At 38.0% G+C, this 61,080-nt stretch overlaps 1 protein-coding gene and 1 long non-coding RNA gene across 3 annotated transcripts in view; both read right to left on the reverse strand.

Annotated features, from left to right (window-relative positions):
- LOC147584527 (protein FAM170A-like) overlaps positions 1-10,339 on the reverse strand; it is a 16,038-nt gene extending 5,699 nt beyond the window's left edge. The window contains exons 1-4 of one of the 2 annotated variants that reach the window (XM_086705628.1): positions 10,134-10,339; positions 8,212-8,346; positions 5,714-5,854; positions 486-620 (exon numbers count right to left, since the gene is read on the reverse strand). In XM_086705628.1, coding sequence (XP_086561754.1) covers positions 486-620; positions 5,714-5,854; positions 8,212-8,346; positions 10,134-10,203 — 481 coding nt within the window. In that variant the 5' untranslated portion in view covers positions 10,204-10,339. The remainder of the gene's footprint in view (positions 1-485; positions 621-5,713; positions 5,855-8,211; positions 8,347-10,133) is intronic. The other variant, XM_086705634.1, reaches the window with a different exon arrangement.
- A 6,612-nt stretch (positions 10,340-16,951) lies between these two features.
- LOC147584528 (uncharacterized) lies at positions 16,952-38,544 on the reverse strand. The gene is made up of 5 exons (XR_015255543.1): positions 38,284-38,544; positions 35,276-35,356; positions 26,662-26,752; positions 20,588-20,653; positions 16,952-20,175 (listed from the first exon to the last, which is right to left on the reverse strand). It is a non-coding gene; the product is annotated as an uncharacterized LOC147584528 (long non-coding RNA).
- Between the last annotated feature and the right edge of the window lie 22,536 nt (positions 38,545-61,080).

Raw genomic sequence — 61,080 nt, forward strand, 5'->3', positions numbered from 1 at the left:
ACATATGGATATGTATCTATCTACACACACATATAGTGAGGATAGATAGATGATGGATGGATGGATGGATGGATGGAGAGAGAGAGACAGAGGGACGGAGGGAGAAAGAGAGAAACATAGATACAAAGATATGTATATATACAGATAAAATCGATTTTCAAGATTCCCTCGGAACTCTGGTGCTGGAGATGGTCAAATTAAGACTTCACAGACTCCTCTTCTGGAAATGTATTTCTACATTTCTCTTAGATTTTTAATCTTCCCACTCAGATCCATTAAGGGCTTCTTCCAAAGACAGGGATGCTGAAATGGTATATTCTGCCTAACAATTATAAACAGAGACCCTGGGCAGTCCTTGAGAGAAGAGGTCATCTATGGACATTGCTGAGCAAAGGAGCTCAATTCTAATTTTTGACTAACACGCTGCCTCTGCCTCACCACCATGCCTGAATACCCCTCAGCCCCTCCTCTCCCCCATCACATACCACTGTGAATGGGCTTGTCTGGAGAAGGGACACCGAAGATCTGTTCTGAGCCTGAAACCTTTGCCATCTGGTTGTGGAACTGGACCAACCTAGAGGGTCCAGAATGTGAAGAGTCTTCACCTGATTTTAAGACCTCTGGGGAAGAGAAGGTAAATCAGATATTTTTTTGCCTCCACTAAACATTCAAGAAATACCACATAGAATCACACACATGGCACTTATCTTCATGAAGATTATAGTCTAGTTTCTGTTCAAAGTCCTAAAATCAAGGTATATAAAAATATTTGTTGGAATGAAGTATCTGATGAACTATGAGTACCCTATGTTGTTTTCTGGAGTGTATCTGAGCTCAAATTCTTTCCAGGTACATGATAAGGTAAAGGTCTCAGTTTGACAGTTGTGGTTTATGATATATAAGTCCTGCTGCTTCATGGTAGGTTTAGAATTTACAGGAAAGAATTGACTGACTTCCACTGCTGGTCCTTATCCTCCCCTTCCAGGTTATCTACTCTTGTGGAACCTCACATGAGGGCCCTGCTGAACAGGTATGCAATGCAGGACCTGGAGACTCCAGTAGGAACCCCAAGGTGGACTTCAGACCACACCTCTCAACAATGGACACAGCTCCCCTGTCAACACCTACTGACTGCTAAATGGTTCGGCCCTCATTTGGCCCTGTCACTGGTGTCACTTTTCTCACATTCCCCACACATTGTTCTGATCAATTTTTGCACCTATACTTACCAAACTCATACCCTACCTTTAAGTCTTCCCAATCTACAGGTAAATTCTAGGTTGTTGGTTATTTTAATACTAAAATATGCATATTTCTTGGATCACCTCTATCTCTACCATGACTTTAAACACATCATGGAAATCGCCAGTTTGTTTTCCTTCCTCCTACATTTCCATGGACTTTCAGTAATAGGTGAATTTTTGTTCCTGATAAAGTAACTCAGGATTAAGTCTCTTATGTTTAAAAACTTCAGTTAAGCCTGGACCCCAATTTTCACTTCACAAAATACATCTATTTTGTCTCTTGGATGACTGGTAGGTCATGTTGGTGTAAGGATGAGACAAGTCAGTGGAGGTGGTGTATCTTTCAGAGAGTTCGTATGTGTACCAGATTTGATGAGTACAGTCTGATGTGTGCATGTGTCTGTCAGATTTCTTCAATAATTTTATGTAGACAGTATAGGGGTGACACGGACATTGAATGTGAAGGTGGCATTGAGTATGATGTGTTGGGTGATATGCATCATAATTCTGTATAGGTACAGCCAGTACATCTTCCCTGTATCATGAGTGATCTGTGTGTCATATACTATTGAAGTTCAAGTAGTTACATAATATCTGTTGGTTTATGACAGACTATATGAACCTGGGTGATTCTGTGAGATCTGGTGACACCGAGAAAGTGTTGGAAGACTAACCATGTGAAGGATACATGGGAGACCTCATATGAGCTCCCAGATTGTGGAATTGCATGAGGAACCCAAGGGACTAGGAAGAGAAAGGTTTTAGAAGATGGTATATGATTGTGTTGGCTTCATGCATTACTGTGCAATACGAAGTTCTACAAGAGTGAGATTATCTGTGTGAGTTAGAGATTACAGTATCTAAGGAATGAGGTTAGAGAAAGCAAACATGAAGAATACAAATGCTGCAAAATGAGACGTGAAGGTTTACTATGTGAGGATCTGAGCTTATGAGAGTGTCTGGGAGTGTAAACAATTGGGAGCAGAGAATGCTGAATGAAAGGATGAGTGTTAATACGTGTAAATGTGAGGGCACACGGTAATGAGTCTAGTTGTGGGTGTGATGGAATAAAGATTCCTGTGTGTTTACGGGGGTAGGAGGTTGTTAGAGATAAAATTTAAGGATTCTTTTCAAATCTCTGTCCCATCTTCACCCATTAGAGGACATATGCTAAGGAGTTTACTCCTCTCAAAGAAAAAAAGGAAAATCTAGTGGTTCCTCCTTAGATACTCTCTCTGGTCCTTGCTGGCCCATTTCACACTGGTTGTCAGAACTCTGCCCACATTATGACCAACCAAATTCATCTTCCCAGGTTCAGACTGAGTTTATCTTGCCATTTCTCAGAGATGTCTGACATTTCCTTAGCCTCCATCTTTGCAAACACGGTTCTGTTCTGATATCCTTGCACTTTGGCCTATTTGTCCTTTTTGAGATTTCCCTCGAATCTCTCAGTTTTATTTTATATGGATGCAAATGAGTATCCCCCAAGGGGGAAGACACCTTGCACTCTCACTGTAGTCCAGACGTAGACTTGGATCAGCTGATATCAGTTTGTAGACAGCAAACGCCGTGCTTACTTTCTCTGCCACACCCTACCTCCAGTCCAGACATCTCTACTTACGAGTATTCTTATTGTCAGAGACAGAGAATGAACAGTTTGAGAAAATGACATTGTTTTCTTCGTGCCTGAGAATAGGACCAATCAGTGTAGTTTCCTTTTGTTTGTTTAAGATTTCTGTTAAAGTGCATCCAAATTAAAGAGATATATCCAATCATTCATACACTCAGTTCATTTGGGTTTCTAACTCAGACATACGTGTGCCACGTATGAAGAATACTGCATGGAGAATAGAGTCTTTTTTCTGGCCAAAGCTCCAGAATAAAAGTATTCAAAAATTTTTTTTTTTTTTTTTTTTTTTTTTAATTTATTTTTGGGACAGAGAGAGACAGAGCATGAACGGGGGAGGGGCAGAGAGAGAGGGAGACACAGAATCGGAAACAGGCTCCAGGCTCCGAGCCATCAGCCCAGAGCCCGACGCGGGGCTCGAACTCACGGACCGCGAGATCGTGACCTGGCTGAAGTCGGACGCTTAACCGACTGCGCCACCCAGGCGCCCTCAAAAATTTTTTTAAAAATGTTCCCAAGTGTTGATGGTCAGGTAGATATATGTATATTGTCTTCATGGAGACCCCTACAGTGTGTCCGGGAACTGTCCTATGACAGAGTGTAGTCAATATATTTTAATATTTGTTTACCTGACTCTACATCTGCCATTGCGTGTAACACATTTTCATTTTTGTTGTTAACCTATTCACGTCTTTGCGTGTAACACATTTTCATTTTAGTGGTTACAGGCTGAATAATACCTTAGCCAAAGATGCCCATAACCTATCCCCAGAACCTGTAATGTTACCTTATAAGGCCCAAGGGACTTGACAAATGTTATTAAATTAAGGACCTTGAAGTAGAAAGATTATTTCGGATTAGATGTGTGGATCTATATGACATATTTTAGACTTCTGACCTCTATAATAACAGGATAAAGTGTTGTTGTCTTTAATCCACTAGATTTGTCATAATGTTATAGCATTTGATAGCTGATAACAATTACCTTAAACTAAGGACCTTCATATTCACTGGGAGCTTTCAAAATGGGCAGGCTCTGTTTACCCAATTTCCTTTCTTTTCTGAGGGTGAGTTGCTTATGTGAGTCAATGGTGCTGCCCACTCTGTGCAAAATACGCAGCTTCGAATACTTGAACTCCCAGTCATGTTACATGTGACTATCATCTAATACTTCAGGTATACCTGTTTTGTTGACCATCTCTGAATTCATGATTACCGGTCTGGGTGTATTAATCATCAAGCCTATTTACATTCAATCACAGACTTACCAACTCCTCAGCTCACCTTTTGTTCCTGTGTTCCATTCCGTCTTTCTGAATAGATTCTGTGCTTTTAACTTTTTTATATTTTATTTTTTACTCTTTTTACCTGAAGAATGTCTTTATTTCATCCTTATTCTTTATGATATGACTGTTCTTTTCCTTCAGCACGTAATTTTACACTGTCTTCCAGTGTTGACAATCGCTGCTGAGATGTACACTGCCTGACAAATCACCGTTCTTTTGAAGTAGTGTGTGCTTCTCTCTAGTTGCTTTAAGGTCTTTGTTATTGAGGTTGTGAATGTTTGTTTTAGTATACTCAGGTTTGGATTTATTTTTGCCTTTCCTGTGATCAGCTTCCTAATAATGTTTCCTGATTCTAAGGATTTGTATCTTCTATCATTTCTGAAAAAAATCTTGACCATTAACTCTTTATGTTGTCTTACTTTCTTCATATTACTCTTCATGAACCTTGGTTTGATATGTCATACTATCACATTTTGTCCTCATTTATTGTAATCTCTCTCTCACACTTCCCATCTATTTATCTCTCTGATTTCTATTTGTAGGTAATTCCTTGGCTATGTCCTCTGGGTCACACATTTTCTTTTCATTTGTGTCAAATGTGATGTTTAATTCATCCCACACTTTTTATAATTTCTAAAATGTTATTTCTCATTTCTAAAACTACCACTTTTTTTAAAAAAACCTTATTTCTTGGTAGTGTTTTCAGTTTTTACATCTTTAATAGTTTTAAACATTATTTACCACCCCTAAAGTACTATTAAATTAAGTGAACTTTGAAGCTAAAACTTGGTGTTCACGGTGTTTGCAGAATCTACCTTGAAGGTATATATTTTGTAGTTTTCGATTGTGAGCTCAAGTTCAGCAATTCATTACCTATAGGACTCTTTAACATAGATAACTAATGATGCAGGGCTCTTTTATATTTTCTGTGGTCATGTATTACTAGAGTGCTACAAGCTAAGGTTTAATTTTATATTAATTCTTAACTTGTAGGCTTAACGGACACCACAGCAATTGTGGATACTGTGTCTTTGATTCTACTTCTTCCCTCAATAAATGATGTGTGTCTCAAAATGAATGCACAGAGTACTTTCCTACCCCCTACGAGTGAAAAGTGTTTATATATAATGAATTCCTATTGTGGGTACAGAAACAGAGACCTAGACTCCCAAATAAGAGAGGAGGAGAATATGATAACTGGACCCAATGTGCACCTTTCCCCCAGTGGCTTAGCAGAGATGCTGAGCTGGACGTCTACAGGTCTGTTGAGACTCCCACTGCCCTGATCTGCCTACACTTTAAATGCCCTTTCTGGGGCGCCTGGGTGGTGCAGTCGGTTAAGCGTCCAACTTCAGCCAGGTCACGATCTCGCGGTCGGTGAGTTCGAGCCCCGCATCAGGCTCTGGGCTGATGGCTCAGAGCCTGGAGTCTGTTTCCGATTCTGTGTCTCCCTCTCTCTCTGCTCCTCCCCCGTTCATGCTCTGTCTCTCTCTCTGTCCCAAAAATAAATAAACGTTGAAAAAAAAAATTTATAAATGCCCTTTCTTTCTCCTTACCAACATAAGGGTGATAGTGAGAGGAAGAGTTACAGGAGAAGTATTTCAATTCAGAGTGTCCATCTTTTGCCTCAGAGACCAGAGTACTGTCTTCCAAAGAGTACTCAGGTGGTGGATCATATTTGTGTAACTTTGGGATTCCTAGAAAATGAAATCAGGGGCGCCTGGGTGGCGCAGTCGGTTAAGCGTCCAACTTCAGCCAGGTCACGATCTCGCGGTCCGTGAGTTCGAGCCCCACGTCGGGCTCTGGGCTGATGGCTCAGAGCCTGGAGCCTGTTTCCGATTCTGTGTCTCCCTCTCTCTCTGCCCCTCCCCCATTCATGCTCTGTCTCTCTCTGTCCCAAAAATAAATAAACGTTGAAAAAAAATTAAAAAAAAAAAGAAAATGAAATCAAAGTCATAAAAATAGTTGGTTCCATTCTGTTCCCCTCCTACTGTCTTCTCCCTAACCTACTCTCCCCACTGCCAGCACCCTCCTGGGGAAATACTTATTTTGTCCTGAACAGTACTTCAGCATTCCATTCTTCTATCTGGATCTTGCTACTATGGCTCCTCATATCCATTCACCCTGGTTAGGATTTTTGGTACCATTTGCTTTCCTTTACATTCAATACTCTTTGACCCTCCACATTCAACATCCTAGAGATTTATAACCTCAAATGAAACAATTGATGAATTTTTATTTTTGAAGAACATATTTTTTATTATTATACCAGTGTCTCTGTTTCCAACTTAACCAAGCTCACTGCTCACTAATAGTTTAAGATTATGATCGTTCCTCTGGGGCGCCTTGGTGGCTCAGTCAGTTATGCATCCAATTTCGGCTTAGGTCATGATCTCACAGTTTGTGAGTTCGAGCCCTGCATCAGGTTCTGTGCTAACAGCTCAGAGCCTAGAGCCTCTTCTAATGCTGTGTCTCCCACTCTCTCTGCCTCTCCCTGACTTGTGCTCTGTCTCTCTAAAATAAATAAACATTAAAAAAAAAAAAAAAAACGATGATCATCCCTTATGGATGTGTCTGCTATGTGTATAATGCACATATTGTAGCAAACTGTTGTGATGGATGCAATGTGATTTGTGTGTATAAGTTCCTAACATGTTGCTTAAGACAGGACTGATTTAATATATGATTGATTTGGTGTTTGTGAATGTGAATACAGGATGAATTTTGCGTGAGTGAGAACAGTAGGTATGCTTCGTGTCTGTTTCAGTTCAGCTAATATCTATGTGTGTAGATTGCATGTCCCATGATTACATGTTTGAGTGTGTATATGCTGTTATGATTCAGATGTAAAAGGTAATGATTAGGAATATTCTCTTTAAGACTCACAGAATTAGTTGATTTGTGAAATCTAAAGAAATAATGAAAGAACATTAGAAGGTGTAAAAATAAAAATTGTAAGAGAAAGAATATATGAGCTTTGAGACTATGTGAAGATCCAAATTAAATGGGGGTATAGAGGAGGATGTGGAAGGTTAAGTGTACAGTGACATGTGACTGCATAAGAAAATAAAGGCATAAAAGACTCATGTCTAAGGGATTAAGATAAAATCTGAAAACTACCACCTAACAATTTAACTCAAGCATTCTCCAAACAGAAATATGTCAGATAGCAAAATGCATGTAATAGAATATTCAAACATCACTTTTTAGAATAGCCCCATATTAAAAACAACCCAAATACTCAGAAAAATATAATCAATAAAGAAATTATTTATATTCATAAAATGTGTTTGTGTGTGTATATATATATGTGTATATATATATATATATGTATGTATGTATCTGACACACAGAACATAGATAAATTTCACAGATATGATGAGTTAAAGGAATCAGACACAAACTATAAATTGTGTACTACTATTTAAATGAAATTAAAAAAAAAACAGGGATAACTAATCTAGGGTTCTAGAAGTCAGAGAAATTACCACTGTTTGTATGGTAGGGACAAAAATATGGCATAGAGAATTTAGACACATATGGAAGATTATAAAGAAATGAATGATGGGAATAAGGAGTGCAAAAAGTGTATATGGTGATAAGTGTGAGAACACTGGCTCTAAAAATACATGAAAGGGACAGGTCTTAGACTGGATGTCTCTGAAGTCTACCTCAAGTCCAGATCTCCAGGATCCTACCTCTTTTGGTCCATTTCAAGCTTTGAGTAATTTCACACCTTCCTGATAACATATATGCTTTGCTGGCTCATACTGACATTCTCTTCCACGTTTCTCTAGTAAAATTCTCATACCCAACACTCTCCCACCATTTCCTCAAATAAAACACCACTCTCCACTGATCTTTTGGGGCTTATTCTAATCCTCTTAAGTATTTTTCTCTTGCAACTGATGGCTTCCACAGTTGATCATGGAAGAAGATCACATTGTGAGTTTGTTTCTGTACTAGGGAGCCTTGTATCAACTAATGGGCAGAATCACCCAGTTTATCTCTGGCCTCAGCCTAGATCCCAATTTATTCAATACACTCTCCTTACCAGCACCAGCAAACATGTTTTCTGAAGAGATGCAGGAGAAGTAATCTGAAGAGGAAGAATCTCCCCTTGCTATCTGGTCTTGAGTTGGGGCCATTCCCTTGTGTCCATGATGCAGAACTTTTATATTCGTATATGCTGAGAAATTACAGGAAAATAATAGAGATGTAGTCCACGTTTGCTGTTTGTACATTTATCCATCCATTAAACAAACAAGAAGAGTCTACCATGTGACATGTTTTGTGAACAAACATGGACTCCATTTTCATGGATAGCAAAATATAGCTCATTTATTGTATTTATATCATGACTGGTTGGGTTTATATAAGGGCACTCTTTGTAAATGGAGCAGAGACTATAAGCTGTCTCCTTTCGACCTGGACATACTACTAAATTATATTTGTCAACTTCTCTTGTGGTAGTTCTGACCACGTGATTATGTTTTTCACAATAGAAATGAGTGGAAATGGCATGTGCCACTTCCAACCAGAATCATAAAGACCTCCTCTGTGTCTCTCTGAGCTCTTTCCTTTTCTAGCTGATGAGCATGTTGATAACCCAGGGTCTATTGGAAAACTGCATGTTAATGATAGCAAGGTTTCCATCAGCCCAGGAGGCTTGACCCACTCCTCCTCATATACCCTGAATTATTAAATAAGTAAGAAATAGATGCGTTTGTGTATGAGTTACAAAGGCCAAAGTAGAGATGTAACGTGTTCTTGAGGGGCAAATAAATGGACCTAATACATAGTACATAGTACATACCAAGCATGTGTGATATTAGTATCTACATTTTCCTGGCTTATTTACATTCTACATGTGTGTATATGTGAACACATGGTTGTGGGTGCATATTTTACAGCTCTCATAGTTTACACTTAATAACATCTCTCAACATACACTCATTTTATTGTAGGTAGACATGACTCACTTTCTAGCCCTCTCTCCCCAGAAACCCCAAACACTGTTGGAAGTGCCAAGTTCTCTTCAGGAGTAACAACTGCCACTTGGAACCTTGGGGTTGGCTCTCAACTGTCCCCCACCCCCACTCCCTTGAACAATGGTCTTTCCTCAGAGAAGTTACTTGTTTACTGTTAATCTCCATGGTAACCAGAATTATTTCAGTTCCCATTTTTTTTCAGGAGAAAACCACAAAGTTTCTCCTCAGTTCAACCATTACGGCTAAACAGTGGTATGTATGTGTATTCTGCCTTTTTCTTGCATTTCACATAGGAGCCCCACATTTACATTTTCATAGTCTGAAGGAAAACAATTCTTTTTTGCTTCTAAATAAATAATGACTTTAAATTCTCATCCCTCTACAACCAGTTTTAAATGTTTTAATTTTTTTCTCACTTTTATGAGCCACATTTTCTTCTTCATTAACAGAAGAAAGGACTATTAGAAGACTCATAATAACATCATATACTTACCCAATGCCCTTAGGCAAAAATCAAATAAAGGAAAATACGATTTTTTAAGTAAAACTGTACTACTCAACCACTACGCCTGTGACACAGTGAGTGACATGGTATAAACAGTACAGATCTTAAGCTGAAGAGACAAGGACTTGGCCATTTGAACTTTCTCTTTACTCTCAGATGACCTGTGGCCTCAGAAAAACCAGCATATACACATCCCTCTCCTACCCATCCCTCCTCCTCTCCCTTGCCACAGCTAGGTATACTCTCTCCCTATTTTTTTAAGTTTATTTATTTTGAGAGAGAGGGAGAGGGAGAGAATCCCAAGAAGCCTCAGCAGTGAGCCCAATGTGGGGCTTGAACTCATAAACTGTGAGATCATGACATGAGCCAAAATCAAGAGTTGGACACTTAACTGACTGAGCCACCCAGGTACCCTTGTCCTTTTTTTTTAAGAGGCAATTCCATGGTATCCTATGCTCAGAGAAGATGCTTAACACATACCTCTTGACTTCTTGGAAGTTTCGGGAAAGTATGTACTTTCCAGATGTTTCCTTTTTTGTTTCTGCTTCATGCTTCACCTCTTCAGAGTGACTCAAATCAATAACTTTCTCCCTGAAACTCTGCTCTCAGAGAGTCAGTGGAAAATAACAGAGAATCAAATCAGTACATTCAAGAACAACAACTCACTTGAGAAGTTACCTCCTCACTAAATCACTGTCTTGATCAGTGCTCAGTACACCATCAGGACTATTATGATGCAAGTCAGCATCAGAATTCTGTGACCTATGCGTTACATCAGTGCACCCCAGGGACACAGCTGGTACTCACAGGACAGAAGGAGTGCCATGACCCACTGACTAGAGCAATTGCTTTCCCCCCAGTGAAAACCCCATCAGTGACTTGAATTTGTGAACTTTGCACTTGATATCAAAACTAGACATGACTTGGATCAAACAAAGAACATTCTTTTATGTATCTACAGTAACCGCATTACTAAATCTCCCCATGTGGAAGATATTAAAATCGTACCTGAGAGAACTAGGTCTGAATGGTAGAAAAGAGTTGACATTAGATCTTATTAGCAGTACTATTTAACTTATGTGAAATGGTTATATGTAAGGTATATGTTGGTATGTACATATGCAGTTGAGGACATCTCATAATCCTATACAACCCTAAAATATATTGACATTCCCCACTCCCGGGAATAGTCTTATGTATTTTGACAACAAGCCTTTGTCTCTTTTGCTACTCTTTTTTCTAATTATTTCCCAAGAGATTTGGGGAAAGTTAAGCCCTTGGATTACATTTACATTCCCTGGACCACATAATGAAGCTTGTTCTCAAGCATGAAGGTCTCATTCTACAGGCTACTGTTCCAGGCCCCAGTCTATGTCCTCTGGAAGGAGCGGGGCTCTGTATAGGGTTTGAACTCTGTGGTTAGCTCCATCCTATCTCCCATCTACCACTGCATACACCCCCTCCCTTAGGGGCAATCTGTATTTACTTCCACCTCAGCAGCTGGACTAAAACCAGGCCATAATCTATGGCCTCCTTCTGTCTTCTTTGGTCCCAGTAGGCACTGACTCTGCACATTCCCCTCACTCACCAGGGGCTCAGCCTCTTACAGCCACTGAATGGCAGGCACATTTATCAAGAAATGCTCAGCCTTGTTAGCAAAACAAAAATTAGATACTATTTTACATGTATCATATTGGTAAAAAAATAGTAAAAAAATTGGTAAAAAAATGATTATAAAGATATGGGTAAAAAAAGGAATCCTCATCATCTAAAATGACTTATGTAGCCATGGTGAAGAACAATTAGTCAATATTTTGTAAAATTAAATAAGCATTTACTCCACAAGCCTACAATTTCATTCCATAAAGAGGTCATTACAAGAGCGATACTCATGGCACTATATATACCAGCAGGGAGCGCTAATTTTTGTTTACTTTAGTTTCCAACTCAAGAAGAAAGGGCAAGCAAAGTATGATAGGTACATGTGACAGAATTAATTTCCAAGGGTATAAGTCATGCCCCTTAAAATATATGACTACAGGGAAGAATGTGATCAGAGATAAAAAGAAAATATAATGCAATCAAATTATCACAAGTACTTCCTTAACCAGACTAGTTACTAAGCAGAATTATGAACTCAACAGTCAATACTTTTTGGAAGAAAAAAAAAGAGTAATTTCACCCAAAAGTAAAATGCCTCAGATTATGTCTAGATCCAAGAGAAAGAATTGTTCTGAAGATTCTTTACTGTATTAGTTTCCTTTTGCTGCTACAGCAAATTACCACAAGCTGGTGGCTTAAAATACAAATGTATTATCTTACAGTTCTGGAGGACAGAAGTTCAATATGGGCCTTACATCCTGAAATCAAGGTTTTCGGTTCTGTCTGGAGGCTCCAGGGGAGAATCTGCTCTCTTTTCTCCTCCGGGCTTTAGAAGTTGCCTGAATTCTTTGGATCTTGCTCCCTCCCTTCATCTTCAAAACACACCACTTCAGGGGTACCTGGGTGGCTCAGTCAGTTAAGCATCTGACTTCCGCTCAGGTCATGATCTCCTGGTCTGTGATTTCAAGCCCCACATAGGGATCTGTGCTGACAGCTCAGAGCTTGGAGCCTGCTTCGGATTCTGTCTCCCTCTCTCTCTGCTCCTCCCCTGCTTGTGCTCTGTCTCTCTCTCTCTCTCTCTGAAAAATAAATAATTATTTAAAAAGAAAATATAGCACTTCAATATGTTTCCACTGTCTCATTTCTGTTCTATTACTCTCCCACCTCCCTCTACTAATGATTCTTGTGATTACATGAGTCCCACACAGGTTATCCAGAATACCTTCCCATTTCAAAACCTTTAATTTAATCCCTTCTACAAAGGCTCTTTTGACACTTGGAGTAACCTATTCAGAGGTTCTAGGGATGGGTGGTGGGAGGGGTTTGACATTTTCTTCCAGGGGCAGGGAGAATGAATATTTCAGCTATCAGAGAAAGACAAAAACAAAGCATGTGAGAGTAAATTCACCTAAAGTAAAATATAGTGAGGTAAGAATACAAACCCTAAATGAAACAAGAGCAATAGGGGAAAAAAAGACACACCAACAGTGGATATCTATTGCGTAAAACAAAGCAGGGCAAAATATAGGAACAACCCCAAGTGGGACATTAAACATAACCCAAGGAACAGAAGAAGAATTACATGAGATTTCTCCATGCTGTAGAATTTAAACAACTAGATTTAATAAAACGAGAGCTCTAAGACAAGATGTCATTGTCAATGCAAAGATATAAAAATGGAGAATTCAGAGCTGAGGAAAAAACAAAGACTCTAAAAAAGGTCAAAACAGGGTAAGTAAACAAAGGAGAACCAGAAAGAAATAAGGTTTTAAATTGAAAAACTGGCATCTTGACTTAAGTGTAAAGGGAAGAGAGAAATAGGTAATTAACTAGAAGACAATGGATATAAAAAGGCTAAATGATGATACATAATTATAAAGAGGTTAACAAATAAAGCAGACAGTTATTCAAGATATAATACAGTAAAATATCCCTAGAATACAGAAAGAATGGAACCACAAAGGAAGAGTATACATTTTTTCCAAAAAAAAAAAAAAAAAAATTGAGAGCCTTACAGGAATTTATAACCCCCAGTTATATATATATACATATATATGTACACATAATATATACATGTATATATATATAATATGTGTACATATAATATATATGTATATATGTATATATATGTATATATGTACGTACATATATATACACATATGTATATATGTATATAAATATATACACATACACACACACACACACACACGAATGTATAAAAGACATATAATCTTAAAGGATAAAAGGAACAAGCAAAATTCTTCAGGTATTCTAAGAGAAGGAGCAAGTCACTTGAGAGGGGTAAACAGGAAGCTGGCTTCCCCATTCCACAGAGCGACACCTAGTGCTTGAAAATAGAAGAGTATCCCCAGATACTGAAAGAAAGAAGGTGTGAAACTGTGATAGCATTTGTAGCTAAGTTGTTTTGAAGTGCAAGAGCAACTGGCAGACATGGTCAAAAGTGTATCAATTTTTTTTTTTTTTCAGAAAGATGTGTGCTGTTAAGAGCCATGCCTGGAAAAGTCAGCTCTGTGATAGAGCCAACTCCAATGCCGTGAGAAAAGGACAAATGGAATACTCCATGCCAAAAGACAGGAGAATTTTGACAGTAAACAACTGAGGGTGGGGACAGGAGTGTGGTGACAACTATATGAAAATAATAGTTTTACTATACTATTCCTTCTGAATAAAGTTTGGGTTTCAGGGCTGTCAAGAGCCTGCCCCTGACTTCCTGTCACCCGGTGGTGTCTTACCATGTGCTCCCAGACTGGCCAAATTTCGATGGTACCTCTGCACGATTGTGTCTGATCTCTGTGCTTGTGCCCAAACTCTTCTCACTCTTGAAAACTCATACAACATCTGGGGCTTCACTGTTACTGTAGTTAGTACCGTATATGGTTGCTTGGTCAACTTTAAGTCTCCCAATTGAGGAATTTCTGTGGGTACATCTCTCACATGGTAGTGAGTGTTCACTGTCTTCTTGCAAGTAAAAAAAAAAAAAAAAAAGCCACAAGTAATTATAACATTTTAAGAGCCAATAGAATTCTCAAAAATATATCATCCATGAGCCTTAATTGAAAAGGCATACAGGGGCGCCTGGGTGGCGCAGTCGGTTAAGCGGCCGACTTCAGCCAGGTCACGATCTCGCGGTCCGTGAGTTCGAGCCCCGCGTCGGGCTCTGGGCTGGTGGCTCGGAGCCTGGAGCCTGTTTCCGATTCTGTGTCTCCCTCTCTCTCTGCCCTTCCCCCGTTCATGCTCTGTCTCTCTCTGTCCTAAAAAAATAAATAAACGTTAAAAAAAAAAAATTAAAAAAAAAAAAAAGAAAAGGCATACAAAAAAAAAATTAATATGATGATGAAATCCAGCCAACCCAGAAATGACATTTTAAAAGTCCCCCAAATACAATGGATATGGTATAATTGTTTGGGGAAGAGCAATGAATCCATTGAAGTATAAAAATAAAATAAAGCAAGCGCAAAGATTACAGTTACAGAAGAGAATGCAGAACAGAAATAGCTACAAAATCTAAAAAACAGAGAGAGAAAAGGGGAGTACAGATGGGCTACTTTTATCTTTAATGGCAGGATTAAATGGATACTATCTAAGAGTGAAACTTAAATTCATACCTATCTCAACATTTTTAAAGTCTTTATTCTTAGTCATAGGGATATTTTAAATATTACTACATTTGTGTTTATGAAACATTTACAGATCAACATTGTTAGCTTCATGCATATTTCATTTTTGATAAGTTCAGGTATACCTAATTTAATATTTTAATAACTATAGTACAATTCGTTTTCTGCAAAATAACTTTTGTTCCTCTTTCCATCCATCCATCCATTCATTTATGTATCCATCCATCTACTGATCTACTTGTATACAGGTATAAATGAGGGTATTCAACTAGTTTGATATCCAACAAATGTGGAAAATGGTTACATTTGAGTAATTTTGAATAATTTTAAAACATAATTTTTAAGAACTTTTGAGGTCCCATTTTAATATGTATTACTTATACTAAGCTCACCCTAAAAGTTAAAGAAAATGTAAATCTGGGGAAAAAAAGTTTGCAAACTGGATAATTCCTTTAGCATTCCTTTCTCTGAGTACTTCCTCTTTTCAAAGTACTTTTGCTTAATAACAATATCACTCAAAGTTTCCAAGTTTTAAAGGAATATAATACTCCTAAAAAACACTTTTATGTGACTGTGCTCTTATAAATACAAGACAGAATTTGTGTGATAATGGATAACAATTATGGAAGATTTCAACAAAAAATAATCAACAAAGGAACAGCAAACACATTCAGTAACATTGTTAATCTACTTAATCTGGTACATGATCCAGTGAGAGTGAAATGCATATAATTATGTAACTGGCAACCCCATGATGTACCTGTCCTGAAGACAGTCTCACAGGTCAACAATGTTTGTTTGTTTACATAGGCCCTGTAACATTTAATAGTAATTCAGGCCATGGCACAAATTCTTTTAAATGGACAGCCAGAATTATACAGAGTTGGGTGAGTCAAGGCTAAATTAACTCCTACTGAACTTTTAATGGGAAAATACATCCTCAAGAAATTATCCAGCAAAATGTAAACCCTATAAGAGCTGGAACTATGATCTAGCTTTTCTTTTTTATTATTTTTTTAAACATTTAATTATTTTTGAGAAACAGAGACAGAGCGCCAGCAGAAGAGGGCCAGAGAGGGAGACACAGAATCTGAAGCAGTCTCCAGGCTCTGAGCTGTCAGCACAGAGCCTGACATGGGGCTCAAACTCACAAGCTGTGAGATCAGGACCTGAGCCGAAGTCAGATGCTTAACTAAGCCACCCAGGCGCCCCTGTGACCTACCTTCTTAATTGCTCTAACGCTAATATCAGGAACAGTTAGACCTTTTAGATTTATTGCAAAAAAATAATAAATCTATAAGTGAATAATAATGAATAAATTCAGATAATCAGAAGTGCATTGTGGTTTTCTCTGGCTTTAATTACCTGACTTAAATTAGCAGGCAAAACAATGTTTCCTCTAATAAAACGTATCTTTTCCAACAGAGAATATTTTAACTTTAAAACTCATTTACATCCATAATTCTTCTCACAAAAGAATGGATCGGACTCATAATATATAAAGAGAAAGGTTAAGAATGCTTCAGACAGTTAAGCAATCTGCTTGGTCATAGAACTTTGTGAGTATGGAAAAAGTCTTTCTGCTAAATTAACATGAAATGAAATTAGTTTTTCCTTAAACTAGGAGAGGCTGTATTTTGTTTTGAATGCTGCTCTTAATACACTGTAAGCTTACTACAGCCATTACTTAGCAGGTTAATAGATCAGTGGAAATTGTGACTTAATGAACCAGCCACAGGAGTTTTAACAATGCTTATCTTTGGGGCGCCTGGGTGGCGCAGTCGGTTAAGCGTCCGACTTCAGCCAGGTTACGATCTCGCGGTCCGTGAGTTCGAGCCCCACGTCAGGCTCTGGGCTGATGGCTCGGAGCCTGGAGCCTGTTTCCGATTCTGTGTCTCCCTCTCTCTCTGCCCCTCCCCCATTCATGCTCTGTCTCTCTCTGTCCCCAAAATAAATAAAAACAAAACAAAAAAAATAAATAAAATAAATAAATAAATGTCACACCCTACTGTTAACAAGTCTTCCTACCGATGCAAAGCTATCCAAAAAGAAGTGTGAGGGTGAGTACAAGGAAGAAAAAGAGAAAGCAAAAAGAAGGATGTGAGTTAGCCTCTTCAATTTTTATCTATTTGAACGCCTTTGCCTCTGACAACTGGTGCAAGGTGGAACGAACATCAGAGGATAGAGTAAGCAAGACGAATGTGAGAGAGGGCTGACATCCCTACCCTGCCTCCAATTTTCTCTTTTCAGTTCTGCCATTACGCCATAGTGAATGTGTAGCTTGAAGGAACTGGGATGAGTGAGGTTGATTCCTGTAAAGACCTCGCTTGAATCAGACTTATGACTGTAAGGCAGAGCAGTTTAAGAGCATAAGTTCAAGCCCCGCGTCGGGCTCTGTGCTGACAGCTCAGAGCCTGGAGCCTGCTTTGAATTCTGTGTCTCCCTCTCTCTCTCTCTCTGCCCCTTCTCTGCTCATGCTGTCTCTCAAAAATAAATCAACATTGAAAAAAAATTAAGAAAATATGGTGCCAATCTTATTGATATGAAGATTAAGTGATCAAAGTCTTTTTTTTTTTTTAAGGTTATATTTATTTTGAGAGAGAGACAGACAGCAAGCAGAGAAGGGGCAGAGAGAGAGGGAAACAGAATTCCAAGCAGGCTGTCAGCATAGAGCCCACTGTGGGGCTTGAACTCACAAACCCTGAGATCATGACCAAAGTCAAGAGTTGGGGGGCGCTCAACCGACTGAACCACCCAGGCACCCCAGTGATAAAAATTTTAATATACTTCTTGGATGATTGCTAACACTCAATAAATATGCGTCAAGAGTTGACTGTATGCTGAGTGTTTTCATATAAGATGGGTATACAGAATTACAAATCTAAGTCAAAATGTCAGGTTTAGCACTGAAAATCGGGCAAATGCAAACTGAAGACATTTGAAATAGCTAATTTACTTTCAGCACTTATTCTGTTTAAATATTTTCACATCCTACTTAATTTTAATGATGCTAGTCATTTAAGTCAATTTCCCCTCTCTGTTCTCCTTTATTAGTCCAAAATGGCAATTCTCATTTGCTTTTGACAATCTGATGAAAGTACTGCTTTTCTAAAATTCTCTTGAAAATTGGCATTGTGCTTTGATGAATATGTTTCCATTATCATTTAAATGCACTTTAAAATGGGTGATCTGACAGATTAGATGCAAAAAGTTATACGTTGTCTGGCAATGGCTGTCTTTTACTACCTGTGGTGATAAAAACATTTCTTCCTATGGTGATAAAAGGATATTTAACATTTCGTTTTGTCAAATTACCTGTAGTTAAGTTCCTTTATGGGAGTTTGCATAACAGGAAAAAGTAAGGTTCTACAAGTTTTTAATAAACTAACTGAATCACCCCAGGAGAAAGTAGTTACTAACCAACAGATGGTTTGCAAACATAAATCTTTTAACAGAGGCATAAGGGCTAACTGCCTGATGCCAACATTTGAGATTTCTTGGGGGATCTATTTTATTTATTTTTTAAACTATGATTAAAAAGTACTTTAGTTTGTACAATTTATTATCTGTACATCCATAATAGAAGTGTAGCCAGGTTTTGCTAACAATAACAACTTTTAATAAAGGTGATCTATTTTTAATTGCTACAATTTCCTCATAATATTCTATTATCATTTTAAATATATCCTGACATTTATTTCCAATCAAAAACAGAGCTGATCCAGTGAAATGCATTTCATGGTAAGCACAGATGAGAAACATAAGATAATTATAAACTCCAAATTATTTCATAGAGGAAATATTCTGCAGCATATTACAAATGAATTTAAATATATACTTGGTTTGTGAAAGCCTTATGTAAACATAACCTGAATACACTTTAAAAGGAAAAAACAGAGACTAAAACAAACATTTTTATAACCAGCCCAAAGACAGTCAAATACACATTTAAATAACAGACTAGTGAAAAAAAAAAGAGAAAGAAAAGTAATTTTAGACAGAAATGTTCACAAAGAGTTCACTAATCAATCATCACATGCACATTCTTCCCCTAACACAACAATGTTGAATGGCTATTCCTTCCACCTCTTGCTTGCTTCCCATAAACAAGGAAGGGGGAGCTATAACTGCTTTATGATCTTAAAGAAACAGATTCTTGATCTAAGGTTCATTTTGAGGAAAAAGTGCAGTTTGCTTTTCAGAAACAGTTGTTCACTGTCTTTTTTCCTAGAGCTTCTGGATCCAGAGAAAGAATGGGAAAGCATGGATTCAAACCTCCTGACATGAAGAGTTGTTGCCATTTCTTATAACCCAATAGGTTTCAAGGGTATCTTTTTCAGGTAACACTTCTTGGGGCCTTTTTGCTCCTTAATTGAAGAAGGGTAACCACTCTCTTCTTTTATAATGAAAAATGACTTTCCCAATGAAGAAGCCATTACTACTAACATATCACCATCCTCAGACATGGAGGACTGTAAAACTTTTCTTCTTCATATAATTACTCTGCATCATTCCCTACTACCATGAGGGCTATGAGGCTGTTTTTTTTTTTTTTTTTTTTTAATTTCACTTAATGTTTTCATTTTGAGGTCAGCAGGTATATCCCGGAGTTCAGGAGGAACTACACTATCTTTTTCAGAAGGCTTTATGGAGAATTTGGAATGTGCACTGATTTGGGCTCAAGTTCAGTCTTGGCTATTTTTTTTTTCTTTTAAATTATTTACTGGTTTCTCTGTATGATTTATTTCACTTAGCATAACACTTTCCAGTTCCATCTGGTTTCACTCTTATGTGGATCCTGAAAAATTTAACAGAAGATCATGGGGGAGGGGAAGGGAAAAAAAAAAAGGGAGGGAGCCAAACCATAAGAGACTCTTAAAAACTGACAATAAACTGAGGGTTGATGGGGGGTAAGAGGGAGGGGAGGGTGGGTGATGGGCATTAAGGAGGGCACCCGTTGGGAGGAGCACTTCGTGTTGTATGGAAACCAATTTGGCAATAAATTTCATAATAAATAAATAAATAAATAAATAAATAAATAAATAAATAATTTACTGGTTTCTTTGTCAAAAGTCTGGTTTCTTTTCATTTTTTGTCATTGATAATAATTACTTCACACCATCCTTTACTTGCATTATAATCATAATAATTTGCTTGGCCTTGGAATAATTTTCTTCTGAAGTATTCTTGAATGACTTCAGTAACATTTTGCATTGCATTTTTTAAAGTTCTAACAGCAGCTTCTTAGCATCCGTTTCATTCTTTACAAAAGTCATTGAATCCTGTGGAAGACAAAGCAGAATTCTGATTTTTAGATGTTTAGACAGATGACTCCTTGAAGAAAAAAGAATTTAGGTGACAAAGCTAACCAAAAGCTCATTTGGGGTCTTTGGGAATTCAAATTGGGGAGATACAGATTGAGGAGGAAACTGAAATGTGTTCCAAAGGGGAGGAGAAAGACAGAATTTATAAAGGCAAAAACCATATGCTTGTGTAAGTTATTTTCAAAAAATTACGACTGATAGGTAAAGATAATTAAGGTTGATCCATATAGGCTAGGTTACTATGCTAAATGCTGGGTTGAAATACAGCAAATTAAGCCTCATTCTGAGAATTCCAACAAGATGTACTTTTGTGGTTGGCACATTCTAAAAGTTCATATTCCATCCAAGAATGGAAGAGCCTAAGACTAACCTTCCCAGGGGTCTTCTGGCTCCGTTTTATGGCCTCTTGGTATTCTCGACTTCATTTCAGATGTTTCTGTGAACAATATCAAATTCACTCCTTTTATTTTTTTCCACTCCTTTTATTTAACAGATGAATAAATAAAATTACTTTCAGTGTCAAAGTAATATTTATTGTTAAAATAGGAGAAGATTCCAAATTCTTTAATTTCTAGTGCTCTTTACACTGTATCATAGTGCTTCTTAAGGATTTCTTTATATTAAGCCTAGTTATTCATGGAGTTAATCGGAAGGAGAAAGAGGAGAAGGCAGGGAGGTCAGGAAGGAAGAAGAGGATGAAGAGAAAAGGAAAGATTTAGTTTATTGCTTTCACTATATACTTGAACATGAGTTTGAATTATACAGATTCACTCATACAGAGATCTTTTTGTAAATATAACAGTACTGTAAATGTATTTTTTCTCTTCCTTATAGTTTTCTTATTAACATTTACTTTTATCTAGCTCACTTTATTGTAAGAATACAATACAGAATATGTGCAACATATAAAATATGTGTTAATTGACTGTTCATGTCATCGGTAAGGCTTCCAGTCAATACTAGGCTATTAGTAGTTAAGTTTCTTTTGGGGGAGGGGAGACTCAAAAGTTGTACCTGAGCTTTCCACTACAAGAGGGCTGATGCCCCCACACCTGTAATGTTTGAAAATTAAGGGTACTAAGATTTCTTGGTTTTGCTCAAATATCTAATATGCTTAAGGGTTCTAGTCCAAAGTCTATTCTCCTCTCCTTGCAAACTCTTCTGAAATTCTCAACTACCTGATTACTTCCACTGTCAGTGGTTACCTCCCATCACCGTTCAGGTAAGCCTCAAGTGTGGATCTGCAGTTCTCTCATGGTCTTGGTCACCCATCAGATTCCACTTGAGGTGAATAAGCACCACCACAGATGTCAATGAGCAAAACAAAACAAGATTTATAAAGTGTCAAAGAAAACATCCAAGTCCAGACATTAGTAAGGAAAATGTCATGAAGGATGACTCTTGCACTTAGAGAATGCTCTCACCATCTGCTCTCTAAAAGTCTTGAAGATCAGACAGAAAGGACATTTTCAGGGAGGAGCAAACAAGGCTATGAGGAATGAGGTAGGGGGTGGTGATGAACAGGTGACATGATCAGACAGTTGAGCAAGGAGAATGCGTGTGTGTGTGTGTGTGTGTTTTATTTTTGGTCCTAATTCTCAGGAGAGACCATAAAGAAGAGATGTTTCATGATCTAGTGCTTGGAAGAACCTCAGGAACAAGTCAGAGTTTAGAGGGGAGGAGAAAAGTCTAACTAAATTTTAGTGGTCACATGCTCAGATTGACCAGTGAGAATAAGCAGGGCAGGTAATCGTTCACTAAACAAAGAGTGGGGATTTAGAATCTTTGTGGCTAGGTTTCTCACGAGGAATCTAGAGGAACATCCCAAGAGTCATCTATGTCATACAGAGAAGGGTGGTTCTTTGCATTGAGCTGTTGCCTGGAATACAAAAAAGGAGGGAGTTTCCTTATCATTGCTATTTTCCAGGAGTACAGAGATTAGGTAAAGGTGAACACTGCCACAACAAATACCAACTTTTCTTTTACTCTCATGAAGTATTATTTTACCCAAGATGATGTTTCACCTTTGTAGCTTCCCCGTTCTCATCAGTAGTATCACTAAGAGCTCAGCGGCTCTGTGACAAGTGCCCACTCAGAGGACTTTTAAAGTGATTGCCCTTGATCACATAGCACTCCAAATTGATGTAGGTAAGCCACCATACATGCTTGGGATAAGTGATGGACAGTTCCTCCTACTCCACCTCCTTCTTGACAATCACTGTTATGTGTAGAATAACCTCAACTTTGGAGGGATATTAGCATATCTCCAGGAGAAAATTAGACCCCAAATACTTTTCTATTGTCAAAAATCTCTCTCTACAACATACCATTCAGCATCCTCATACTGCTATTTGCAGCTTCTTTATTTCCTAAAATCCCCTTCAGTGAGCCTTCTGGAGTGCCCCATTGACACCACCTCACTATGTGTCCCCAACTCCCTCTTCGTGTGCTCCGCGTCCATCACCTTGATGACATTGCTTCTTCCACGGCCTCTCAAGTGGACACTGCTTTCTCTCCTACCCAGTGTCCCCTGAGCTGCAATAGTGCTAGAGAGAAAAATCAAAGAACTCATTTGGTGTATTTATCAGGTTGGTGTTACATTTATAAATAAAGTTAGAGATAACTGATATCTTTTTGATGTTAAATCTACATATCCCCAAATACTGAAAGCATTGTCATTTTTTCAAGTCTCCTTTTGATTTTTGGTTCCTTCAGAACAATTATAATTTTTCTCACCTAACTAACTCTAGTTAAGACTATTTAAAGGTATTTTATTTTACTTTGTCATTTTAAATGGGGTATAACTCTTCAATATATTGTCCAGAGAGATGCTTTTACATGTGAAGATGATTGATATATAAGTTAATTTTATGTATAGCTTAGCCCACAATTCTTGCTTTTCTAACATATTTAACTTGGCTAATTGTATTAGTTAATACTTCAAATAAAATGTAAGTAGTAAAGATAATAGTGAACATTTTTGTATTTTTTATCATAGGAGGAGTATTTCATTTTTCTCCCTAAATTGTTGGATTTTAACTCAAGATAAATATTTTATCATGTTAAGGAAATATTAACCAATTTTAATTTTTATTTAATCATTTGAAAATCAAAAAGATGCTAAATTTTATGACACACTTTTTCAGCATCTATGGAGATTTATCATGTGGGATTTATCTTTGGACATAATATGGTGAATTTTACTATTATGCTTTTTAATATTGAATAACACCTATATTTTTAGAATAAATCCCACCCTGATCCTGAGGCACTGTATTTGCTATGGCAGAGTTATTTTACCTTTTCTCTTAGTTCACATATGTGTTCCTGGGTCGTATCCATTCTGCAATTCAACTTCTCTGTGGAGTTGTTTTTTTCATCAACTATATTATTTTTCAGATTCAGTATTTCCAACCAATACTTTTAATGTCTTACCTTGATTCATGTTTCTGTTATCATTCCCCATATTTATTTTGCCTCTTCCTGTAAATCAAATTTAGCTGATTAAAAGGGTGTGTTTTCTTGTCTTTTTTTCACTAATGGTTGCTCCGCAAAAATGTCTTTTAATGTTTTCTGAGTTCATTTTTTTCCTGGGGAAACTGGCTCATTAGCCTATGATTTGAATCTGTGTGGAGAGATCCATGGCCAAGTCCTAGTATCCATGTTTGGAGGATAGAAATGCATTGTTTCTCAGGGCAGAGAGCATTGACACTTCTTTTTCCACAGGGTAATCATCATCCTTTGTGCTGTGTTGTTATTTAGTCCCTCCCCTCAACTGGGGCATCTGAGAATAATTCTGATGCTACCCTACTAGTCTGGCTAGCCCAGAGCTAGATTTTTTGTTTGTTTGTTTTCTACTTTCAGAAGGAAATATTGTGGTGCTAATATACAAAAGTCGACACGAAGACCAGAGACTACTTAAAAACCTCTCCTCAACCCATACTCACATCTGCAGTGTTTTTCCCTATTCCACCATGGATGTTATTTTAATAGACAAACTGTTACCATCTTGTATTTCTCACCCTTGGTGTTTCTCATCTTTCTAATAGTTGTTAAACTATTTGTTGTTAAAACTAGTTGTTAAACTACCCATCAGCCTCCTTAAGCCTTCAGTACCATCTCCAAAATGGGGGCCATGCAAGAAAAAATGTAGGTCCATGCTGGTTGTACTATATTTGGAGGAAATAGAAGTCTCCATGCATTTCTACTAAGAATTTGTTTCTTTAGTCATTAAACTGATTCAAAGAAATTAAGGGCTTAAAAGTGATTGAAGCAACTTGATAATATTCCTAGCAATTTATTTAAAACACCAATAGTATGTTCCAAGTGTGAGACTGACTTATTTTAGTTTGATATTTCACCAGGTCTGATCAGATACCAAGGCCAAGACTGTCTGATCCCAGAATGCCTAGCCACACTCAGTAACAGTCATAAGTGAACTCTGTTGGTCCCATCCATTTCCTCAATGACTTAAAGGATTTTAGAATACCATCCCCCATTTTCTATACTTTCATAGTTGTTCTGCCTTCCCTGGAATGTTGGGAATCTGTAACCCTAGAGACCTAACTTGACTAGAAACTGCTTCCTTCCCGACCCTATCATTGAAGGAGCATTAAAACTAATTTAATTCATAATTTATATATCTGTATCACAGTGTACAGGTCCATTTATTTAAGGGGAGAAATACCCATTTCCAGTTTCACCACTATAAACAGCTGATTTATAATTATACCAGCAGACAGTTTACTGGGAATCTGTTTCCCTACGAGCTGGAGTTTGATATCTGGGTATTTTCAACAAATCTCTACTATAGCCAAATGATAGAAAAGCTCAGGTTCTGCTCCCTTGACTGAAATTTAAATGTCCTATACTGGGGTCCTTCCTATACACTAGCGGTAGATGTCAGATGGTATATCTTTCCTCTAAACCAGAGTAGACCTCTTACGATAAAGCTTCTGCCCAAGAATATCATCTAATCATTCATGTCTCTCTCACCCTCTTCTTAGTAGCAATAATTTCTAGATGAAACAGAAAACCAGAGAATGGTAACGCATCAGTATTAATCCCCACGTGAGTTTTCACCCCTCACTTGGACTTCAGCATGCTGGTCCTGGTTCCAGGTTTGCATGTTCTCATTACTCTTCCCTTTACTGGTTATTATTCTTGGTTGCCCACTGTAATCCTTGGGGAGCTTTTGTAAATACCGATGCCTTGTCCCAATTCACCCTACTATCTCTACCCTCACCTCTACCAAAACTCGTATTTAATTGGTCTGAAACATGACCTGGGCATTGAAATTTTAAAAAAGCACCCCCCCACCCACCCACCCAGGTGATTCTAATATGTGGTCAGAATGGCTAGTGCCCCATTCAGAATTTTTCTGCCAACTCGTGAGACCAGATGTGGATTTTTTTCTGCCACAAATCAAGGCTGGCTACATAAATTGTAGCACACAGTGCAAAGTGGAAATACAGAGTCCCTTATTCAAAAATTGTTAAGAATTTCAGGCCTGTGATAGGAGAATATTAAATCCAGCCTGGGATCTGTCTGAGAATATGCACAGGTGGCTTGTCCATGAAGCTAGCCCTGTCTGAGATCCAATGGTAATAGTTCATTGCTTTTCCTCTTGTGGGTTTTTTACTTTCACATTTTTCTGTCTCCCTACTAAGTCTCTTCAGCCCACCCATTCTCCAGGTGGCATTATCCTTTTCCCACACCTGACCTCAGCTTTGGTGGCTAAAGGTAGTCTATTAATAGCAACCTGAGTCGTGAGAATCTTCTGTCTCCTTCCTTGGCCGTTCCTTTTTGAAGTGGCATTGTCCTCTTTTCCTTATTTGGTTGTTCCTGGGACATTCTAGCGACTATTTCTGAAGACTATATTTTAAAATTTATTTTTATAGATTTCAGGGAAAGAAGATACTTAGAAAGAACTTTAACCATAACATTTTACCCAGAACACACTTCATAGTTTTGTTTTTCTGGATTGTAATATAACTTGTTATATGGAAGTAGTGAAATCATTAATTGGCAAAGGAAAATTAAGACAGAGAGTGAGAAAATGACCTTAAAGGCATCATTATATATGATGGGTATTCTTTTTAATTAATTAATCAATGTATTTATTTATTCATTTTGGGAGACAGAGAGATTGCACACGAGCATGAGCAGGGCAAGGGCAGAGAGACAGGGAGAGAGACAAAGAATCCTAAGCAGGCTCCACATTGTTAGCACAGAACCAGATGTGGGACTCGAACTCACAAACCTTGAGATCATGACCTGAGCCGAGTCAAATGCTTAAGCAAGCGACTGAACCACCCAGGTGCCCCAAAAAATGGGTACTCCTAAAACAAAGCTCCTATCTTGGGCTAAAGGAAGACCAAGAATAATGTAACTACAGGCTACTTAACAAATATATTGTAACTCGGTGAGACTTTCTGGACTTACTTTTCTCCTGCCACGCCTGCCCATTTCAATTACAGCTTCTCCTTCCCAGCACTTCCAAAAACTTGAAGAAGTGACAACACAAGATGCATGTCTGAAAAGAGATTTAAGGATCAGAGAAACATAGCCCATAATAATCATCACATCTTTCAAGATGAAAGCATTTTTTTGACTCTTGGGCCAGGACTGCAACCGAATTTCAGGACCCAGCACTCCCTTACCCTCAGAAAGATGGAGCTGTCAGCACCTCTGACAGGACTCTGCATCTAATACTCGGCTGACCTTGTGGCGTGCAGAGGATTTACTACACATGGTGCGTGGGGAAGGAGCCAGCACTGCCGTGATATAGTGCGGTGTCAAATAAAGTGGGAGAAAGGCTGCTCAGTCAGGATCTCAGGGAGACTTTAATCCTCACTAGACCAGAGCTGAAGTTTATATGACAAGCAGATGTGAAATCTCCACTGGGAATTCAGCAGCCAGGGGCTCTAGAAAGGGAAAAGAAAGGCCCAATAATATGAGAGATGTAACAGTGAGCCCAACAGGTTCACTCAATTCTAGCTGGTCTGTGGTAACTGATGTGTTATGACCTGCTGATCCTGCCTTCTTTCTTTTTAACCACGTTCTTCCAATTCTTTAAAGTTAGGCTCCAGTCCAGATGCCTAACTCAAGTTTTCCCTGATGGCATCAGCACTATTTTTTTCTTTGAAGGTTTATTTATTTTTTGAGAGAGTTTGTGCACACAGGTCGGGGAGGGGAAGAGGCAGGGGTGGGGTGGGGGGGAACAGAGGATCCTAACTGTTCTACACTGACAGCAGAGAGCACAACGCCGGGCTCAGACCCATGAACCATGAGATCATGACCTGGGCCGAAGTCAGATGCTTAACCAATTGAGCCACTCAGGCACCCCCTATTATTTTCTTTTCTGAATATCCCCCCTCCTGTCAATCCACAATTTAAAAACATATATATATGTTATACATATATAACACATATATATATTACTCTATTCTGTTCTGTTGCTGAGTCGATTATTTTGTAGATTAGAAAGCCAACATGAAATGCATATGGATGGTTTACTATACTCATGTTTTGTCACACCAACTAGAATGCCTGATCCTGTGGGCAGAGCCACTGGACAACCCCTGTATAGTCATTTGGATTCGAATGATGCTGAATGCAGTGCTATGAACCTATCATCCAACTTTCAATAAAAGTGGGTGTTGCTGCATATATCGAAAGACAGATGTAATCTGTCAATTCAGAATGAAGCATTATTGTAGGTAAATGTAATTCTTGTGAACTTGGAAAAAAAATTCAGTGGAGCTAAATTTGTTTTTCCTTTTTTTTTTCTTTTTTTTACCAGGTTTGAAGTTTGTTTAACTATACAGAGGAGCGCCTGGGTGGCTCAGGCGGTTAAGCGTCCAACTTCTGCTCAGGTCAGGATCTTGAGGGTTTGTAGGTTTGAGCCCCATGTCAGGGTCAGTGCTGACAGCTCAGAGCCTGGAGCCTACTTCAGAATCTGTGTCTCCCTCCCTTTCTGCCCCTCCCCCACTCATGCTCTCTCTTTTTCTCTCTCTCTCTGTGTCTCTCTCTCAATAATAAATAAACATTAAAAAAATTTAGACTATGCAGAAAGGGTGAAAAGCAGAGCAAAAGAAGGAAACAGAAATCAGAAACACAGAACAGCCTGATACTGTATGAAATAAATGGAAACATCTTCCTCAGCTTCTGTATCAATAACGTGTTCAAATCTCACAGGCTAGTTTTTCTTCTAAGGCAGCTGACAGAGGTTTTAAATGTCTACCTAAATACACAGTCCATAGTACTGTTTCCTTGTAAGAAGAAGGCAGATCTTGGGATGGGAATTTAATACGAATCAAACAAACTGAACGATAAAATTATCTTTACCAAATACCACAGGTCTATTTGGTGGTAAAGGTTTGCTCCCGGGGCGGGGGGGGGGGGGGGGGGGGGGGGAATCAAAACAAGATGATAATTTAATTACTTCTAATTTTAGCACAACAATAAATTTAGTGGCCTGAGAGAAACTTATGCCAACTTGCGACATAGAAACTATGAGTGAATTCTTTTTTCCAGCATAATTTATTTTTTGAACTACCTCTATCTCGTCCATGGATTAAACATGAACATCCCCAGTTAATATTTCTGACTTCTGTAAATTTATGCACATAACTCTCTTTTCCTTTAATTCCTTCCAAGGGATCTGGCTTCCAATTACCTCCGGAAGCAAGCATATATAAATGATTACTTTTCCAGGGAAGTATACCTTGTGTCACCTCTCGTCTTTTACACGAGCATCCTTAACTTAATTCTCAAACCCAGTCCAATAAGCCAGCTCTCCTTCTCCACATGCAAGAAAAGCCCTTATTACTACTTGCTCTGCATTATCCCAAAACTACCATTAGTATATAATTCAACTTAAGATGTGGGAAATTATCACGGTCAATTCCCTCACATTTCATCAATTTTTCTGAATTTTCATAGCGATACTCAGTTTTAGCTGTCCTGACACCTCTGCAGGGCCCACTAAGAGTATGTAGAGCAACGGATACCAGAGCTGTTCAAAAAACGCTAGAGGAACAAATGAAGGACCATGGCCGTCAGGAATTTTTTTTTTTTTTTTTTTTTTTTTTTTTTTTTAAATTTCAGAATCTGTGGCTGTTTAACTGAATTGAGATGGGACACAGGAATCTGGCTTACAGATCTATGGAAATCACAGATGCTCTCAGCTATTGACCTACTTAGGGTACACATCCTTAGAACAGATGATTTATTATGACTAATAAATCATTATGACTAAACTCAGGATATATCTATAGTCTCAGAGTTTATGTACCTAGAGCCTTTGAGGATGCAACGTGTACCAAATCCTAAGTACTTTTCACTCCTGTAGTTACTATCATTGCTTTGTTTTGTTTGAGTGGTTTTCGGTTCACCTGACTCATCTCCTCTATTATATTAATAGAACCTTGGGAATCAGTGGCATATTCCAAAAACACAATAGACACTTACATACTTCAGAAACGGTACATAAAAATTCCTTACCTACTCTGTGCCTAGAAAATAAAATAATAATAAAATAAAAATGAAATAATAAAATAATAATTAAAAAATAAGATGTTTAATCAATCAATTGATCATTTTACATTTACATTTTACACCTGACTCTTTATGACAGTAAAGAATACTTGTCCATGATATCTTCCACTCAAGGAAATGAACTATTTCAACTGAACTTACTGGTTACTTTGGTAATTTGGTAGCAAACTGAATTAAAAACAGTCTTAAAATGATATTAGAAGAAAAGCGTTTCTAAGTTTGATTTAAAAGTGTGATGTTAAAAAGTAAAGAAATAATACAATCTGGTACCATGGGATTAATTAGGAAATGGAGTGTTTAGTTTTAACACCTTTAAGAAAGAAATCTTCAAAAAATGTCTAAGAGATAAACAATTGAAAATGCACAGAAAATAAGTAAAATATAAATGTAAAATAATCAGTGTTCATATAATTCACAAATTTCATGGTGTGTAGATCAAAGTATTGTATTCACATATTATAAAACCAGAATAAGGAACAAAACAGTGATTCCTCACTGAATATTTCCAATGAAAAAATAAAATTATAATTATTTGGCTTCTTTGTTTTCATGACCACTTTATTAGCCTAAAATTTAAAATGCTCATAAATAAAACTGTTTCTTTTTTTTAAAATTTTTTAACGCTTATTTATTTTTGAGAGAGAGGAAGACAGAGTGTGAGTGGCGGAGGGATAGAGAGAGAGGGAGACAAAGAAAACGGAAGCAGGCTCCAGGCTCTGAGCTTTCAGCAGAGAGCCTGATGCGGGGCTGGACCTGACAAACTGCTCGATCATGACCTGAGCAGAAGTCGGATGCTTAACTGACAGAGCCACCCAGGAGCCCCAGTAAAATAATTTCTGAATATTACATAAGTTAATTCTGAATATTACATAAACTCATGAAAAGAGTAGTAAATGTACTAGCACCTTTTATAGAGTAATATGAATTAATAAAGCAAGATGTTACAAAATTTAACACTGACATTCTAGAATTATCTTCTTCAACCAAAAACTATTTTTTAAAATGTCAATTTTAAAATGTCATTATTATGCAGATTTAAGGGCATTTACTAATAATCATTTTTTATCAGCCCTCTACTCACTTTGGGTATGCAACTACAATAATCTGGATTCTGAGCTTTTAAACTGAGCCTATGGTATAAACCCAGAACTCAAAATTCTAAGCTAAGAAGACATACCGTCAACATGTGTGTTATGCACACAATTTTGGAAATAAAAAAGTAATTTCATTTAAGAATAAAATGACTTCAGTAACTTCAACAACTTCAAATAAAAATTATTATCAGAAAATATTGGTTGCATATGTTTTGATTTAAAATGTTCTGGCATTTACTTGATTCTCCCCCACTGAGCAATCTTTAAGGCTGCCTATATAATGTGTTTACCTATACTGGTTTACCAGAAGGTTTTAAAAAAAAAAAAAAAAAAAGTAAAAACTTACAACGTATTTCATGACCCAAATCCCCAAATGTCCTTGAAACTCTGCTCCAGGGAGGCATAAGTTTTTTTTTTTGTTTTGTTTTTTGTTTTGTTTTGTTTTGTTTTTTTTGTGGTCAAATGGAACCATGTGTTTCCTTCACACAGAACAATGGAATCCATAGTCTTTATTTTCTTTTTCTGGGGTATTTCAATCGACTCTCAAAACCCCTCCACCAGTCCTAGGATTAACTCATCATTTTCTTCTCTGTTGGGATTAAGTGTATGTTATTTAGAATGTTAATTTAAAAGCATGTGCAGCAAAGAATGTATTGTGGTTCTAACAGAAAACAACTTATACAACCATGGAATAAATAAATAAAGATGGTGAACACCCGAAAGCAACCCAAGTGTTCACTGATGGAAACATGGACAAACAAGATGTGGTGTATACATACAGTGGAATATTAAATGTCAAAAAAGAAGGAAATCCTGATACATGGTACAACAAGGACGAACTATGAAGACAGTTCAAGTTGAAATATACCAGTTGCAAGAAGATAAATACTGTACGATTCCATTTATATGATGTATCTAGAGTAGTCAAAATCAGTGGTAGCTGACAGGGGCTGAAGGGAGGGAAGATGAGGAGTCATTGTGTAATGGGTAGAGTTTCAGTTTAATAAGTTGAAAAGACTTTCATGGCTGGATGGTGAGAATGGTAGCACAGCAATGTTAATATACTTAATGCCACTGAGTCTGTTTTACTATTTACTATGTCCTTGGCCTCTGGCCTTCAATGGGAAGGGAACACATACATGCTCAGAATTGTGTTGTTCTGACATATGCCTTGGAAAACATTCACCAGTTATGTTACAGGATAAATTTGTATAAGGTAAACTGATCGTAATGTGACCTACTGGGTGATGAGGGAACAAGATTTGCCTTATGCTTTGATTCAGTTCAGATCAATCATTTCCAGCCAAAATAAATAACTGTGGCTGCAACACACATGCTGTACTTGAGGGTTTGCACTTTATTTATAGTAACAATGAACTACCTATCTACCTATCTATATCCGTATATATGTCTGTATCAATAAGTAAGAAACCTGTGTTTAAGTCCTAAGGGTGAAAAGAGAGAGTCACATTATTCTTGAGCTAAAGCTAGATGAAATCAATGCCAGAAGTACTCAGAGATATTTAGGTTTTATACCTATACATATATAACTATAAAAAATACCTTTGTTATTGAAATATGAGCGAGAGGGAGAAATAAAGCCTTTATTATTGTGAGTCATGAACACTAGGACTCTTAAGAATTCTTTTCTTAGAAAAAAATATAAATCATGGCATCTTAGAAATACAATAATTATACATAAAATTATCAGATAGACAATATCTAATGAGGGACTCACCCAGAAGACTCAGTAAATGTTTCTTTCATTCTGCCCTATCTCTTCAGTATATACAGTATGTAAATAGGAAGAAGAATAAAAGTCACAGAAGGAAATAAGAATATGAAGTTGAGGAGGCATTTGAATAAAACAGGGAATAGAGAACATCATAGAAAGTCTGGCTAACGTTCTGCAATTAAACGTGAAGAATCAGGAGATTCCTCAGATGGTGAGATCTTTCTGGGGAAGCCATTGGTTATATGGTAATCTATGTCACATAACCAGGAGAATGTTATCTGAACTATATATCATATTTATGTCTACTTAATTCTCACAATTTGAATATTTTAAACACAAAACATTCTGACTAAAATATAATCAATACCATATGGTGTTAATGCCACATGTTTGTTCTCTGGAGCTAAAACTGCCTTGCAGACATTATCTGCCAGTCATTGTCTCCATACACTGACAGATAAGAAATCAACAGATAAAGGGGGTGCTGAGAATATGGTGAGTGGGAGAGACTCTAGGACACAAAATCCAAGGAGGCACTTAGTTTGGGAATCTTAGGAAGCCCAAGTCTCCTTGACCTGTGTGTCTCAGGTGTCTCACATGAGTCCTGGCCATGAGAGAGGTGTGGAGATAAAAGTTTGTCCATCTGACCAAAAAGAATAACCAAGAAACGAAAATATACAACCATCTACTCCAATGTAGTGTATTAGCGTTAACATGTCACCTGCCAAACACCTATACTCCCATTCAATTGTAGATTAAAGATGGTTTCTAGGAAATCCAAGTGACCTGATACTTTGGTCCTAGACATTTTAACCTCTAGCCTAATAACTTAAATAAATTAAAACTAAGTAAGGAAAGATGTAAGTAGAGTACAAACTTTCGAATTTCATGAAACTAGCTATGCATGAAACATTGCACACACTCACTGGAAGTACCCGGGATTTTAGTGTTCATATGTACTCATGTGGTTTCAACCACATGTATCTCCAGGACTATATCTAATTATGGATGTCCATTCACCTTCTAAAAATAGAACCCAGGGAAAAAAGAAACCAGGACACTAATGGAAAGTCTGTGCTATCTCTGTCACAACAGCTCTTCCAAACATGCAGCCCAATTTTAAAAAGTGTCATTTAGCACGATTTAACCACTGTCCCTACACCTATAATAAATTTTCTTAAATTGAGAAGATGTCCTCCTACAAAAGAAAACCAAATATCTAGTTAGCCAGCTTTCCACATTAGGCCACCTTAATTCTGTGGTTTTAGCTGAGCTACCGAGACCCATTAAGAGACATTTATTACTGGGTCACCTGGGTGGCTCAGTCGGTTAAGGGTCTGACTTCGGCTGAGGTCATGATCTTGTGGTTCGTGAGTTTGAGCCCCCCATCGGGCTCTGTGCTGACAGCTCGGAGCCTGGAACCTGCTTCAGATTCTGTGTCTCCCTCTCCCTCTGGCCCTTCTCCTCTCGAGCTCTGTCTCTCTCTTTCTCTCTCTCAAAAATAAACATTAAAATTTTTCATTAAATAAAAAAAAGCATTTATTACTGCCAGTAAAACAAACTTTACTCAGGTAGAAATGTCCGTAAGCTTCATGGCCTTCAGTAAAGTATCAAATATTCAGGAAATTTTAAGACTTTATAAGAGGGCAAAACATGGCAAAACATAGATAGCATATTTACCTAGTAGTAACATCTGACATCAAATAATCTTGTCAGATACAGAATGCTAAGAGATAAGATTAGGTACAGACACATGAACTGTTTCAAAGTCATTAGTGATGAAGGTTCATTTGTATCTAGATAACGGCTTGGATATTCAGCTCAATAAATGACATGAATCCTTTATGCCTCACTGTTACAGACAACCCAGTTTATAGTTTTCAATAAAGCATGTAGAATCTTCTGACACCAGGGTAGGCAAACTCTGGTCTGTAGACCAAACCCAGCCCACTGGCTAATTTTGTAAATAAAGTTTTATTGGAACATGTCCTTTTATTTACTGCTGCTAATAGCTGCTTTCCTACCACTATGGCAGGACTGAATAGATGCAACAGAGACCACATAGCATGAAAAGTTTAAAATATGTACTATCTGGCCCTTTACAAAAGGTTTGCCAACTTGATACAACATATTAATTCATGCTACTATAGTTGTAGTCCATGTAATCTGCAAAAGAGTTATTTGAACTGTTATAGTTTTGTAAAGTCCCTCCTAAGCCAACAGAAATGCTATATTTCTCTTCTCTTGTTCACTTATTGTTTTGCTTTTAACATCTGAATTCTGTGCATTTTAACCACATATACCATGACTACATACTTAATAAAAACAGAAAGGATCCCTTAAATAAATAACAAATATATATTTTGTCCATTTGTTGCCAGGTACCCAACTTAATCAACAGTGAGAGATTTAACCACCTAAACCTACAGCAACGTGAACTTACATATTTGGACCATGCTAAGGTACATTCATTTTCTTTTCACAATGTCAACAGGTAGACTGAATAAATCCCCTCTTTAGAACACTACAGATGGTTAGATAGGTTTCACATACTTATGAATATAACGACGAAATTATAGCATTAGAATCACATATTCCATCTCTTAATCAACAGTTTATCCATTTAACATTCTCTGTTGGTGACATTAAATTGTGTGCTTTGAATTACCTGTATACTCTCAGAGATGTTTCTCTTCATCAAACCTCCCTCTTGGCAGAAATCTTTCCTTCCAAAGTGTTAGTGAGTGACCTGGGGGGAAATGAACAATGTTCTTTTTAACCCCACCAATGTTCATCTCTGTTAGTACAATACTTTCTAGACCTACACAACCCAACTAGAGAGACAGAAAATAAATTCTAAATCTAGAAGGAAGTACCATTTCTGTTGCCTCCAGCAGAGTAAGGATAGGCTGACACAGTGAGGCACATATCTCAGCTACAAAATTTAAGGGTACGCCAAAAAGTTTGGCAATCAATATAAATAATGTTTAATGTGACATTTTAAAAACCAAAAAGAATGTGAATATCCGCAGGAAATAAAATATAAAGATTTTCAACCAAGACAGGATCAGTCACAGTGCCTTAGTGAGCCAGATGGGACCCTAAGTCAAAAGAAAAATCAGTAATATCAATCCCACTCTGAATTAGCCCTGACTTTTTGTGTGTTCTTTTAAATTTTGCACCCAGAGGCACTTGTCCCTCACCTCAGTCCCATCCTTGTTCTTCAACCAGTTGACTAAAAGTTCATCAAATGGTAAGTAAACTGAAAAGCCCCTTTGTGAGCAGCTGACCTGCAACACAGCTGGGGACGGGGGTGGGGGGGGAGAGGAAGGGAGAGGGGGCTTCTGGCAATTTGCCAGCAGCAGCACTTACAGTTGATCATGCCCAACCAAAAGAAAACATTCCTTCTTTCTGTTTTTGTTTTTTTTTTTTTTTTCCCTTTCCCACGTTCATCCTCTCTTTATATTCCCTTGACACCTTTTCTCTCAAAACACAACCTGGTCTTGCCCTTTATAGTCAAACATAAATAGAGGCCTGACCTTTGTTTTTCAACCTGGGTACTTATTCCTAGGGTATCATTATACAGATAGATAGACAGATAATTGGACTAAGGACACTGAAATCCTAAGAGACACAAAGAGGTTTTTATCAAACATAGATCCCATTTCTATCGCCTGTAGCTAACAAGCAGCCAAAAAATCTGAAAGTATTAATTGAATTGTTACCATTTACTGCATTACACACCACTTCCCAGGCCCCTCAGGATAAGGCTTGGCCAATGCATGGATATTCTTTGCGGGCTTTACCATGAAAAAGGACAACACAAGGCAATTTCTTTTTCAGAGTACATGAAGCACTGATGACCCACAGGTTGGCCACGACAGCCTTAAAGTTCTCCTCCATTTGACTAAACTTTAGACAAGTTTCTCCCCAACTTTAGTCCCTGACCTTCCTTTTCTCAGACCATTTACTCTGGAAAACTCATAGTTGTAAATTCTTTCTTTACCTCTTCGGGATATAAATCTTCCCCCAGTCTCTCACCAGATTTACAACTCAGGAATGTCTTTCTCAAGGACTTGGGAGCCGTCTCTTTGAAATGTAATCATCAAGGAAGACAGTGCCTGTTATGGAATGAATTGTGTCTGCCCCAAATTTATATGTTAGGGCCCTACACCCCCATTTGAGTGTATTGGAAACAGGGCTTTTAAGGAGGTGATTAAAGTTACATGAGATCATAAGGGTGAAGCCCTGATCCCACAGAACTGGTATCCTTATAAAAGAGAAAGACATACCACCCATCTTTCTCCCTCCCCCCCCCTTCCCCCCCCTTCTCTGTTGCTTTGTGAGAACACAGCAAGAAGGCCATCATGTGCAAGCCAGGATTAGAGTCTTCACTAGGATCTACTCCTGCTGATACTTTGATCTTTGGACTTCCCAGTATCCAGATATGATCTGATGAATTTGTTGAATTGACCTTATGTAGACCTCCTCTTTCTTTAATATCTTGCTGGCTTTGTTCCACAGGATGATTAGAAACAAACAGAGCCACTTAAGTGTTCAATGAAACAAAGTTTTGTTTTCCAGCAAGATGCTTTTTAAGTAAAAATGTCATTTCTCCACACCCCCCCCCCCCCCCCCCCGCAGAAGTGTATAGGACATTGACCAAAAAGACTTAGATTTTCCTGCACTATCCCTGTTTTAGAAAGCAAAGTCCAATTTTCCAAGAAGACTCAGTCCCAGGCAAGTTGGTTGAATAGATGCCTCTTCCTCTTTTGGCTTTTCTCTAAGATTAGTTATCTACCAGGTCGTAAGAAACAAAGCCATTGCAAATGATTGGTATATTCTCTATTGGGCTTATGATCTGCAATGGATAAGGACAGAGAAGGGATGGGAGAGGGGCATCTGTGTGGCTCAGTTGGTTAAGCTTCTGACTTCAGCTCAGGTCATGATCTCACAGTTCATGAGCTCAAGCCCCACGTCAGGCTCTGTGCTGACAGCTGGGAACCTGGAGCCTGCTTCAGAGTCTGTGTTTCTTTCTCTCTCTGTCTGTCTCTTAAAAATAAATAAATATTAAAAAAAAAAAAAAAAAGAAAAGGGATGAGAGAGAGAAAAAGGAAAAAGGAAAAAAAAGAGAATAGAGTTAATGATAGCACACTTCCCTGTACTTATTACCACATCAGGAGAACTACAATTCTTAACACATTTATCTGCAATTATTAAGTAAATTTCCACAGCTATTGTGTCTGTTTTTATGCATGTATAAAAAATGTCTACCCTTAAATATATTTTCAAGCTCATTCGTCCCTCAGTAAATCCAAAGATACACCAGTATTAGGTAAGGGATACCAATGTGTTTTAGGACAAAGATAAATGCTTCAAAGCAAAAGCAACTCAGCATATCCACAGCATAAAAGAAAAATTAAATTCAAGTTTAATGGTGGAACCAATCACTGAACAATCCTGCAAAAGTGAAAAGTGTTTGAGTTATTGCTTCTGTGACTACCGCTAACATTTTTATTAACTTCCAAATACACAGTAATGATATTTTGGGAAAATTACCATACTTACAGATGGATTTTAAGAGAGAAATTACTCCCTAACCCCGGCCCCACAGCTATCATGATAATAAAAATTTCCTGCCCATGGCAGCATTTAACTCATTCAATGTTTTCACACCTTCAACTTGACAGACCCAAGGACATAGACATACACAGGGTGAAACTTGAAATTTCTTGCTCGGTGTTGCAATAAAAGTGTGTTTTCAATTTATATGTTTTCTTCTATCTATAAGATAAGCATAAAAGAACAATTGTATTTATATATCAGTTTTATCCTTTATAAATCCATTCAACTCATTTTTTTCAATGAGGCCGAATTTTTCAGATGTATGGGTTAAAAAGTGTTTAATACAACATATTCAGGTGGATATTACTCTTTAGGAAAAGATCATATTTGCTTATTCACATATATCCTAGTTTATATAGAGCTTACTCTATCGAATATGCTTTTAGAATATATACACTTCAGAATATATATTTTTCTTAAAAATTTTTTTAATGTTTATTTTTGAGAGAGAGAGCGCGAGCAAGTGCACAAGTAGAGGAGGGGCAGAGAGAGAGAGGAAGACACAGAATCTGAAACAGTCTCCAGGCTCTGAGCTGTCAGCACAGAGCCTGACACAGGGCTTAAGGGCACGAACCTCAAGATTATGACCTAACCTGAAGTCAGAGGCTCAACTTACTGAGCCACCCAGCAGCCCCTATATTTTTTTCTAATGTTATGTTTTGGTTCAAATTATCACTAACCACTGACCACAGTCTCACATTTATATACTTTTCTTCATGTGAAAAATGTATAAATGCAAATGGAAAGTTCTATCAAGCATTAAATACACAGAAATTTTTTTCCTTCATCATGTGTCATCATTCGCAAACATCCAGTTCCCTATTCAACTTGTCCTTTTATCTAACTTACCCTTCTCCTACTCTGTACCTATCAGAAATACCTAGAAGGACTGCTAAACATGCAGATGCCTTAGCTCAACCTCTGGAAATTCTTATTCGATAAAACTCAGGTAGACTTGCTGACTCTAAACAAAGCCATCTTAATTAAACAGTTTGTGATAGGTCTGGGAAACTTTATAAAAGATGTAACATTCTTTTCCTAATTAGAAGGATGTAAAACAAATTCTATGAAAAAAAGGTTTCTAGCTATGAAAGGGACAGAGGAAAACACACCACTCATCTTTTTACTATAGATCTCTCTAACTCATGGATTCCTTCCTGCACTTGCAGTCTTCCCTGCAATCTCACAGACCTCTGACTTTGAAATGTGAAAATTCACTGTATGAGCAGATGAGGGGGTAAAGCAATGACTCAGTCTCCCTGTGTTGTGATAACTACAGGGTATTAACTAGCATATGAAAATGATACCCAATAAATCATGGCAGCTCCTGAGGACCGACAGTGCCGGGCCCTGTGCTGAGCATAGAGGGTAAAAAAAGTGAATGGCGTCTACATGGAATGTGAAATTTAGTGAAATCCAATATTAAGATGCTTGCATTTCCACATACCACTCAGATCATACACTGCTTATAAACTTCCTCTCAAGGCTACCTTTCATGTTTCTATGTACATAATTTTTCTTTTTACAATTTTTTTTTTAACTGGAGGAAGAAACAGGAAGCTGTTATAAGGCAGTAACAAAGTTTCCACAATCTGCTTCCATCCCCCAGCACAGTCCCATACCAGCAGGGCCTTAGGGAAGACTCAGCCTTTACTGGCAAGCGCTGCTGGTAAACAGAGGGACCAGTATCCCATTAACAATCAGAAAAACCTTCTATTTTTATTTTCTTTCGTGACAATCCTCCCTTTCCCCACTGTGGATGCTTCCTCGTTTTAGTATTTGAACTCCAGTTGCATCTGAATAAAAGAGATTTAAGAAACCCTAAAAGAGGGGGAAAATGTCATGAAAAAACATACACAAAATTACATGAGTACAGTAAGTTGGAGTAGCCATTACACCTCTTTTCTGCTTCCTTAGGACCCTTCTAACTATTTCCGTTTGGCCATTTGGTTAGATTTGTATTATCAGTGGAAAATGACCTCTTTTAAAAGAAAACCAGGAAAAAATATACTGCTTCACAAGAGTGAAAAACACAAAAAGAAACTGTTATAAAGCTGAAAGTAGCCAAACTTTAAAAAACAAAAGTGAATACAAATGAAATAGACAGGACTTACATCATATACATGGAACCACATCACAGAAGCAAACACTCAAGAATGTTCTATAACTTTGGTATCAATAAAACAAGTTTGTGAGTCCTGGGATCCAATGAGGTGGATTAAAAATTCCAAAATGTAAAATCACTGTACAATTATTCAGCCTGTTATTTTTCCGCATTTTATTGAAAAGTTTAATTTATGACTTGAGTTACTTAAGAAAAAGTAGGAATGTGGGATAATCATTTTTATCTCTACATTAGAAGATGAGGCATTTGTTTCTAACTTTCAAGAGCAGAATGCATCATAAAAAGAACTGCTGTCATGGCCAAAATGAAAAGTTTAATTTATGAATTTAAAAACTTTTATGCTAAAAAATGTTTTCATGTAAAACTTTTCTAAATGTTCAAATTTCTTATTGAATACACAAAATCTAATGGGGCACTTCCTAGACATTTGAAGAAAATGAGTAGGTTTACTAATGCTTATTGATTCCTAATCTAACACTTTTAGTGGCATTCCTCATGGAATTGATGCAGTTCACTGTATGTTTAAAACAATTCCTAGGGACACCTGGCTGGCTCAGTCAGCCGAGCATGTGACTCTTGAACTTCAGGTCAAGAGTTCAAGCCCCACGTTGGGTATAGAGCCTACTTAAAAAGAATAAAAAATTAAAAACAAATAAAAGTGGCAATAGAGAAATCTCCCAAATGAGTATTATTATGTGTGGAAAAGAGCTACTCTGTGGTAAATTATGTCATAGGGCACTTCTGTTTTCAGTAAAACTGAATCGCTCCCTCCACATTCCAAACCCCTAGCTTTCATGTTACCATTGAAAATACCTAGTCTTGAAGATTATTTTTACTCTGAAAGGAAAATATATACATAAATCTTAAAGCAAATAAATCATTTTCTATATACAACTGATAAGCAATAAAATTCTGAGAAAGTAAAAATTCTAAAGTATTATTTCTTTACTATAATTCTAATTATTGGACAAATCTAAGGACAGTAGTCTTTAATGTTTTAACAAGGATTCTCATTTTCTTAAGCGGTCTATCATCTACAATTTCTGATGAGAACATTTTGTTGTCTGGTAAGCTCCCTTTCACTATGCTTTGATAGTGTCTCAACAAAAAAAGAGGTGAAGTTATGGATTAATGTGTTGAATCAGTATATAATAATGGAAAAGTAAAACATGCCTACAGGAATGAGTAAGCTGTGTGGCTACTGTTGAGAATCCAAACCTGATTACCAGTTTAAGAGCTGAGTCAAGGTGGGCAGTATTGAGCCCTATTTAACATCACTGTCTGGGCCAATAAAACTAAACAGAACACAACAAAAACACAATAAAACAAAGTGAAAAAAATGAAAACAACAACAGCAGTGACAGAATCTTTCATGTGCTATGATTTGGAATAATAAGAGCTCAGGTCTTCGCAGTACTGTTTAATTAAATCTCACTATGTTGGTAAGCAATCAAGAGCACTATACAGATGACCCTTGAACAAGGCAGAGGTTAGGATTGCTTATTCCCCACGCAGTCAAAAATCCACATATGGGGGGCGCCTGGGTGGCTCAGTAGGTTGAGCGTCCAACTGTGGCTCAGGTCATGAGCTCACGGTTAGTGGGTTTAAGCCCCGCGTGAGGCTGTCTGTGACCAGCATGGAACCTCTGTCCACCCTGCCCACCTGCCTCTGTCCCTCCCCTGCACGTGCATGCTCTCTCTCTCTCTCTCAAAAACAACTATTTTTTAAAAATCCATGTAGGGGTGCCAATGTAACTCAGTCTGTTAAGCGTCTGACTCAATTTCAGCTCAGGTCATGATCTCACGGTTCGCAGGTTTGAGCTCCACACTGGGCTCCACGCTGACAGTGTGGAGCCAGCTTGGGATTCTCTTTCTCTCTCTGCCCTTCCTCTGCTCATGCTCTGTCACCCAAATAAATAAACACTAAAAACAATCCACATATACCTTTTGACTCCCTAAGAAGTTAACTGCTAATAGCCTACTTTTGATTATAATGCCTTAACAATAACCCTATCAATTAACACAGATTTTATGTGTATTATATATTGTATCCTTACAGAAGGTAAGCTAGAGAAAAGAAAATGGTAATAATATCATAAGGAATACAAAATACATTTACAGTACTATACTTCTAGTTATTGAAAAAAATCTGTGTATAGGTGGGCCAGGTCACCCCTCTAGGACAGGATCAGGTGTGGTGGCAGGCCTCACCCCAGGATGGTGATGCTCCACGGCCTGGTGGCCTCTGCCCACCAGCAGCTTCTTCCAGAACGGGCCCACAGATGGCAACAGTGGCCTACAGGAATATAGCTACTCCATCTGTCAGGAGATGTACCACCAACTTGTGGCCACCAGCGACTATAGTCTTAAGGAGGCCAGGAGGCTGAGGTGTCACTCAGGGCGGATCGTAGGCCCGTAGCTGCTCTGGGACATGAAAAACTCAGGGGGCAAAGGCACCTGGGGGCTCAGGGCTAGTGTGCAGTACCATCTGTGCCCTCTGGGCATGTTCACCCACTTCAGTCCCGCCTCCTGCCCCCGAGCCTCAGACATGCAACGTGACCACCCTGTGAGCCAGTGGGGCAGACTACAGCCCTGCCTGGTCCAGGGGCCTCCAGAGGCTGCTGATGGCCTGGTGGGCCTCCCTAGGTACTCAAGTTTTGCAACCTCTGTATCAGTTGCCTTCAGTTTGGTCCTGTGGAGACAGGTAGGCAGCTGTAAATAAATGCCTTGTGGTTTTGCTTGCTGTTAACTTTAAAAAAACAAAAATGGGTACAAGTGAAGGTGCTCACTTCAAACCTATGTTGACTGAGGGCCAACTATATAGGACTAAGTTTCCTCCTCTATGAAAGGAGGAGGTTGGATAGATGATCGCTAAGTAACAGTCTACATCTAATGATGTCTGTTTTCATCTGACAAATAACAACTTCAAGAGGGCCTGTGAACACAGCAAATTTTGCTGAGGCTGATTAAATTCTTTCCAGTATTGCTACAGAGAAGCAAACATCAGAACTCAGTCCTAATATACCCAATAAAATACAGTCAGAAATGATCTTGATAAGGGGGCACCTAGATGGCTCAGTTGGTTAAGTATTAGCTCAGGTCATGATCTCATGGTCACAAGATCTAGCCCCATGTTGGGCTCAGCATGGAGCTCAAAGTCTGCTTGAGATTCTCTCTCTCTCTCCTTCTCTCTTTGCCCCTCCCCTGCTCATGCTCATTTTCCACTCGATTTCCACTCAGGTCATGATCTCGGGGTTGCAGGATCTAGCCCCACCTGGGCTCCATGCTGACAATGGGGAGCCTGCTTGGGATTCTCTCTCCCTCCCTCTCCCTCAGTCCCTCCCCAGTTCATGTTCTCTCCCTCTCTCTCTCAACAATAGAAATAATCCCGATAAAGTGGCATCCCAATATAATCAGTTTACATATATTGGGAGTGATTCAGTGGAATCTGTGCTAAAACATACAAACCAATGGAACCCTCTTTATATGAATAAAAATCAAAATATTTATTCCAGAATGATCTTAGAGACCAGTTATCTAAACCTATCAATTAAAGGAGTAGGAAACCAAGGACCAGTAAGGTAGAGAAATGCCTGAGGATGGAATTCATGGCACAGCCATGGCTCATATCCTGGCCTTTTGATATACTAAAATTATACTATTTTATCCCCCCTCTATTGTGATAACTCACTTTCTTCTAAATAAGAAATATGGGAAAGTAAGTGACCCAAATTCTTCTTTTGGTTTAATTATCTTAACTAAAAGTTATTATGCATCAGGCATATTAAAATAGCTCATTAACAATGCAAAATATAAACTTTAAATAGTTTTACCATTTATTTATTTATTTATTTATTATGTTTTTATTTATTTTTTGAGAGAGAGAGTGACCAAATAGGAGAAGGGGATACAGAGAGAGGGACAGAGGATCCCAAGTGGGCTCTGCACTGACAGCAGAGAACCCCACGTGGGGCTTGAACTCATGAACCATGAGATCATGACCTGAGCCAAAGCTGGATGCTTACCCGACTGAGCCACCGAGGAGCCCCAGTTTTACCATTTTAAATGAATAAAATGAACCACATATTTTTCTCTGGTCCCTGCTGAAATTACACCAGAGATATTTAAGGGGAAAAAAAAAAGATAAAAAAGGACAAGGAGCAGGAAACATGATCATCAAATGAAATCTGAAATCCGAATGACAGACAAATTAGTAGCAGATGATGGAGACTGAGAAAGCCAGATTCTAAACTAGCCATTGAAGACATACAGAGCAAACCATACCAAATAATCACAGAAAAACTAAGGAGTTTCTGGCAACATAACTCTCTGAAGCTGGGTTATAGATCTCTTCCCCATCTCAGAAGTAAGAAAACAACTTCCCCCAGTCATAATAAAAGCAGAATTTTCCTCTCTAGAGAACTATAGCAAGGGAGAGATGGGGAATTAGGAAAAACATGGCTCCCATTGAGGATGTGGAACAATATAGAAGGATATTAAAGAAAATTCTTCCTGGGGCACCTGAATGGTTCAGTCAGTTGGACTTCTGACTCTTGATCTAGGCTGAAGTCATGGTTCCAGAGTCGTGGGATCAAGCCTGGCACTGGGCTCCGTGCTGTCAGCATGAAGCCTGCTTGAGATTCTCTGTCTCTCCCTCTGCTCCTCTCCTCTGCTTGCACGTTCTCTAAAATAAAATTTTAAAAAAGGAAAGAAAATTCTTCCAATCAAATGGTGAGATGCTATATCCTTCCTCTATTTGATCTGAGAACATTGGCAGTCAGTTATACCTTTTAGGTACTAGAGGGAATAAGTCCTCACTAGGGAACTTTACCAGTCCCAGAGAAAAACTTAAAAAATACTTATTGTATTTGACAATAAAAAAACAAAAAGAATCTAGCCATAATATTCTACAATGAATCCTGGTAATCCACAAGCAACAGCATGCGCAGAAACTTCCAATCAGCTATTTTACTGCCCCATGTAGTTTTCTGAGAACAAAACAAAAAAATAAATTAAAGGAAGTTCAAGACTAGCAATAATCAGAAGAAAAGTGTTTAAAAAATGGCTAAGAGCTTCAGAAAGAGGAGGGAAACTATTACAGCAATAAAATTAAGTGGTAGAGAAAGCTGTCAGAAATAAAACATGGGATTATGAAAAAGAATGTGTTCAAGTTAAAAATCTGAAGGTGAAAAAATAATACTTAAATACAATATTTGGAAAATAAAATTTAAAAGATCCCTAATTCCTCTATCCATTTGTTTGTTTAATGCTATTTAATGAACTCCTACTCTGTATCCGGTGCTGGAGATAAAGTAGTGAAAAAACAAAATCTCTTTAAGAATTTTTTATTCTAGTAGGAAACACACAATCAAGGTAAAAAAGTGGAATAGTGTACAGGTAGTGTTAATAACTAAGGAGAGAAACCAGGAAGGGGAACATCAGATTTCGGAAGAGGAGTGGAGTTGTGGAGTTGGTGGCTAGGGAAGGCTTCATGATGACTTCTGAGAAAAAGGCCAGAAGGAGGTGAGACAGGGGTGTTGACATCTGAGGGGAAAACACTCCAGCAAAAGAAAACGGCCAAGTCTCGCAAGAACATGCTTGCTATGTTCCGAAAACACCAAGGAGCGGTATCCTGGAATTGGGAAAATCAGGACAAGGGACTTGGAACCTAAGTGAGGGAAATAAAGGAAAGCAAGGTTGTATAAGATCTTACAAGTCAAGATGAAGTGGGGCTTGGAGCAGAGAGATGATCCAAGACTACCGGAAGTTAGAAATAAAGAGACATATATCTTAGGGAATTGAAAAAGAAATAGTAGACAATACATAAAATAAAGTCATTTTGAAAACATAATTTCAAAAGCAGTCAAAAGGAAATGTAACAAAACAACCAAAGGAATAAAGACAGATAAGGCAGTCCAAGATGGCAGCATAGAAAGACCTTCGCTTCGCCCCCTCCCATGGACAATCCAAATTTACAGGTACATAGCAAACAACTCCCTCTGAAAAAGACCTGAAAACCCACTGAAAACCTCCTTTAGAACAAAGGATAAAAAGGCCACATTGAGACAAGTGGGGGAGGCAGCGATACAGTCTCACTCAAAATGCCACGCCCTGGTCAGGAGGGATCTCACGAACATGGATGGAGCTTTTCTCTGAGGAGCAAGGGGTTCATGCCCCACATAAGGTTTGCCAATCCATGCAACCTAAACTAGAGAGAGATGAGCCCCCAAAACATCTGGCTTTGAAAACCAACAGGGCTTACATCCAGGAGCCAGGAAGGGCTTCAGGGAACTGAATATCTGATTTCGAAGGGCTTTACATGCAGACTCACCCCAGAACCCAGTGCAAAAGCAGGTGCTTGACAAGTGCCTCAGGGGCACCTGGGCGGCTCCTTGGGATAGGCCTCAGACTTTGACTCAGGCCATGATCTCGCAGTTCCTGAGTTTGAGCCCCATGTTGGGCTCTGTGCTGACAGGTCAGAGCCTGGAGCCTGCTTGAGATTCTTTGTCTCCCTCTCTCTCTCTGCCCTTCCCTCGCTCTCTCTCTCTCAAAAATAAATAAACATTTAAAAACAAAAGAAAAAACGAAAATTGTTTTAGACTATTTGTGAAGAAGATTCATTTGCTAATCTTTAAAGCATCTGCCAGAGGGACAGGGCTCTGTTGGGACTCTCTCCAGGACAGAGGTATGGGCATTCATCATTTTTGTGTTTCCCTTCCATCCAGCTAGTGCTGACAGACACACAGAGTCACAGCACCCTAACCAGTGGATGTGCCCTGACCTTGTGCTCTCCAGCTGCCTCACTAAAACTAAATCCAGTGCATATGCCCAGGCCCTGCACTCCCCTTGCCATGGCAAAGCTGGCAGGCATATACAGTCCAACAGGAGACTCCCTACCCAGTTATGTGGCTCTGGTGGTCAGGGAGGCCTGCCTCTTTGGGCCCCACAGGACAGAAACAGTTGAAGAGTTAGTTCTCGACAGGCTACCACCCCCAGGCACTGCACAGACAGCAGACAGAAATATAACCTAACTCTTCCTGTGAAAAAATACTTACTTGTCTTATAGCTTCAGCCAGAAGGGCAGGCCTCAGGTTGGCCACACATCAAGAGGCGACAGAGGTGCCAGGGCAAGTTATCTTCGTGTTGTCCCTAGGTCTTGCTACAGCTTGGGACTATCTCCAGGAAAGGAGCTTACACACTCATCCGAAGACCCAATTTTTGCAAATGTCGAACACCTCTACATCTCCTGAAGAAGAGGCCAGAATGGTGTATAATTGTGGCCCCAAGGGACTATATATATATATATATATATATATATATATATATATATAGTATGTATATATATATATACTATATATATACATACTATACATATATACTATATGTATATGCTATATATACATACTATGCATATATACTATATGTATATGCTATATATACATACTATATATATACACACTATATATATACACTGTATATATACACTATATATATCTACTATATATACTATATATATACTATATGTACTATATGTATATACATATATACTATATGTATATATATAGTATATATATAGTATATATATAGTATATGTATATATAAGTATATATATACTGTATATATATGTATATATATATACTATATATATATATGTGTGTGTGTGTATATACATATATATATATATATATTTTTTATATATATATATATATATATATATATATATATATATATACTTGCATAGTTTAAAAGTGGCTTTCTAAGGGTGTGGCTTCCAATTAGCCTGAAGCTAGGTGCCAAATGAGATTCCTTTCTTTGGAACACTGACAGGTCTTGGCAAAGCTTCAACAACTGGAACCTGATGGATTTCCTGGTGAATTACACTAAACATTAAAGGAGATTCAATACCTATCCTTCTGAAATTCTTCCAAAAAACTGAAAAGGAAAGAATTCTTCCAAGGCCACCATGACTCTGTTACCAAAACCAGACAAGGACCCTAAGAAACAAAACAAAACAAAACAAACAACCAAACAAAAATTACAGACCGATATCCTTGATGAACAGAGATTCAAAAATCCTTAACAAAATACGAGAAAACCAAATTCAACAATATATGAAAAGGATCATATACCATGACCAAGTGGGGTTTGTGCCAGGGATGGAAGGATGGCTCAAGATCTGAAAATCAATCTACATGATACACCACGTGAACAAAGTGAGAGATAAAAATTGTATGTTATCTCAGTAGATGCAGGAATAAAGGATGTGACAAAATCCAACACCCATTTATAATAAAAACTCTCAGCAAAGTGAGTATGGAGTGAACACACCTCAGCATAATAAAGGCCATGTACAACAAGCCCACAGCTAACATACTCAATGATGAAAAGCTGACAGGAACTAAGATCAGGAACCAGAAAGAGATGTTTGCTTTTGGCACTTCTATTCACCACAGTATTGGAAATCCTAGACAGACAAATTAGGCAAGAGAAAGAACTAAAAGGCATCGAAATTTGAAAGGAAGCAATGAAACCACCACTATTTACAAAAGACATTATTTCATATATAGAAAAGTCTATACACTCCTCCAAAAATCTGTTAGGTCTAAGAAACAAATTCAGTAAAGTTGCAGGTTACAAAATCAATATGCAAAAAATCAACTGTGTTACGATACACTAAGAATGAACTATTAGAAAGAGAAATTAAGAAAACAATCGTATTTATAACTGCATCAAAAAAAAAAAAAAAGGAAATGTCAAGGAATACATTTAACAAAGGAGGTGAAAAACCTGTAGTCTGAAAACCATTTTTTTTTTATTGAGAGACAGAGAGTGAGTGGGGGAGGGGCAGAGAGAGAGGGAGCACAGAATCCAAAGCAGGTTCCAGGCTCCCAGCTGTCAGCACAGACCCCAAAGTGGGGCTCAAACTTGTGAACCATAAGATCATGACCTGAGCCAAAGTCAGACACTTAACCAACTGAGCCACCCAGGTGCCCTGTGTACTGTGAAAACTATAAGACACCAATGAAAGAAACTGAAGATGAAAGAAGTAAATGGAAAGATAAACTGTGCTCACAGATGGGAAGAATTAATATTGTTAAAATGCCCATATTACCCAAAGTAAATTTACAGATTCAATGCAATCTCTATCAGAATCCTAATGACATTTGTCACAGAAATACAATAAATAACCCTGAAACGTGTATTCAATCACACAAGACCCTAAATAGCCAAAAGAATCTTGAAAAAAAACAAAACAAAACAAAACAAAGCTGAAGGCACCATATTCCCTGAATCCAAACTATATTACAAAGCTATAGTAATCAAAACAGTATCGTATTGTCATAAAAACATATAAAGATCAATGGAACAGAACAGAGAACCTAGAAATAAACTGATAAATGTATGCTCAATTAATTTTTGACAAAGGGGCCAAGAATGTACCAGGGAAAAAGTGCCATCTGTTCAGTAAATAATGCTGGGAAAACGGGACAGCCACAAGCAAAAAGAAATAAAACTATATTACTATCTTACATCACACACAAAAATCAAGAAATGATTAAAAGCTTGAAAAGGAGACCAGACATAATAAAAGTCTTAGAAGAAAACAGTTCATCTACTATAATCAAGTATGGTCAGGATTCAAAGTAAATCATTTACAGCTAAAAAATGAAACATGTACTAACATATTTAACAATTTCAAGGAAGTAATTATAGAAATATAATATTATTATTTTATATCAGGAGATAGAGAAGAGGAGAAGAGAAGGGAAGAAAAAACATGCTCATTTTAACATTTCTCACTGTAGAGAAATAGATATTGTAAATTTTGCTTAAAGAGATAGACCATTTTCATAAAAGTGAAAAATGACAGATATGATATTACCTTCCACACCTAAAACATCCTGAATCATAATCTAAACATGAGGGGGAAAACATAATGTTGTTTAATTAGCAAATCTTATGAAGCAATAAAGCAGAACTTCTCAACAAATATGTCCGAGCACAATACTGTCGTACCAGTGGGTTAGAGGCATGCTGAGATATATTTAATTGGTATAGCCTTAGATAATATCCCTTTAGTCTTATGAATGAGATGTCCAAATACGTCCTTTGACCCTCAACTGTATTATCCACCTTCATATAAAACACGAATAGAGTTTTTTTAGAGATCACTTGATTGCTCTGGCTTTGATCATCATTTTACAGGGGCTTAGGTGTATGTGGGGGAAGGCAGGTGAAAATTTGGCCTAGAAAAGAAAATGGAAAGGGTAGCAAGAGTAAAACAGCAGCTATATTGAAGGTTGCTGTAAAGTCAGAAGAGCGCCCAACTGCCCAGGACAGGCCAGTAACCTGCCACTCCTTAAACATCTCTGACTATGAAAAGGAACAGTTCAAGCGTACAGGGTGAGACCAAATCTACATGGAGGGTAACAATAGCTTCAGCTTGGAAACTAGAGTAATATACTAGAGTAAAATACTAGAGTAATATACTAGAGTAAAATACTAGAGTAATATACTAGAGTAAAATACTTCAGGTAGGTCATCAAATTCATTTCTTTAAAGATATGTAGAATCAACTTTTTACCTTTCCTCTTAGCTGAACTGCATTCAAGTTCTCAAAGAGCACATCACTGAGCAAAGGCAAAACAGTTTCAGAAGGCAAAATATGTCACATACACATATACAACTCTTTCATATATTAAATACTTTGTCAATAGGCTGACTCAAACAAATGCCAGTGGAACATGATAACCTCAGTGTGCCTAATTTCACAAGCCTGTTTTTTGGAGTTGGTATTAACAGTAGACAAATTAGTTTTAGCTTCTTAAGTATAATTTTTCTTCGGGAGCATGGTTTTCCATATAAAACTTAATGATGAGTGTAATCATGAAAATGATCACTGTCTTCGTTTGAATTTCTCTCCCAGAGAAGACACCAAGACACCACACTGAGCACTAGTAGCTTATTTAAGAGGTAATAAAGGAGCACAAATGAGGAAGTGGAAAAGGAGAGGGAAAAAGAGAAGCAAAAGCCAACAGGTTTCATAAATAGGGGTTACCACTATGGACATGTGGGAATAGAACTGTCTCATAATTGTCCTACACAGGGACAAAGAGTACTTACCCTAATTGGTTGAGGTGGGTGAATTATACACTACAGTTTCAAGCGAATTCAGAGGTAAGCTGAGAGTATTCAGAATGAGGATTTACATCTTTGCCATAGCCTATCACTTGCACCACACATATTTATTCATATTCCACATTACATACATTTGGTTACTGATACCTCAAGCCATGGGCCAGCCAAAATCTCTCTCTAAAAAGAGAAAAACAAAACCTACAGGATTTGAAAGAAGCTAGAACTCATCAAACAAGCTAAAGTTCTATGGCTCCAAGAGTTTCTAAGGTAGTAACTGCTATGCATCAACTGTCTTCTGTCACCTATTCTAGATTTCTTTTTCCCTTTGTCATCACTTCTACTTATCCAGGTTGTTTACCCAGTAGAATGACCTAGATTTAATCTCTGAGAAGTATGAGCTCCTAGTTATCTTAGATTGCTGCAATTGCACACTGACTGTTTTCATTGATTGTTGAAACATCAAGGGGTACCATAGTTATTTCCAGCCTCCACACATACTCTACCCTTTCTGCAATGTCTACTAGTAATCTTAGGTCCTTAGGTCTTCGTGCTTATTAGTGTTGATTACATCAGGGAGTGCAATAACTTATTAGTGCTGATTACATCAGGGAGTGCAATAACTTCTTTCCTGCTGCTCTGTAAGAAAGAGCAGGCTTTCTTAAAACTATTGGAGAGGCAGCATTATTCAATAGCCACGGGTTGAATACACACTGTATCCTGTATCAGATATACTTTCACACTTCCACCCAGAACAATCATCCCTATTTTTAGTACCTTGGTAGCTTCCAGATAATGTCATAGGACTATATGCCTATCGTACCTGTTTATTATAAAATCGGCCCTTGGATCTAAGTCAGTGTTACAATGGATCACACTTGAGGGAGACATAGATATTCCTCACTCAGCTCTCCCTTCCAGAAGAACTCTTTGTCCATCTGGAAAGTACAATCAACAGACAGTGCCAACTATCAGTTCTCACAGCTGCCTGGAATAGTCAGTATTTAGTGTTTAATGCTTGCTTCAAAGCTGCCCACTTTGGGTTGGTAAAACCTTTATCAAATAAACTTCACAGCTGAACTTCTCTCCATGCCCAACCCAGCTTCTATTCTCCTATTTTGGTAGGTTTCAGACCCTAATAAACATCTTACACTCTTCCAGAAAATCTGAAGAAGAAGAAAAAAAAAAAAAAAAAGGGGTGCGGGGCAAGATGGTCATTCCTAATCCTGCCACTAGTGTATATATATGCAGAGTCCAGAGAAATGAGGTAGCATCCATAGTTTGGAAATGAATAGGACTTTTCATGTGCTTCCTGGAAAAAGATTGCCCTTTGGGGGAACAAGGATCTCTAATCACACAGAGTATGGAGTTTCAGAAATGTCCCCCCAGTGGGTCACTGGGAGTGATATTAAGTTAGTCAACTCCTTTTCCACTCCATCTACCCTTCCCGCTAGGGCCAAAGTATAGTATTAAAGTATTTGCTACAAGTGATATATTGTATACTGGAAGAAGGATTCCATGAACTTTCAGAGTATTGTCCATAACTTGGCATTTTAATTATATCATTGGTTGGATATTCCAATACTCTAGCATCTGGGCATCTTCTGAGTGGTGCAATGTGTGGTAAAAAAGGGAGAGCCCACAATCCTGGATGCATTTCCATACTTCCATTGAGAGGAAAAGGATCCCTTTGTCTGTTTTGATATGTAATATCCCATGTTGGTAAACCAAACACTAAACAGCCTGTTTGAAAAATGGTCCTAACTGGAGCCCTGAGAGGATAAAAAGCAACTGCATATTCAGAATGTGTCTTTTCATATTTGAATAAATAGAATAGAAAGGATTCAATATGTCAACTTGCCACCTCACAGTCAACAGGAATTCCTGAGGAATGGTACCATCTGGTGACAGCCAGGTGAGCCTTGGATAAAAGGAGTCCATGCTGTTAGGCCTACACATAGCCTCCTTCTCTGCCACTGTGACCACTTCAGGGAGTTCTAGGTTGAAACACGTGCTCAGGTCTGGAAACTGGACAAGAGATGGGGACTTTATATTAGAAAGCCAGCACGAAGCCTTTAAGATGTCCATCCCTACCCTCTTCTGCTGGTACAAACCGAACAGTACCCTTGCCGGTAGCCCATCTATTTTTCCCCTGGGGATGACATATTCTGTTAACCATCTCCATAATGCTCCGTAGCTAAACCCCTCTGGCTGCCCCTCCTACTCTACTACTCTGTGTGACAACTGCATCTACCAGTTTATGGAGGTTAAGTGATCCCAGGCAGCCTCTATTCTCTTTTTTCAGGATTCAGTCACTCTTGTAGTTATTTGTGAGCCTGTGTCTATCTTCCTGCCCTTTTCATCAATACCATCATCTGACAGATTTCCATTTGCCCACTTCTCTAAACACTTTATTACTTTCTCACAACAACTGCCATCACAACACCGCCATATCTACTTGTTTTAGCATGAGCCATCAGTTTTTCCAGAGGTCCTTACCAGGTTGCTTATTTCTTTATCCTAGGAGGGTTGTTCCAAGTAAGTAAACTCAAAATGCAATCCCACTTAAACTGTGGTGGGTCCTGACAATTCATGATGGTTATGTTTTGCAATTCTTACAGGGTATAGTAATTTTTTTTTCCTTACTAGACCTAGAACATCCCAGGATGTCTTAGGTTATAACTCAACCCTAGCTTTAGGTCTAGTGGCCAGAAAGGGCAATGGAAACTAACCATGAGCACCACACATGAGTTACAAAAGAGAAGCATTTGTACCATCTAAGGGCAAAAGGAAAATTCTACATCTTAATAGAGAAGGGTACATCATTTCTGTGGGCTCAAAGAGCCCAGGGGAATAGGAGTTCCTGACTTGGGGGGACATCAACCATTCCCATTTTATGTATCTGGGCTCCAAGCTGTCCTAGCTTCAGTCCTGGCCTTAGTAAGCAAATCCTGCTTCTGCTGAGTTTAACCTCTATGGGAAATTGTCTTCTCTTCTAATTAGGACCTGATCTGATTCTCAACATGCTATTCTCTCCCAATGCAGGAGAGGCAAGCCTCTTTATGTACTACCAAGGGAGACTTCAGACACTCTCACTTAGCTCAAAAGTGGCAGTTAATTACTCTCAGTTTTTCCAGGAAAAAAAAAAAAAAGCAAATGAAAACAAACAACAACTTTTCTATAGCATCAATGAAAGTGGATGTGGGTGTTCACCACAGGCTGTTCCTGCCACCCCAGATTGTTCCATTGTGCTGAGTATCTCCTATCTGGTCAAATGTTTTAGCATTTCATTTACTTCCCTACCAGGCTCTCCAGGGTTAATATAGGAGGCATTCAAGGCCATGGAGCTCATCTACTTTATAGCTCCACCACTCTTACAATCAAATCTTGGACCTAATTTTTAGCATAATCCTCTCTTGCTTCGGTTGGTGAGGTTAGATTTAAATATGGCCATAGATTTCCTCCAGCTTTTGAAGCATGCTCTGAGTAAACAGCTGGTTCTCTGATGCTATTGTTACCTTTTTTCAAAATATTTGGGGCAGTTAACAAAAGTCAGCCAAGGGCACTGTCCTTATAATCACCATTGGTCCTATAACTGAATTGCTACAGCTATTGACTGTATAAGCCTCAACTTACCCTTCCTTCTAAATGTCATCCCAGTTTATCACTTATGGGTTTCATGGCAAAAAAGCTGCTATCATACCCAATGGTTATTAACACTCATTCCATTTACTACCAAAAAGCATTACTTGTTGCCATCTGACTAATGAGTAATTCATTTCCAGACTATTATTCCACTGTTCTGCTTTATTGGGCCATTTCCATTACAACGTCCATGATGTGGGAGAAAGCATTTAAGAAGAGATAAAGAAACATTCAGGAACTTGATGTAGATAGATATCACCCTGCACATTAACTGTCTATGTGGTTACTCAGAGGTTAACTGAAGATACATATGGTGGGCATCAAAAGGGCTTCCTGTAATCACTTAATCATTTCTTTTTAATTTTTTTTTTTTTTTTTTTCAACGTTTATTTATTTTTGGGACAGGGAGAGACAGAGCATGAACGGGGGAGGGGCAGAGAGAGAGGGAGACACAGAATCGGAAACAGGCTCCAGGCTCTGAGCCATCAGCCCAGAGCCCGACGCGGGGCTCGAACTCACAGACCGTGAGATCGTGACCTGGCTGAAGTCGGACGCTTAACCGACTGCGCCACCCAGGCGCCCCTTAATCATTTCTTTTTAAAGGAAAATTCCAATGAGCTGTTTGAACATGCTTCATCCTACCTTACCCATAATTTTTCAGAGTACACCTAAACCTAAGATAAATCAATTTGAATATGTAGTTAACCCATTATTTATACCTGGCTTCATGATCAATTCACAGCACACGTAAAACTGTGTTATGTGAGCTTGCGCACACAAAACCAAACACCCAAACCAATAAACAAATGCTCTATAAAACCAAACCTGTTGCAGCCTTTTAAAGTCTTTTAACCTGATGTAGTTTTTAGGTATACTATCTCTTAAAATGAGTTTTGGACGTAGTCCTTTCTATTAAAAGGCAATCTACTACTTTTTCAAAAACTAGTGTGAGGGGCGCCTGGGTGGCGCAGTCGGTTAAGCGTCCGACTTCAGCCAGGTCACGATCTCGCGGTCCGTGAGTTCGAGCCCCGCGTCAGGCTCTGGGCTGATGGCTCGGAGCCTGGAGCCTGTTTCCGATTCTGTGTCTCCCTCTCTCTCTGCCCCTCCCCTGTTCATGCTGTGTCTCTCTCTGTCCCAAAAATAAATAAAAACGTTGAAAAAAAAAATTAAAAAAAAAAAAAAAAAAAAAAAACTAGTGTGAAAGATGATACACAGAAAGTAACCCCTGACTCATTTCTGACATTCCTAATGGAAAATTTATAACACTGAAAAAAAAAAAATCAGTAAAATGTAAATGATGTGACTGACAGTAAATCGCAGTAGAGAGAAAAAAACAAAAAGTGATCTGACTATATCATTCTTAACCACTGCTTCAAACCATTCTTTTCCCCAAAGTTTCATTCGCTTTTTCAACACAGAAAAAGTGAATGAAAGCATTCTAAGATTAGCAAGTGAATTTTGAAGGAGAATAATCCTATAAGTAAGATATCTTCTTATGGGCAGATAATCTGAAATCCACATGTAAATGATAATAAATTTTTCTTCATAATGATTTGATCCGAGAACATGTAAGACAAAGTGTGCATCAATACTATGGAGTTTTTGCAATGCCAAGGATGAACAAGAGTTATCAGTATTCTCCACCAATGCCCTCATAGCCATACACTCTATCGTTCTATGAAGAAAAATGGCGTATCTACTTTCCTAATTGATACTCCATAAAAGGAAGGTCCTTCACTACTAGTAATTAAAAAAAAAAAAAAGTATGTTTGTATAACCTGTTTTCTAAAATAAGACTGGAAAAATTAAAACTTGTAACCTTTGCACTATCTTCTTTAACAAATAGCTTAAGAATATAAATGAAATGGAACAAGACATAGCTAAACTTGAAACCAAAAAGGAAATTCACAAAAGCCCAATAAAAATAAAAACCCAGCTTCCTAAAAATATTACTTTTCATTAACATAATCTCCACAAATTTATTCCTTCACTTTCTGCAATATTTTTTGCATATTATTTTCTTCTGATTTCCATAGAAACAGCACTAGTTTTCTCATCCTAAGATAATTACTGTCTCACATTTGCTTTGCTCACTTGTTGCCTTTCCATTGATATTCCATCTGGCCCAAACCAGTATTTTCATAAAACCTTAGAGAAAAGATAAAAGAGAGCTTTCTTTTGCACTTCTCAATGATACCTTACGTTCCTATGATTTAGTGAGTTTCCAATTAAGGAAAAGAGAAAAGGGTATTTGGTTTCAAGTGAAAAGAAATAATGGATTAGAGATGACTCACATGTATTTAGAAAAAAAACTTTAATGAGAGTTTATGAAGAGTTGAGAAATATCTAAAACTGTGAAATATATTTACAGCACAGACCAATACTCCAGAACTTCAACCCTTCCACTGGCCCATCCATCAGTAATGAGTGGTTTGAGACCAATCCTCTGAACTGTGCCTCTCCCAAACCCAGAAAAAGTATGATATGAAATCATTCTCTGTATAATCATTGCAACAAATCTACTCCTTCTATTTTATACTAAAAAATAAAAAAAAAAAAAACCTCAGAAATAGGTGGTAATTCATTCTTCCCAAAGCTGTGATATCTAATTCTAAATCTTTATACATTGCAATACCACCTTCAACCTCATAATATTTCTTCCTGCATCTCATTCATTAACCAATGTCAATTCCTTATCTCGTAGGCTATACACCTTTGGTCTTTTACTTTCCTCCCTTTGAGTTGACCCTATACTCAGCTGTCTTTGCACGTGCTTGACCACCCTAAAACTTTTGCAGTACAGATTTCCCTTTGCCTTAAGGGAAAGATTACGTGGATCTCAGCTCCAGATACTAGCATCAATCATTTTTCTTCTTGCATTGTGTTTTCCATTTCTAAAGATAAAATCAATACATCTTTTGAAGTGCTCCTAATACCTTGATAAATTGTTAAATTTACAGCAAAGAGAGAGGATTATAAGATTTTCCTTCCTAAAGCATTTATAACATTGAACTCTATCCAAAGTGCTTGGCCACTAATGACCATATCTGTGCCATAATCTGTGGATTCAGAAGTACAGGTAAAATGTTGGCCCTTGGGCTTATTTAAATCTTTTCTCAAAAAAAAAAAAAAAAGCCAACTGTACTTGTTACTTAGCCACATGCCTATTAAAATCCACCTAAAAACAGGAACTCATTTTTTTTTTTTAATTTTTTTTTTTTTTTTTCAACGTTTATTTATTTTTGGGACAGAGAGAGACAGAGCATGAAGGGGGGAGGGGCAGAGAGAGAGGGAGTCACAGAATCGGAAGCAGGCTCCAGGCTCCGAGCCATCAGCCCAGAGCCTGACGCGGGGCTCGAACTCACGGACCGCGAGATCGTGACCTGGCTGAAGTCGGACGCTTAACCGACTGCGCCACCCAGGCGCCCCAGGAACTCATTTTTTAAAAATTGACTCAATATGTGACTAGAAAAAATAAAAGCCTAAAGAAAACGTATGAAAGATAAATGTATTAATGTCCTTGGATAATTAGTTTTCCAATTTTAAGTTCTTACCTATAACTGATACAGAAATTATTTTCAAATTATTATTTGAAGCTTCTGTAAAGAAATTCCTTAAAAAGAATTTTATTCTGAAATTGTCATTTCATTGTCTTTGCCTGTATCATTGTGCAACCTGAAAATACTAATGGACCGATCAGGAAAACCTAAGGTATATCCCCAAGTAAATTAATATTTAAAGCAAGGGTGTCAAAGAAAAAGCCCTGATGGAGACCCATGCATCAGACTTACATGTTTCCACACTGCACAAAAATTAGTGGACATAAAAAGACCAATATCTTAAGGCTAATTTGCAGAGTCATGGGGGGAAATAGATTTATCTCATTTCCAATCTAAGTCCTTTCTAGTGCTACTGTAATTGATGTGACTTGAAAAGGGAAGAATGCTGTGGTATCTGTCTTTATAACGGAGCAGAGAACAAGGTCATTAGAGAGGCTGTCCTCATGGAGTTCATAATGCTGAAACACTATACTCTGCAAAATCCACAACTACATTCTTTTATTGAAAAAAAAAGGATGAAGAAACTAGATCACTGTCATTAATGAAAATGATGAAAATGTTCCAAGAATTTACAAAATAGATTCATATTCGGATTATATATAGAGAGAGCTTTTAAGTCAGAAAGAAAATTAGTGACACATGGAATATATAAATCCAGCCACACAATCCAAGGCACATCAACCTAATGCTGTGTTTTTGTTTCTGTGTTATTTCCTGGTTCTGCTCCTTCCATCACTTATGGCTTTGACAAAATTTTAGAATACCAATGTTCTGAGGATCACTATATTAGAAAAGGAGGAAATAATGAAGAGGTAAAGGAAATTGAGTGTTGACAGAACAATCTCCCCAAAGCGCAGAACAGCAGGCGAGCAAGAGTACAGCTTGACTGTTAGCCAAAGAGAGTAGTTTGAATCAAAATAACCTAAAGGAGAGCAAAATTTGGAGAGGCTTAAGACAACTACATAAAATCTTCTGTAGACATAGACCTAAATGCCAGAAGAGGGTTGAAAAATTATGGGACGTTCTTAGTAGGGGAAAAATTATAGAAAACCAACAAGAGAAGAATAAAAGAATGTGAGAAGTATAGGTGAAATTGGTTGCAATCACTAAGGTTTCGTGATTTGTTTAGGTGGAATTGCTTCAGGTAACTATCAAATTCAGTGGTGGGCTGTGCTGGCAAATGGTTGAAACAGCTCAGATGAAGTATCACCTGATTTGAGGAGGGGCTGTGAAATTTCCAAGTTCCGTGGGTCATCAGTGGGGATGCTGCAGGCATCAAGATGATGAAATATGGCCAAGAAGAAATGAACATTTGAAACAGATATGGAAGCCCTTGGGAAAGAGATTAAGAAAGAATGGGATGAGTCATTTCAAGAGGAAATTTAATTTTGAAAGTTTTAGTCATGTGTACTCTAAAAATTAATTGGCAACGGGATTAGGTAAATTTCTCTCCTTACTTTAAGCTAAAGTGGTATTAGAGAACTCCTCATTTAGGCTCTTACTGTATAAAAAATGGGATTAGCAGAGCAACTATGGCTGTGAAGTTTAATGTTGTGTAAATAATGTTTCTACCCTGAAAATTTGGTGAAGGTCTTGACGTTGGGTTCTCCTGATATACTATGGCTCTTCAATATAAAATACTGGGAGAGCATTCTTATTAGCATGAAGAGTGATTACATAACAGAGGAAGACCATTAGTTATTTGATTAGGACTATCCACTTGTGTAAGTCTTCCCTTGGTGACATCAGTAGGAAAAAAGGAAGAAGGGGAGAGGAGAAAGTATATGTGGGAGGTGTAAGGAAGAAGTTTCTGATGACAAAGTTGAAGGCTTCTCAGAGGGTTACAGGGAGGGAGGTGCAGGAATAGACAAGAATAGGAAAGGCCTAGGGGCACCTCGGTGGCTCAGTCAGTTAAGTGTCCAGCTTTGGCTCTGGTCATGATCTCACTGGTTTGTGGGATTGAGCCCTGTGTAGGGTTCTGTGTTGACAGTATGGAGCTTGCTTGGGATTCTCTCTCTTCCTCTCTCTCTCTTTGCCCCTTTTCCACTTGACTCTCAAAATACATAAAGTTAAAAAAAAAAAAAATAATAGACAAAGTCTAGGTAGCGTTAAGTCTAGAAATGAAAAAAGCCACAGTGAAGTAGAGGGTCAGAGAAGACATTCTGGGTTAAAAAAGCACTTAGTGGTTACCTCTTTGGATTTGACTAGTTTTTTAATATAAAACTTTGCAGTCTTTGTTTAGAATTTCTTTTAATCAATTGGTAAATGTTTGGTAAAGCACTGTTTAAAATTCACAATATTTCAAACTGATTAGAAAGAAAATGTAGAATATTTTCCTCAAAAGAGAATTTTTTGTGTGTGAACATATAGTCCTCATTCTGTT

The sequence above is a fragment of the Puma concolor genome, chromosome A1 (assembly GCF_028749965.1).
Source record: "Puma concolor isolate L17-30 chromosome A1, mPumCon1.1.hap2, whole genome shotgun sequence".
NCBI classification, from domain to species: Eukaryota; Metazoa; Chordata; class Mammalia; order Carnivora; family Felidae; genus Puma; species Puma concolor.